The sequence below is a fragment of the Acipenser ruthenus genome, chromosome 5, assembly GCF_902713425.1.
Source record: "Acipenser ruthenus chromosome 5, fAciRut3.2 maternal haplotype, whole genome shotgun sequence".
In the NCBI taxonomy this organism is placed as follows: domain Eukaryota; kingdom Metazoa; phylum Chordata; class Actinopteri; order Acipenseriformes; family Acipenseridae; genus Acipenser; species Acipenser ruthenus.
In genome coordinates, this window is record NC_081193.1 from 19,480,440 (window position 1) to 19,552,528 (window position 72,089).

At 38.3% G+C, this 72,089-nt stretch overlaps 2 protein-coding genes across 4 annotated transcripts; one reads left to right on the forward strand and one right to left on the reverse strand.

The window, feature by feature from the left end:
- Positions 1–1,141: 1,141 nt before the first annotated feature.
- On the reverse strand, positions 1,142–46,559 carry LOC117403253 (chloride intracellular channel protein 5-like). 2 transcript variants are annotated; one of them, XM_059023764.1, is made up of 6 exons: positions 45,879–46,559; positions 12,517–12,626; positions 10,808–10,933; positions 9,924–10,030; positions 7,384–7,565; positions 1,142–5,565 (listed from the first exon to the last, which is right to left on the reverse strand). In XM_059023764.1, the coding sequence occupies exons 1-6, from the start codon at positions 46,455–46,457 to the stop codon at positions 5,401–5,403; spliced, it is 1,269 nt and encodes a 422-aa protein (XP_058879747.1). In that variant the 5' UTR covers positions 46,458–46,559; the 3' UTR covers positions 1,142–5,400. The 2 variants fall into 2 exon arrangements, with proteins under 2 accessions (XP_058879747.1, XP_033861159.3); XM_034005268.3 differs by lacking the exon at positions 45,879–46,559 and adding an exon at positions 28,464–28,759.
- A 10,839-nt stretch (positions 46,560–57,398) lies between these two features.
- Positions 57,399–63,819, forward strand: LOC117402317 (bis(5'-adenosyl)-triphosphatase enpp4-like). Of its 2 annotated transcripts, none has more exons than XM_059023765.1 (4): positions 57,399–57,537; positions 61,387–62,285; positions 62,695–62,865; positions 63,059–63,314. In XM_059023765.1, the coding sequence occupies exons 1-4, from the start codon at positions 57,515–57,517 to the stop codon at positions 63,166–63,168; spliced, it is 1,203 nt and encodes a 400-aa protein (XP_058879748.1). In that variant the 5' UTR covers positions 57,399–57,514; the 3' UTR covers positions 63,169–63,314. The 2 variants fall into 2 exon arrangements, with proteins under 2 accessions (XP_058879748.1, XP_033859234.2); XM_034003343.3 differs by having other exon boundaries at positions 57,400–57,537; positions 63,079–63,819.
- Positions 63,820–72,089: the final 8,270 nt, after the last annotated feature.

The following is a 72,089-nucleotide window of genomic DNA, read 5'->3' on the forward strand; positions in this document are numbered from 1 at the left end:
TCTTTGATTCTTTTAGTATGCACTTCTTTGCGTGCTAAACACATCAACCTTTTAAGCTTTGCTTTAATAATTCATTTGTCACATAATACACATTCAAAGCCCAATCATGTTCAAGCCAACAGTTCATTTACATTTACAAAGTGCGTTTGGATACCACAAATCCAGTAAAACTGAAGCTTATAAACCCAGCTGGGAAGTCGAAGATCATTTTTATTTAAGCTAAAAGAAAGTGATAAAAGAGTAAAATAAATAATTCATAATAATTACAGAGACTAGTGAGGACTCACTGACATGACAGATCAAAGGCAGTGTGATTGTCAGCCTGTATTTACTGTCTGCATCATATGTTCTGGAATGGGAGATCCCAGATTTACTAGGGCTGTAAAAATAGTCCATCATCAGACACATTTGACATAAAAGCGTTATTCTATATTACAAAGCTTTGAATGTTTAGATTTAGTTGAAGTCTCAAGACACATTTAGGGGATAATTAAAGTGTTGCAATCAATCTAGGCACATTTCAATTTCACAAAATAGATGGAAACATCAGCATAGATATATTATTCTTGAATTGTTATTGCTGGCAACCCAAGCATAAAATAAATACCACTGTAGAATGACACACCCAGCCACCCATACACACACGCACACACACAGTCATGTTTTATATCCTCATGAAGGCTTAGCAATAAAACCCAATACTTCAGAAAAATGATTGAAAAATGATTTTAAAAAAAAAGTAGAAACTAAATTATTCAGAATTAAAAGTTTTCTATTACATTAACTTTCATCAACCAAATACAGTTTTATTTACGCTGCACACAAACACACACACACGCACGTACACACACACACACACGCACGTACACACACACACACACACGCACGCACACACACACAATGTACACAGCCACCTTTTCTTCTGTGTGTGGCATGTAAATGTAGAATTAAAATACTATGCAGGGGCCCATTCAGCAGAATTGCACGTACAGGTAATTGTGTGCAGATCACACCGTTTGAACCTAAAGTGAACAATACGCCTTAAATCTGTATTTATTGTAAAAATGCTGTAAAACTGATTTAAAAAATAATGATAATAATAAAAAAAAACTATGGAGAGACATTTAAAAACACACTTATATTTTTTAAATTAGTTATGATGAATTTATTGATGTACAGACAACTTGTTTGAGAGCCTGCCAGGTTAGAGAGAATTTAACAATTGAGATTAAGCCACTCGGATTGACACCCTAGGCCCTTCATTGAATGAGGGATCTTTAGACACAGGATATTGAACTGATGTCATAGCCCTTACTTCTTTGTAAGAATAAACTGATCGCAGTCTCAAAAGAAGCTTAAATGCTTTAACACAGTTTTGACAACTGCTGCACCAGCTCATCAGCACTTTGTAACCCGTATAGAATATAGTGATTGCAAGCCAGCTTCACATGCTATATACTGTATCTGGATGCTATGTAAAGAGCTATGGATTCTGGTATTATGTCCAATACGATACTAGCACTCAGTGGTTTTTTTTTGTGTGTGTGTGTGTGTTTTTGTAAAAGATAAATACACAGAGAAGGCAGTCCTTCAGTAATTGTGAAAATAAACACTTTTATTTCAGCAGCTGCCAGGACAGAAAGGTTTACCATTCACTGTCAAACTGTTGTAAACGTTTGTGATTCTATTTCCATGTCGCTCCAACAGCTTCACATGCGCGCAAACCAATTGTTATTGGTCATCCCCGTCCTATATATGTGACCCAACCAAATTAGGGGGAAGGAATTATACTTCATAAGGCTTATTAAAACGATCCCTCCAGAGGTCTGTAAACAATGATGAAGAACTACAGACTCAGGTGAGACTCATTCCAGGTCTGATAACTCCTGTAACAGTCTGTTCAGAGCAGACATAGCAAGAGCCTCATTTGCCAGATTGCTGGCACCTGATTATTTTAGTAGTTAATAACTAATCTCAGAATGGGTGAAATATGTTACTGGGGCAAATTACATTTACAATTTTTCTTGGTTTTTTTTGTTGTTGTTCTGGGGAGTCTAATTTCACCTAGGAATGGGTAACTCAAGAAGAAAAGTCAAATTCAGACTGGAAGACTTTGAACCAAAGAACAATACTCATCCACAACATGTACCTGAAAAACATACATGTATGTACATCTAGAACCTCAGACTCATTCTCACCTATTACAAGGAAACCATGAACGTAGCGATTCAAGAAAAAGCCATTGTAAGATACATAATATAAATGGTTATAAAGAAAATAAAGTAGCAGAAAGGATGTTAGAGTGTTTCTATAAAGACATCATAGTCTTCACTAAGAACAGACCATTAAATGTTTTCTTCCAAAAGAACATCAAATACAGAGATAATTAAATGATTCATGTCTGATTCATGTGCAACAACTGAAGCAGGGTGACGACTTGCAAAGAAAGCCATCAGCTCGGTCTTGTCAGAATGTGCCGAGGTGCAATGGTTGTTCTTATGAAGTGGCTTTTAATTCTCCCCTTCCATTTACAGACTTGTTCTTGTAGGAAATTAGACTAATTGGCAAAGAACAACCATGTCAAGTTTCAGACAAAGAGACTTCCCTTCACTTCATAAAGAGCTTAACTGTTTTATCAGGGTTTATCACGTCGCATTTAAACAGCTTATAGTTAAAGCATATTTGGGAGAAACATCTTTGAAAAAAAAATACTTCATCAAAGGCATTCAGCTCTTCAAGCTTTTTTAAGCAATATGATCACTCAGGACTGTCAGTGTACTACCAGATAGTGATTTTCTTTTTTTTTTTTAACCAAAACTGTATTCACAAGCAGAATAGCAGGTCTGGGACAAATTTTGTAAAACTAAACTAATCTAAAACAAGAGTTTAACTGGTGTCTGTGTTTATGCAGTGGTTTAGGATGACTTTGAAGTATTTTTCAAGATTTCAATTCGGTGTTGTTCAGTAAATGTCCTAATGCCACAGTAAAGATACAGCAATAGACAGACACTCTGCAGCAGCGGCTACCAAACTTTTGATTGTCGCGTACCCTCTTCCAGACCTATCAACTGTCTGTGTATCCTTAGCATACAGGCTTATATTTAAATGTTATTTTTAATATATGCTTTCATAATACACATATAATGCACATAAACAATATAATACATACAATATAAATGACTATAACAATATAATACATATAATTCACGCTGTACGGTGATTGGTGGCAGGGGCTCTGTACGTCATTGTCTCTGTGTATCTTTGTTCTCATTGGTACTTCTTGGAGGTTTGCAATAAACGTGTGCGCCACAACCCAAGTGCCTCGCAGCTGCATGATTGTCTTGCACCGCACAGGCTCTCTTTTTGTTTCTGAAACTAACTAGTGTCACGTGCCTTTCATGCCAGAAATTAAAAGGAATTCCCAATGAGTTGTAAAGCTTTGTCTGAGTATAGCAAGTCTTATGAAAATGCAAACAATACCCCACCATTACACAATTTGTCCCGCGTACCCTCTAGACCTCAGGGGTACGCATACCGCAGTTTGGGAACCGCTTCTCTACAGAACCTTAAGTTAATTAATCGAATCAGTGGAACAGTAGAAAAGGAGAGTCACTATCCATAACCTTGCATGTGTTAACGCATTGTGTGTGTCATTGCCCCCCTAGACACATTGAACATTTTTTCTTACTTGTACTTGATATATATGTTGATGCCTTTTGTTGGCCCACTAGTTTGTTTACAACACAAGCTTTCAAGACCATTTCCCTTCATCAGATGGAAGTGTATTTGTGAAGACTTGCTGTTTAGTAATGCCAGAACAATTTAATCTCAGTGCTTGTACGGGTATTGGGAAGGCAGAAATAGGGGTGTCAAGACAGGAATTAGCATGGGTAGGGTTACCATATGACTCCATGGACACTAGGGCAGTTTAGGGCAGTCCAGGCTTTTCAACATACCCCAATGCATTCTGGTAAGTGTAGTCCTGCTGTGAACAGTACCTGAGTCAGGTAACCGCAAGCATGGGAAGCAGAGGGCTGGGGTCAGATGTGTCTAAGATGTATTTAGACTTTGTGACTGAGCAGTTTAATTAGGCCAGCATTTCAACAGGTTCCTCCAATCCATCCTTTTTTATTTATTTGTTTTTTGAAAGGCGATAACATCTAAACCAGAACCAAACAACTAAATATTATAACTATAGGTCTCTTGAGCACATGCTGTTTGTTTTCCATTTTGTAACATTAACATGGATTACATTACTGACTGGAGTCAACGCTTTGAAAATCTGACCTACTATTTCATTTTCAATAGCAATGCTTCAAAATCATCAAAACACCAACTTTTTGTTCATCTAGCTAGCAAACTTAGTTTTAGCTGAAATAAATCCACTGAGCCAAATGTGGTCAATAAAATAATATATATCTTCAAAATAATGAGTCACTATATACAGTATAGACCACAAAAAGTTACCCTAGCTAGTTATTATATAATATATACAGGCAGTATACTGAACCACTGTCCATTATATACTGTATATTTGCTCTAGCATTGTCCATTATATACTGTGTACTTTCTCTATTTATTATTATTATTATTATTATTATTTGTTTATTTAGCAGACGCCTTTATCCAAGGCGACTTACACAGACTAGGGTGTGTGAACTATGCATCAGCTGCAGAGTCACTTACAACTACGTCTCACCCGAAAGACGGAGCACAAGGAGGTTAAGTGACTTGCTCGGGGTCACACAGTGAGTCAGTGGCTGAGGTAGGATTTGAACCGGGGACCTCCTGGTTCCAAGCTCCTTTCTTTAACCGCTGAACCACACAGCCTCCTAGCATTGTCCATTATACTGTGTATCTGAGACTGCTGCTCAACCACCCCGCTGAGAGATGAGAGTTTACTTGAAAACAGATGTGGGATCACTTTCCAAGGCTGCAGTTAATATTGTTGGCAGATTAAGGTGAATGCTATAAATCAGTAAGGACACATATAAAATAAAAATAATAATAATAATAATAATAATAATAATAATAATAATAATAATAATAATAATAATAATAATAATAATAATAATAATAATTTATTGAATGTGGCACTCCTTTTTAATTGAGATGTAGGAGCAATCAAAGAATGTATAAAGATGAAAGCTTCAGACTCCAGCAGCAACACTGCTGTATCCAGGTTAGTACTCATTTCAATGACAAGAAATAAACACAATTAAACACTGGCATAGTTGTTTGTTGGGTCACACAGCTAACGAAACAGGGTTTGTCCCAGCCAAACAAATGTTGATATTGATAAATGTTGATGCCAACAGAAACAAAAGTCAACAGCAACCAGTTTGAAAAGGTTAGGCTACAATATATAGCATTTGAGCTGTTCCTTCCAGTGCTGGTTTTCTATTGAGAGAGCCTCTTCGCCACATCCATGTATGCCATCTCAATCTCCTTGTCTGCAGCACACGTGTTGGTGAACTCATCCCTGGTGTAAGCATTCTGCAGGTACCGCCACACTCCTGTCATGTCCGACGGGATTTCATAGTTGCGATATGTTTTCGCTACAATCTAAGACATTACAAACACAAAAACAATACAGTCAACTCTCGTTAATACGAATTTCAAGGGACAAGCAAAACAAATTGTCTTATCAGTAATTGTTATTATAAGTTACTGTCTAAAGAGGCGTTCACACCGGACGCGGTGCGCATACCGCCTGCTTGCGTGCCGCGCTGCAGTACTGTTCACACCAAACGCGGCAGGGTAAAGTCAGTGGGCGGTCCGTTGTTACGTCACGGCTGCAGGTACAGTGGCTTTTGGTTACCGAGCAACAAACAGTAAATGCCAACGGGAAAATAAAACTCTTTTGACAGAATTGAAGACACTGACAAAAGACAAAACTGAAGAGCGAAACATTATAAATATTTTTTTATAAAACCTAATTGTAACCCCCACAATCCCCCCCTCCTTTTGTATTAATGTTGTTAAAAACTGTTAAAATATAATATATGTACACCAAATAAATCGTTTTGCTTTATCTTTTTAAAGTTTGTCTGCAGTTAATTTATCAAAAACAAATGCTTACGGTATAGTAGCAGGTGCATAATTATTTTCAATGTGGAGTTTAGCACAAAAAATATATATTACCTCATTTAAGCAATTATGTATATTTAATAATCACTCAGTAATCCCATTGGTACACCCACAGACCACCATTCTACATCTTTTTTTATTAATATCTCGGTAACTATTAATTGTTGTATTATACAACGCTGGGAAATCTGAAATTAAAGCAAGCAGCTTTTCCTCCATTTTATTTTTTTTATTTCTTCCTCGCAAAGGAACCTCCTACTTTCCCCTGATTGGCTGTTGGTAGGTTACGTCACGACGCGGCGCGGCAAAAGTTGAAAATATTTTCTCTCTTGCGCGTCCCTCTGCCGCTGCGCGTAAACGCCTTCATTGAAAACCATTGCAGTGCCGCGCCGCGTCCGGTGTGTACGCCCCTTAAGCCAAATGCACTGTCCGTTTTGTATTGAACACTAAAATTTCAGTTACAGTACAATGAAAAGTATTATACATTTAAAAATAATGAGCATTTTATTGAAAATACGGTTGTCAGCAAACTTTTAAAAAGTATACATTGCAACTTCATATCTGCACGGCCCATTTTGATTCCTGGCATTTTAAACCACACAAGCAAGATGTCCTCAACATCAGAATGGTTGACAGTGTTTGCAGGAATGTTGAAATCTGCAGCACCATCTTTTTTTTTCTTGTATGGTGATGCACTATCGACCGCTTTCCGCACCTCCACTTTTGTTTGCAAGGATAACGCACGTTTTTTTGCACTGGTCACTCCTTTCTGCGAATGACAGTGGCACTGATGCGTGTGCATTGTGGCATCTCAAAATGCATCATAGGATCAGTAGTCTCAAAACAGCACTAAAATACAGAACAGAGGCACTAATCTGGGTGCAAGTTAATACATTTCCCAATATCCTTTACACTCTGCTGTTTTAACGAGGGCAATTAGTTTAATTAAAAAAAATAAATAAAAATCCCTGGAGAGCTTCAAAATAATTCACACAAATTTGTGTTAAGTGAATTCGTATTTTAAGAAGTAATTTACTATAAGAGACTGCTAAATTTGGCAATGTAGAAAATTTGTAGGATCAGGATATTTGTTTAATCCGGGTTTGTCTTAATGAGAATTGACTGTGTGTGTGTATAGATATATAAGATATACTGTCCTCTTGTTAGAGTCATCAGTGTCATGAAGAAGTAGATCGTTCATCACCGCGACATATTCTGTAGATGCGCCGTGTGTGATGTGACAGCGAGACTCTCAGGACTCGTGTGTGTTGTTTCTTTTTCTCCACTCCTTACCTTCACTATATGAAGCTTTGGCAGGAGATTACAGTCCGCGAGAGTCAGCTCGTCTCCATCCAGGAACTTGCGTTTTGACACGTTCACATCTTCAGCACTTTCCGTGTCGATCTCCTCGGGGAGCGCAGTGTTCAGGTAACTATCCAGCTTCCTCAGTGCCTTGGACAGGGCCTTCTCCAGTGCTGAAAAAAAAGACTTTCTGTGAGTTCACTGTGAGATCATTCTCCCTGGCAAATACCCATTTAGAAAGCAAGGTGATATTATGTTACACGTTACTTTTGTCAGATTACGTTCAATTGTATTGCAATGATATCTGACATGTTGAATTTATAACACTGATTACACTATGTAACACAATTTTTGTTCCTGGGTAGTAAGTGTTATTTCCTAATTGCTTATGCCTCAGAAGTATAGAAAATGGCTATTATTCCCCACAAACTTTGCTTTTGTGACCAGGACAGTGATATTTTGAAATTTACCTATTTCCAATGAGAAAAAGGGCGAATTTGTGTCTTTTTGTTCACATAAAGTCAAAAAAAAACAACATATGAATCCAAATTAACATGTAGTTATACTAAAGTAATACAAAAATGACTACAAAAGATTTAGAAGTGAGTAGTTTTTCGAGATTTACGATTATACTGTAAATCACTTTCACGAATCAGCCCCCAAATGTAGTCTCCCATCATGTTCTCGTTATACTGTCCTTGGTAGCGGCGTTCAAAGTCCAGTATATCCTGGTGGAAGCACTCGCCTTGCTCCTCCGAGTACGCTCCCATGTTCTCCTTGAATTTATCAAGATGAGCATCAAGGATATGGACTTTGAGGGACATCCTACAGCCCATTGTGCCGTAGTTCTTCACCAGAGTCTCAACCAGCTCCACATAGTTTTCGGCCTTGTGATTGCCCAGGAAGCCCCGAACCACTGCGACAAAGCTGTTCCAAGCCGCTTTCTCCTTACTAGTAAGCTTCTTGGGGAATTCATTGCACTCCAGGATCTTCTTTATCTGTGGTCTGACGAAGACACCGGCTTTGACCTTTGCCTCAGACAGCTTAGGGAAGAAGTCTTGAAGGTACTTGAAGGCTGCCGACTCCTTATCTAGAGCTCTGACAAATTGTTTCATAAGGCCCAATTTGATGTGCAGTGGTGGCATCAGCACCTTCCGGGGGTCCACCAGTGGCTCCCACTTGACGTTGTTCCTCCCCACAGAGAACTCGGTCCGCTGTGGCCAGTCCCGCCTGTGGTAGTGCGCCTTGGTGTCCCTGCTGTCCCAAAGGCAAAGATAGCAGGGAAACTTGGTAAAACCGCCTTGGAGACCCATCAGGAATGCCACCATTTTGAAGTCTCCTATGACCTTGATGCCATCTCAGAAAAATGCAGATATGTATCCACTTAGGCAGCTGGAACTAAACTGAACTGGTGGGCTTAAAGCCCCTGTATTTATACTACTATTTATATTACTGGAAAGTTCTAGAAAGTTCTAGAAGTTACTCCAAGTTTACTCAGCACTGAATCTATCTGGCATGTTCTGGAAAATAGGTAAATTTCAAAATATCACTGTCCTGGTCACAAAAGCAAAGTTTGTGGGGAATAATAGCCATTTTCTATACTTTTGAGGCATAAGCAATTAGGAAATAACACTTAATACCCAGGAACAAAAAGATTTGTTACACGGTGTTATTGCTTGCAATAATTTTACCTTGAAACCTGACAGGAAAGTTTAAATAGTGCTCTCTCTGGTTGCTGAGCAAATCACCACTTCACTGCAGGTAAGTGAATTTCCACTAGGTGGCAGCAAAATAAAACAAACAGTTGACCATACAAGAAAATGCCTCCTATTCTATGAAAATATAATTTTGTAAAGTACCATTAGAGTAATCACGCGTAAGAACAAAAGATGCCAAAAAGCAGATGGTCTGTGCATGATGACTGCACATAATGTACACTGCTGGTAACTGAAATAAATATAGTAAGTTGTGATTATCACAAGCTCATGTATTTATAATGTTTATAATGCCTGTAAATTGAAATTTACATTGTATTACATTTTTTCGCCTTTGCATTTTGAATTCAATGTGCTTGTTTGATTGATGTTAACACACTATACTTCTTGCCACTCAGCATGAACATTTGCATGTCATAGGAAGATCCATATGAGTATTGTAGAAGGCATTCAGTTCCACCCCTGATTGATGAAGTGTGAATGCTGTAAGTGGGTGTCTGCTAATTATCCACAAATGGAACCTTAGCGTGCAGAGCTGCGAGTGGCTAGCCAGTCACGTAGGCATGATTAGGAAAGAGAAGAAAAAAAAATAAGTACAAATAAATAACAGAAAGTAAAGACGTGAGAAATAAATACACACTACTATCTAAGATCCCCTTGGTAGTCATCATTAGATATTTAAGAAGGTGCCTATCAATAATAGTTTTAAAACTTTAACCACTCTTTTGATGAAGGATAATTTTTGTACAACATGTATTAAACTGTTTAATAAAATATTATATTGTATCATAAAGTACTATAAATCTGCAAACTCACATTCATTGGCCTCTGGTTTTGTGTTCTTTATAAATGCTGAGAACTTTGCAAAAATGTCATTTCCTGCAGTGTTGGATTCTCGCTGTTTAGCAGCAAGCTTGGGGTACCTGATGAAAAAAACACAGAATAAGTCATTGGTCCACATCACAAAACAGTCAACCAGGACTGAATAGCAGGGCATGCTCAGGAGCCCTGTAGAGCTCTGAAGGGACAATGTGCCTGACTGTCACCAGTACAAAATACTGATTCCAATCACAACACTATATTACAACACTCTTCATACTTTGCACTTGGTAGTTTTCTCAAGCCCAATGCAGTCATGGATGTACTGTCACAAGTGTAACTCAACTAGAAACCATGATCATAGGTCTTTTAGGCTATTCTTTGTTCTAACTCTATGAAACAGAATTTGTGTTTCTGTTAAGAACTGCGATGTGAGAAGTGTCCCTTTCATCAACAAACAGCACGACTCACACATCATAAGATTTCTGCAAATGTTTTTTCACATGTTAAGACTTTTAACAGAACTGCTGTAAACTGTTTTTTTTTGTTTGAATAAACAAGATAAGTTCCAAAGACATATCCTTCGATAGGTGTTAGTTATATGAAGGCGTAGGGTACAGTGTCCTACTTTCATAGTATCTAACTTCTTGGAATGTCTGTGGCTATAGACTTCATTACATCAACCAATCAGAAAACAGTCATGCAACTCATGCAACAGTAAGTCGCTGAGACCTATATTGCAACTGGACCAAATGCGGTCAAGCATTGTCCTGCAAATTTGTTGTTGCTGTAATTTAGTTGTATACTGCAACCAGGACACATTTCACTCGAACTTTAAAGTGCTTAAGGTGCCCAAGCAGTAAGGCAGTGTTTCCACCTACTTTGGCGGTGCAAGGACTTCCTCCAGAAACTCCTCGATTTTGTTGATGTCAGTCTTGACCTCGCCATTAAAGGTCAGGAAAGGTGGATGAGTCCCTGGGGCCAGATTATGCAGGTCTGCGGGTTTTCTAAAAGAAACAAGCAGATTCATTATTGTAAGAATGTTGTGCATCGATAGCATAGCAATTCTTTTTGTTAAGTTTTTTATCTTATTTTTTTTACTTTAGGTATTTATTAAATAGAATAAAACATGTTAATCACTCAACACAAAACAAAATAATCCCTCAGTTGCCATTGTCTACACAATTATTGAGTAACAATCTGACAGTGTGATTTAATACAGAACTGTGGCAATGTGCCCCGCCTGGGAGCTGTCAGCAGGTCCGCTGACAGCATTGCACCTGGCAGTCTTTCTGCTGCCAGGGGTGCTACGGGAGGAAGCAGCCTTTCCGCTGCTGGAGTGTGCCACCCTGCTGTCAGCCTGGCTACTGGCAACATTGCCACCCATGAACCCCTTGAAGTCCCAGTTCTTGGCCCGGGACTTTGAGCGAGACTTTGGGGATTTTAAGGGGGGAGGTGGCCATTGAGGCCGTGTGTGCTGCGTACAAGGGGGGGATATGTGGCAATGTGCCCCGCCCCTGTGTGTATTTCTATGTTATATGTTACATGTGGTGTGTTAATGTTGGTGTATAGATATTGCTGCACAGGATATAAATGGGTGTGTGTGTTGCATGGGTTATTTAAAATGTATAGCTGTATTTAGGCATGGGGCTTGCACTTCACTTCACGTGCATTTAAAGTATGTAATAATATGTGAGCATGGGGTTGCACAGAATTAGTTCACGTGCTGGGATTCAAGTGAATAATTAATTAGTAATTGAATCCCGGCACAACAGTATATATAGATGCACGTTTCACTCACTCGGGGTTGTGTGTTCGGTGAGTGGAGAACGGGTGTGAGGAAGGAGAAAAAGTAAAGACAAGAAAAGTCTGTTTACTGTTTTGTCGTTTTGTTCATCTATTTATTTTGGCCCAAAGTGCCGTGTGCTGTTTTTTTGTTTAAAACCTTTTATTTTGTTCATTATTAAACACGCAACAGCGCAATTCACATTTCACTTTGCAGGACTGTGTGTTTCTTCCGGGTCTGACGTCACCACTACAGCCTGCTTGTCACAAGAACCTGTCATGATCAAGCTAACTAAATGCACTCATGTATTACATGTGATTATTTGTCTTCCCTTTCTTTCATCCTTTTGATATGAAATCACTTTGATTTCACGTTGCTTCTTTCCTTAGAAATGCTGCATAACTGCAGTGAATTGCTGCAGGGAATTGTAGTCCTAGATGTAATCTTTGAATAAACTCAGTAGCTCTTAAGTTCAGTCTAAGAAAAGGTCACCTGCCGAATCAGTTTCATTAACTAGTTTCGCGACATTTTTTCATTGTGAGTTTACAGAAATGTGACAGCATTGATTGGTACTCAATTGTAAACGTGAGGAAAAGGCAGCTTTTCATGTTCTGAAATCAGCACATTAATTAATAGGTTTGTTTGGTTTAATTTAATACCTGCCAACAAAAAAAAAAAATCACACATTTATCCTAAAATCCGAGTATTGGCCACCCCTGCTTTCAAGGCCTGTTTATATGAGGGTTGCGCTGTTGACTACACACATGGACACATGGATTTAATTAGCCTGATACAGATATTTACCTTTTTAAGTCGACGGTGGTGACGTTGAAGACAACCCCTTTGAGCCAGAGGATCATGAAGAGACGTTGAGAGAAAGGACAGTTCCCAATGCTTTCTCCATCACTGCCAGCCTGAAATACACAACCGGCTAACAAGTCAGTTCAACGCAGCAGCTTAATACCAGCCATCTACATGCATTTCATTTGATTACTGTTTCAGATCCTTCACATGGTTCACTGATCAACATATTTATCACTGAACTCGACTCGAGGTAAATATTGTACCCCCCCCCCCCCCCCAAGCTTCATTGAACGGAAGCTAACCTTGTGTATGTAGAAACAAATAATAGGGCTTCCAATTTCGAACAGCAATACCTTAACAAGCATGTCTGTGACATTCCAGATGACATATTCAAAATTAGAGCCATCAGTAACATGAAATAAGAAGATTACCATGACCTACAGTATTGATACACTGTGTTATTATGTGACAATGTGTGTCTCACACTATGTGATCATACACTGTATACTTAATTACACTTTTGAAGGTCTCTACCGACAGAAAACACTACCTTTTAAACTAAGTTGCATGTCAAAATCAGAAATGCACTGTTTTATCTTTTAAAATGGATTCATTCATTTGTACAATTGCCATTTATTTTGCTTTTGTTACTAATGCTATCCCTTTGTTCCATAGTTCTACTGTAATATTTCATTTGTAATAAACATTTCTTTACCTATCGAGTGTAACTTAAAAGAATGCAAAATAAAGATTTAATTGATAAAGCATTACACTGTATTTACCAATTACCCACAGAAAATATCATTTCCAGAGCCTGCTGCACGCATTGCAAAGCATGTCAGTAACAGAAGTCACACACACATTTCTTCTTATAACAGTGGATACAGTATTTAATGTTAGTTTGAACTTCTAGTCACATAATTACAGCCACTCCAACGAGAGGCATCTCAAAATATATATTATTGAAAATGATAGCTGGTAAAAACAAAATGCCACGTTACATTTAAACAGCCATTTATATCCACTTTGTTACAACACAAGGTTAAAAGAGCAATCGGATCTACAAAAAATACTTCAAAAAGGGAATCCCGCTTTGAAAAAATGAAGCCAGACATTCCTGCTGCATTTGGTTTTGTGTTACCAAATCCATTATGTACAGCACAATACTGTAATTCACTCTTTCTAGCATGCATGTAGTCTCCTGGTGTTAACAGAAGCCTATAAGTCTTTACCATTTCACTGCTAATCATGGCAAAGTCTTGTCCCAATGATAATTAGCCTTGTCATGCACTTTATTATGGACAATAAAGCTTGTATCAGTGTGTAATGAACGAAGAACAAACCCTGAGGCACATAGCAACAACACTGCCTTTTCCTGGTCAGGTGTGGTACCGATGAAATCTATGTGGTCACTGAAAATAGCATGTTAGGTCTTTTAAAATTGAGCTGTATTCATTGGCAGTGATTGAGATTTCTTAAATATATATATTTTTTGCCGATGTGCATTTTATGTCAAAAAGTCATGCTATTTAGGTTGTAAAACGATCCAGTACAATGTGATCTACACCTACAGCATATAGAGCAGCACCTCCTAAAAAATGCCCATTTATAGTTTAATGAAAAATCGTCAGCTGATACCATGCTTGGCGCTAAACTGACGATGTTGATCATTTATTACCAGCCGTTGGTTTTGGTCAGGTACTTTATAGTAACACTTTTAATAATGTGTTGCAATGTGCTAAATGCGCAGGTGGTGTTGATTTATATTAAGTACGTACATGGTAATGAGGCCAGTAGGTGTAACAAATGCAGCTGCTATATGGGTGGTTACCATGGGTTACATTTTACATGTAACTTTCATTAATACAATTTGACGGCAAAACCTCTGAAATCTCATGTTGTGTTTGGGTAAGAATACAAGTCAAAGTTAGCATAATGTCTACTGTACTACTGTACTAAACGGACAGGTGTTGAAGACATCTGAGGTGCCATTTTGTGTTAGCTTCAAACAATTCTCCTTAAGAAGTCAGAAGGACACACATTCATACTTTTTTTCCAAACATTTGTGCCACATTAAACAGTTGTTTTATATCTCTGAAGTTTAATCTGCAGCAGGGATCTCTACAGTACATGCAAAATATACAGTACAAGGGAATGAATCTCTGCCAAATTTCCATATCTTTGTACAAGGTATCAGGTTTTCAAATAACAACATGATACAGGAGTAGAAAGTTAACACTGAAACTGGAAACTTGGAACAGGCTGAATTATACATGAACATTCCATTACCTGCTTCATTAGGCCTTCTATCTCTGGTGCAAACTGAGCAGTCACAGATGAGCTCTGAATCATATTATTTTTAAATTCCATGAACCAATAACATGAGGTGCTAAAACCCATGAGAAACCAATCTATTGGATATTTTACACATCATTAAACTGCTGAGAAAAAGGTGGAACTAATTATTATACTAGTTGATTCATTCTTATAGAAATACCAATAACAAAATGAGCAAGCTAATCTGCTTGCATAATAGGCCCAATTACAATGATCTGATACAATAAACTGGGCATAAAGAAAAAATTATAATTTGCATCCTCCTGATATTCAATCTGTTTTGTTGGAAGCCTGCTTTTATCCAGAGAATAAAAGAAAAGCACAATTGTAACACAATACAGCCGCAGGATAAATAGTCTATCAAGATCTAGAAAATGAGTGGCAACAATAGCAGTCATGTGTCAGTGGCTCTGTGGCGGCTCTAATCTGACAGGCGCTTGTGCGAGTTCATCATAGAAGAAACTAGAAGAAGAACCAACTGTCAATTACTAACAGACAGCTTGGCTGAACTGGCACATAACATTTTAAGCATGGCTAGATTTGTTTTCCTCTTTCATGGCAAGATTTAGGGCTCTGTTGAAAAGAATGGATATCCTATGTATTGATAGATATACAGTCGCAGACTTTAATTTATATCTTTCAATAGAACAATTAGAAATTATAGAAATCACTTTCTTTGCGTTTTTTTCATTTTTTTTAACGGCCCAAATACTTTTGATATATATCAGGGTGGTTCAAATCAGGTCACCCGGTAGCAAAATGTGACCTTTAATTTTAATTTATAATTTTAATATGGCGAGTAGATTTTACCATAAAGTCGCCAGCATTTACAACAACAGAACTTTGGTTCTGTAATGAAGGCTTTCTGCTTAACTGTCAGAATCTGCACTGCCCTATTGATCTTGCAGAGCCAATCCTTTCGTTGAACCAGCCCCCTTTTCTTGTTTCCATATTTTCCATGGATTTGAAAATGGGAAGAGCCACTTATAGTGGCGCTTCCCATTTTCGTGTAGTTCTTGTACTTCATAAAAGTTTTTGACTTCTTCATCCAAACAGCTTGTTGTTGGCGCATATACTTGGATGACCTGAAGTTCATACTTCCTTGAAACTTTCACTATCAGTCTTGCAGACCTCTCTGACACGCTGTCAATCTCTACTACGTTATTCTTGATTCTCTTGTGGACAATGAATCCAGTGCCTCCTGTTCATCCATATGTAGTGCCTCGGTAGAAGAGAAGATGTCCACTCTTGAGTTCTAGTAGTCCTTCATCTTTTCGCCGTACTTCTCTGAAAGAGATCTGCAGTTGTACGTGGCCAGGGTCAGTGTTCTGTAGCAGCCTAAACTCGTAACCCGGTGATTCTTAGCAGACCTCTGCCTTCATGCCTAACTGGCCGCTGCCTTGGTCGTCGGCAATCCAGCCTCCGGGGAATGAGGGCCATGTTTTTGTCTGTGCTTTCATCATGGGGGGGTTGGTCATAACTCGTCACGCTAGCCAGGCGGGTTGGTGAGTGCCCCTTCCCTTTGGCCGAGCATTGCCCTGTGCACACTAGCATTTTTATAATGGTATCATTGTGGAACCATACCAAAACAGTACTGAAACATCTGTCCAGACTGGAGTTCTTATCGGTTTCGCACCGATATAACTGTATTGGTACAAAACTCAAAAAAGAGCAGGTTTCATACCGGTACTGTTTCGACACGACTCGGAACAGCTTAAGTGTGGACAGTTAAACCAACACGGTATCGATACAGGTAAGTGTGGACAGGTAAACCAACACGGTATCGATACAGGTAAGTGTGGACAGGTAAACCGACACGGTATCGATACAGGTAAGTGTGGACAGGTAAACCAACACGGTATCGATACAGGTAAGTGTGGACAGGTAAACCGACACGGTATCGATACAGGTAAGTGTGGACAGGTAAACCAACACGGTATCGATACAGTTAAGTGTGGACAGGTAAACCGACACGGTATCGATACAGGTAAGTGTGGACAGGTAAACCGACATGGTATCAATACAGTCAAGTGTGGACAGGTAAACCGACACGGTATCGATACAGATAAGTGTGGACAGGTAAATCGACACGGTATTGATACAGGTAAGTGTGGACAGGTAAACCGACACGGTATCGATACAGTTAAGTGTGGACAGGTAAACCGACACGGTATTGATACAGGTAAGTGTGGACAGGTAAACCGACACGGTATCGATACAGTTAAGTCAATATTCTGAAGCACAAACACGTCTTGCTTTACAGGCTGATAACAAATAAGTGTCCTAGTGACCGACATTCAATATTTGTCAAAAGTCACCATAATGCCACCAAGATTCTTTTGGAAATAGGGATAGGTTGTCGCAATTTTGTACGTTGTTTCCCAGTAATGGGCTCCCGTTCCCTGCAGAGGTATTGAAAAGTTGCCTTGGACAGTCTTACATTTTCTATTCAGTCTCTATTCTCCAAAAATTAAGCGCATCAAAAACCATAAATAGATTGCCGTTGTTTTGTCCAGACTCTGCGGGGGTCTCTTAAAATATTGTAGCGTTCCCCATTGACTGACCCCACAGAGGCACTCCGGACCACATTGTTCAGGTACAAATAAATATTTATTGCCCTTTAACTGTTTACACTGTGCCAGCCCACTCTAACAGTGTACCGGAAAGTTACAATTAGCTCAGCTCTGCCGGGGCTAACCCTGCGCACCCCTATATAATCATTCTCTTATCCCGCCCACGAGAGTCAATCCCCTATCATAATCCCATATTAAACCCGCGAAAACACTCATGGGACCCCCACTTGTCAATCAAGACTAATCCTGTTTCTCCTGTTTCTACAATGGAGGTGATAGCACGTTACACTGCCCCCCTCTCAGACACATTCGTCCCCAAATATGTTAAAATTACATCCCTAGCCAGAGGGGGGACCCCAAAATAAACCACCCTGTGACTCCCGAACCCACCTGGTCTTAACACTCCCCCTAACCTAACTATTTACAATGACAACTTCCCCTAACTCCCCAGGTCCTCCACCGCTGAGGTTGTCAGCCTCGTCCTGGGTAACCATGGTGGCTGGGGAACCCAGCCGACAGCAGAATGGGCAGTCCGTGTGGGCCCTTGTGGCCCTCCTCGGTCTGTGTGGGGCAGCAGGAACCCTCTGCGGTTGAAAAGGACAGGCAGGTCAAGAGGGGGATCTTCCCTCTCAGACAGGGGCACCTGCGTCTCATTCTCTTTAGGCTCTCCAGGACGACAGGGTGCCAGCCGGTCCTGATGAAGGATGACCTTTCGTCGTCTTCCCTTAAGCTGCACCCAGTAGACAACGTCTGAGAGCCTTTCCAGCATGGCACAGGGGCCCTCCCAGGCGCTGGTGAGCTTTGGGCTCCTGCCCCTGATCCTGCGCGGTGAGTAGACCCACACCTTATCCCCAGGTTGCTTTACATTGCCCCTCATAAAAATGGCGTTGTTTTTGACCTCATTGCCCCTCATCCGGTACCTGTCCTGTGAGGACTCAACCACAGCTGTGGTAGCAGTTACATCACTTCCTGTGAAGGCGGGTCTTTCAGTAGCACATATGTCCAACGTGGAGGACGACACGTTAGTTTCGAACACTTGCGGTTTCATTACTGTATGCGCATTTTTCTCAGCCCAAAACACAGTCTCGACCTGAAGCGCAGCTAGCAAGGCTTCTCTCAGTGTTTTAGGCGATTTCAGCTTAACTTGTATGCGCAGATCGGCATAGTCTAAACCTTCTATGAATTGTTCCGTCACAATCTGTTCTTGCAATTCCGACCCCGACCCAGGATACGCTATTCTGAAAAGACGTTCAAGGTCTCCAGCAAACCCCGGCAATGTCTCGCCCACCTCTCTCTTTCTTGCTCTTAACTGCATCCTAGCAATCGCTACTTGCTGTTCTACCCCGTACCTCAGCGCGAGAGCCTGGCAGAGTGCTATAAAGTTACAGCGCTGTTGTGTAGCTACCGTGGCCAGAATATTCATGGTTTCCCCTTTCAAACTTGTAGCCAAGTATGCACCTTTATCCTCCTCAGTCCAGTTATTTAGCTGGCTGACAATTTCGAACTGGGTGATATACGTCTCCCAACTGGACTTACCACTCATGGGACCCCCACTTGTCAATCAAGACCCCCCTAATGTGCTATAGGCAGGCGGGTCCCTAATCCTGTTTCCCCTGTTTCTACAATGGATGTGATAGCACGTTACAATATGTATTCCCAAAGCCGTGATGCAAGCCCGTTGTTTTCTCAACCTCATGCTTTTAAAGACGTCTCTTAATAATGCTTGAACACCAAAACAAAATACTGTACATGGACAGGATGAATTTGAGTACTGAGAAGAATATTCTGTATAAAACAGGCGATGCTACATTATGATTCTTTTGCTATACCGCATATCACTGCCTCACAAAATGAATCGTCAAAGAAATGAACGTGTTAATCACAGAAGTTGACTGCGATTAATTGACAGCTCTAATTAAAATACATATAAATCAAAATCTTTCAAAAAGCAGACCCATCGTGTCTGTCTATACTTGCATTCAGTGATTCCATGTGGCATTGGTATGACTCATGCTGCTGTACGACACCAGAGAGGCAGATTCAGGGCTGTAATTCAACGGTGCAATGTGTGCTATTCTTTGTAGAAGGAACACCCACCTGTAATATTAGAAACTGCTATCAATTCAACAACCTTAGTTAAGCAATAGTGAGTGAGGGACAAAAATGTCAGAGGCGATAAACCTTACAATGCCTCAAAAACAGTAATGCTATTATTATAGTCCACTTTTTTAAGTTGGCAAATCTGTTTCACCTTTCAGGTTACTTGGCAATATGATCCCAGAGAATACACACCAATACCTCAATACTGCTTTTCATAACAACATATCTAACATGCCATCACTTATTTTAATGTTATGCAAAATTAAATGTGTCTCTTACCTATCCTGCAGCATCTTATCTTTTCAATTGAGTGAAAATATTCAAGTTATCGGTAACTTCATTATTATAATTATTTTGAATTTAAACTTAAAACATATTTGAGCATTCACACCCATACTTATTAATCAATCCTTTGTGTTCATTAACATTTGTTTGGGAACCAAAGGTTTAGATCAAAAAGTTAATATACTGTAAAATGCAATAGGACACCAAAGAAGCACCTGTACATGGTCTGAAACACAGCACTCTGAGGGCCTGTATTAAATCAGCAGTTCCCTTTCCTCAAGCAGGATAAAGGTGCATTACAAAAATGCATATTTGCATGTTTTGATGTGGGCTGATTTGAATTACAACTTCAAAGTGCTGCATGAAATTCAATGTCCTTTGCTCTCCCTGCTAAGATGCCACAGCTCCCTGTACTGTACATTTTACTTGACTTCAAATGCTGACCTTGGTTTCACAGAAATCTAACATGTCTTATAGCGCCACTGCTGTTAAGCTCTGCTTTTGGCACTCAGTGGTGTATAGTTGTATATACAATTACACTGCAGTAGATAAAAAGAGGTTCAGTTTATAATATAATGACCCTCACCGTCAGTCTGTGCCAATAGCAGCCACCGAGAAGGACCGCTGTGCCAGGGACTATTTCACAATACTTGTATGTCCTGCTTCACCCTTCTCAATTAAGAACCTGAAGTGAAAGTGCCTTACTTGATTAAATGTGCTGTTAATATATATATATATATATATATATATATATATATATATATATATATATATATATGGACAGCCCATATTTACTGAAATATTTTATTAAATTATATATATTTTTTTCAATGCATTTTTAATTCATGCTTTTGTCTAGTGTGCTCAATAAACACAAAAAGCAAACAAAAAGCCGATTTGGTACATTATTCAGATGCCAAAAAGTTGCATGATCATATCATAATTAGAGAGTTAAAGTCAAGTGTACTTGCACATTTTGCCTTAAGTGGATATACAGTAACCATGGAAAAAGTAGCTCTGTCTCTCAAATGGTTTCTGAGATTTGATGGGTTTACAAACTGATATTAGAATGCTTAATGGACAGCAACCGAATCAACATTCAGCTAATACATTTGGGTTATTTATTACTGTGGTTCAGACTATTTCATGCTTTGGGGGGGCTCTAACTAAATGCTGATCGGCCAACACAGTGGAAGACTAGATCATAAACTGTTCTTAGGTATATTTACCTGTAACATCGAGCCTAGGCAAAAAACCTATTACAGTTTTAAACACAAAAAGTACCCAGTGTAATTGCCTCCTACAATTCAGCAACATCCAATTTAAAGAAGCCAGTAACTGGCAGTGATTGATTTGAGGGTGGCTTTTTAATACAAATCTGGCTGCTTTGTTCATTAGTCGATCCAGTTTTTTTAATTGCTCACCTGAGGCATGTAATCAAACACCATAATCAAACAAGTGAAAAATACAGTTCTTCATACATGATTTCTACTTTGGAGAGTAACATTTTGACACTGATGAAAAAGAAAAACAAGTTTTTGAATGATTTTCTTTGATATAGTTGAAATATGCAAATCAAACTTGAACCGGCTCTCCAGTCAGTGATTGAAGGGTTAACTCTTGTTTCAAGCCTTTAAATGTAAGTCCAAAAACATTAACTTATTTTTTTGTATTATTTTAATAAGATATATTTAAATGTGTGGCAATTGAAAGGAAAGAAAAATATAGCTATTATAACAATGAAATCTAAATCACCCTCCCTTTAAATGATTTTGGTTTTGCATATTTGCATGAAATGCAAAGCAATACTAATAAATAAACAAAGCAATACAGCCAACACTTTATCCTTTAAAGAGGAAAATGCAAAGGTCAAATGATTTTCATTAGATAAAATCTGGACAGATAATCTCAATGAAGTACATTTTGCACAGAAGGGATGGGTAGAGGAAGCAAAGTGATTTATAATCAGAGGCGGGATTATGGGGCCAAGGTGGGGCATTTGTCCCCTCACTTTTTACACAGTAGCAATTTAACTACTCATTCCTGTATTATTAATACTATCTTTAAAACTGTGTTTCTGTGTGATACTAATGTGTACTTTAGATTCATATTTTATGAAAAGCACTAGATTCACTATTGACTATGACAGTTGCATGAAGAAAGAGAAACACCGGTCTCCCAAAGAAGTGATGTAGATCAGTGGTATGGTCAAAGTGTTCAAAATGTTTGCTCCAGTATATTATTAACTATTATAACTATTCCACGTGAATGATACAAAAATGAGAAACAAACAACTTTTTTCCTCCTTTCAAACAATAGGAGTTGAGTATGTTACAGACTGGAGTAAACATGGCACATACTGTATTAGTCCAAAAAAAAAAAAAAAAAAGAAAAGCTATTTATAAACTGTATACTGGATTTCAATACTCAGTTTAGCCAATCAGAGCTTTGCAACTCATGAGGGTTAACCAATTAGAATATGTATGTTTATAGGGCAGTTTCCTCATCTGTGTCCACTTGCACTAGATTATATTAAATTATTGGTAAACACAACGGATGCAGAGATGATTGTGGTAATGGGTGTTATTTTTTTTGGTAATTGATCAGGGGATACAGATTGGTTTACTAGGAATACTGCACACTTATATCATTATTTCACTGTGGTGAAAGCTTGGAGTCAGAAGTTGAATGAAAAAACAAAACACCTACCACTAATAACATACAATGCATGCGTACATTAATGTGTATAAATTACATTAACAGCCCTGGGAAGCCTGTTACTATCATTCTGATCATTGCTGAACTGAAACCTTAATGCTAATTAGGTGTGTGTGCAAGTTGTGCTTTGTTGTTGTTTCAGCTTATGTTTTGTTGGCTTTAAGATTTTTTTTTTTTTTTTTTTTTTTACAGCAGCAGTATTATATTCCAAAGATGGGCCTTGTTACTTTCTGAAAGCACAAGGATACAACAGCCAGGGCCAGCCAGGGAAGTGGTTGGGGGATTCTTTTTCATGAAAGCTCTCAATTTTTACTGGCCTCCACAATCTGCATTCAAAATATGGCTTTGCAGCCCTGCTATAAAATCATGGTCAAACTGTGAGCTGTGAAGTCTTGTGAGCTTTTAATTCAGGCCTACAAAGCCTCATTACCTTTACATGTTGCTAACTAAATAGCCTGGAATTCAGAATAGTAAAGTGGTTAGCACAAATTGCTTATATATATATAGTAGATCCTTCCTAAAGTCCAACTGGTTAGGCATGAAGGCAGAGGGTTCTAAGAATCACCAGGTTACGATTTTAGGCTGCCACAGAACACTGACCCTAGCCACGTACAACTGCAGATCTCTGTCAGGTGAAGCAAGACTTCAAAGGTTGGAAGAAGAACTTGGAAGAATCAAGTGGGACATCATAGGACTAAAGTGAAGTACGGCGAAAAGATGAAGGACCACTAGAACTCAACAGTGGACATCTCTTCTACCGAGGCACTACAGACAGACAAACAGGAGGCGTTGGATTAATTGTCCACAAGAGAATCAAGAACAACATAATAGAGATTGACAGCACGTCAGAGAGGTCCGCAAGACTGATAGTGAAGGTTTCAAGGAAGTATGAACTTCAGGTCATCCAACAACAAGCTATTCGGATGAATAAGTCGAAGATTTTTATGAAGAAGTACAAGAACTACACGAAAATAGGAAGAGCCACTATAAGTTCATCATCGGTGACTTCAACGTCAAAATAGGAGCGCAGCAAGAAGACGAGAATTCGGTCAGCAAATCTGGACATGGCGACAGGAACGAGAGGGGCGACAGACTAGTCGAATTTGCAGCAAATAAGAACTTATTCATCAGAACACCTTCTTCCAGAAGAAACCCATCAGGAAATGGACATGGAGAGGACCTAGTGGAGTTAAGAATGAAATTGACTACATACTCACAACAAGAAACACACTGTACAAGATGTCTCAGTACTAAACAATTTTAACACAGGAAGTGACCACAGACTTGTAAGATGCAAAATACTCACTGGAGAGAGCAAAACTCGTAATGGCGAAATCCAACACAATCAAAGTGCCAAACGACTGGAACAACGCATCGGTGATACTTTTACATAAGAAAGGAGATAAAGACCTCAAGAACTACAGCCCTATCTTATCTTCAAGTGATTCAAACCAGCAACGAGTACGAACTACCACTTTGCTTGGGATTCATCGACTATGAAAAAGTCTTTCACTCTGTTTACACAAGATCTGTATTAAGCTCTCTGAAAAGGAATTGAGAAAATGTACTTGATGAGACTTGATCAGCACCATATACAAGAATGCAACATCCACAGTAAGACTCCATAAAAACAGTGACAAAATCAAGATTAAAAAAGGAGTTCGCCAAGGAGATATAATTTCCCTAAAGCTCTTCACAGCTCTAGAAGACATTTTCAAAACACTAGATTGGGAAAATAAGGGGCTGAAGATCAATGATCAATGACCTATGATTTGCTGATGACAGCCTCATATTTACAACGTGCCCAGAAGAATTACAAACAAGAATACAAGAACTACACAAGGCTAGCAGCAAAGCGGGCTTGAAAATGAACCTGAAGAAGACTCAAGCCATGTTCAATAAATATCCGCTGCTCGTCTGGTGTTCTCTCTGCCTCTCTTCTCCCACGCAACTCCACTGCTCCGCTCACTCCACTGGCTCCTGATCACAGCTCGCATCCAGTACTCGCCTACAGATGCCTTGACCAGACTGCACCCAGCTACCTCCAGACCCTCATCTCTCCCTACACAACCTCTCCGCTCCTCCTGCACTAGAAGACTGGCTGTACCTCCTCTACGCTCCCCTGCCTCCAGAGCCCGCTCCTTCTCCATCCTCACCCTGCAGTGGTGGAATGACCTTCCTACAGATGTCAGGACTGCCCAGTCCCTGACCACCTTCCGGCGCCTCCTCAAGACTCACCTCTTCAGACAGCACCTGTAGAACTCCTCTTTTCACTCTGGACACTTATCACTCTTCCTTAACGTGCTTTACTTGCACTTATCTGTTCCCTATTTTACTGCATTTAATCCTGTACTTTACAGAGTACTGTACTGTAATCTGCCACAAGTGTTATTCAATCTGTAGTATTTTGCATTTAATCGTATCCTGATGTAACTATCACTGACACTGTTATCTGCTCCGATATTGAATCTTATTTTGTCATATACAGTACTTGTACTTACTAGAACTGAAGTCATTGTATTTTATCTTGCTCTTAATTGTATTAATACTTGTACTGTGATTCTTGAAATGTATTTTTGTTTACGACTGTAAGTCGCCCTGGTTAAGGGCGTCTGCTAAGAAATAAATAATAATAATAATAATAATAATAATAATAATAATAATAATAATAATAATAACAACATGGATGAGGGATGCAGCAGACAGGCTTATGTGGAAGAATCTTGGGGAGGCCTTCATCCAGCAGTGGATTGAAAAAGACTGAAGATGATGATGATATGCAGTAGATGCCGGTTATTAGCAACCCTGATAAAGACAACTTTTGGTTATTAAAAACATTTTCCCAGGAACCAATCCCACCCCATAGACTTTAATGTTAATGGAATTCTGATATTAGCAACTGCACGCCGCTTATTGACAACTTTATTACTAGCTGCCAGTGCTACAGAGCACACTTGCATGATTTATGCGCATACTTCATACAGCTTTTATAACACACTGACTTCCCAACTGCGTATTTCTGGCGGACTGAAGCAGAATCGTGGCTTTGAAACTGGCTACGAAGCTGCACGCAAAATTGAGATGGATTTACATCGGGAGGTGGTACATTGTAATAAAAAGCAGACAACGTTGGACAATTTCTTATTTTAAAAGTGTGTTCTTTAGAATTGATTGTAAGTACAACACATATTTCTTATGCTTGCTTCACTCATTGTAAGGACAATTGTAGTACATCATTGTGTAGTACTACTATTTAAGCCTACTCCCTTTTTTTTGTTTTACACACGCGTGAAGTAAACAGTTCTATGTTTGGGAATTTTGTGTTTCTCATGTTCATTTTTTAACACTGTAACATGTAACACTTGTATTCCAGTGCCATATTTGTACAACTACAGTATATATAGTTGTTCTATATAGATACACTTGAAAACGGGGGCTTTTCGCTTATTGGCAACTTTTGGTTAATGACAACTGGGAACCAAGAGGTTGTTAATAAGCGTCATCTACTGATACGGGTACATTATTCCCATCAGATGCTCTAAGTCATAACTCTCAGCTGCCAGAATGACTCCCTGTAGGGTTTGCAGCAATTCGAGATCAGGTGTTGCTCTTCTCTGGCACCGGTGAAAAGCCACTGTTATATTTTTGGACCAAACGTCAACTGATCACAGTGACATTTACTGTTCTGAAAGAATGCTGCCAACTTAGTTCAAGCTGTTCAACTCTGCTCTGTGGACGGTCATCACTCAGCCATCCAAACCCAATGTCAACAGAATGAGCATCTGTGTATTACCGATACTGACGGCTATGATATTATCAGCAGGGACGGCAACTGAAGGGTAAAGATCTAGTTTTGACAGATGCCTCATAAGTATACTGTACAGTTTGAGCATGTTAAGGTATCTCTGAAAATAGACCCCACTGACCATAAGTCAATGTCAATCATTAACATTTGTACTTATTAAAAAACCTGGTGTGTATAATTAATATAACATTTATTCATTACAATAAGCCCAAGGTGACCCTCAGACTCTGAATTGCTCCCCTCTTAGTTTCTTAGTTTTAAATGCTGGTTGTGCCTTTGCAGTGAGAACTCCACCTAGCATATACTTTGTATTTAAACTTTGGAGGAGAAGGCTGCTCTGTTTGTATTGTCAGAGATGTCCTAAACGTAAAAGAAAAAAGAAAAGAAAACTAAATGAAAAAAAGCTAAACATTCGTAAGGGGTGAAAGGTTTATGGGAACTAATAATGTAAAAATATCTAGAGTATTTGAAAAAAGTAAAAACTTACAGTAGCAGACTAAGAGAAACTTTAAACCAGTAATTAAAACTAGTTTAGAACATTAAGTATATTAGAACTGCTCCTTGTTTCTAGCGTCTCACTGTCCTGTATAATAAAATCTTCATCATTGCTGGCTGACAGTATGGAAACAACAAGCAAGACGTTGAAGGGCTGAGGCCTAAGGAGATGCTTTCACTAACTCTCACTCTTTACCGTCTTGCACTATTACTTTGCAACCCTGTGTCCATCTAAAACAAGGCAATACAAACTTTAAAAGACACCAATAAATCTGCCACTGTACTCCATATAACACCACACACTGAATAAAGCCACCTGTTTTGCATCCCTTCCTCCTTCCTTTTAACAGGAAAATAATTATAATGCACACTTTATGTACAACTTTTATCACTGGAGACATTTGCTTCCAATGTAAACTTTCTGTTTCCATATGGTAAAGCATCTTCAGTACTGATTTTTTTAGCGTGTATCCTGGAATACCCAAGCCTGAACACTTTTCACAAAGTGACAACTAACACACCAGTGGCCACTGGGCCTAAAGGGGTGACACACCATCAACTCAGTCTGTTTCAAAAAGACATTTCAAAGCTGCTGTGTCCATTTGATGTTTTTAGTTATGTTTTGAAACATATTCACAAGGCTATGGAAACCAGTGTTGAAAATATCAGCTCTAGTTTTGCTTCCTTATACTTTTTATCAGATAACAAATACATAAAAAAAATAAAAATAAAAGGAGAAGGGTCATCAGAAGGGTAAACAAAAGAATATTTTAAAGTATATTCAAATATTAAAATTGAACATGATTGCGTGACACTGCATCTTAAAAACTGTACTACCCAGCCACTGCATTCAGGAGTAAAATGTCACTGATGTTGACTAACCTGGAGTGGGAGGCAATAACTAACAGATGTTACTGATAGCAAAAACACAAGGATTTCTAAGGGTCTAAAGTCCTTTGCTGTCTGTATGGAGACACATTGGACAAGCAGAGCAGATGGTGTTTGTGACAGATTCTCAGCACTTTACACTGGCCATGTCTCCTTCCTAGTCTGACAACTTCAGGTTTCCTCTGTTTACTGTGTAGTACCAACAGCCTAATGGACAGACATTTAACAAAGCTGCCTCAAGCCATGTTCGGTCAGCTACTACAACACCTAAGCTAAACAAAACAAGGAATCCTTTGAATAAACAGTATTCCTGCTAACGAAACAAAGATATTACACAGCAGACAAAACACGTCACTACAGTCATAAACACAGATTACCATACGACATTCAATATAATAGCCCTGCTCATGATTTACATATGACTATAATACCATGTATGACTTTCACTCAAGATACTGTAAAGATAAAGGAATGGCTTCATAACAACATTAGAAATATAGGTTGCTGTCAAAAAGTTAACAGAAATGCATCTATGTGGATTATTAACTGTCACTACAGAGAGCTAAATGCATTCTGTTACATTATCCATCACCTTTTAACTATTAACATTCTTAGATTAACTGTCATGCTCTATAAAATTACATTATGGATAGTCTTAGAGCACTCTTAATAGATACAGTACTGGTGTATACTTCAAAAGTCTGCTAAATGGTATCAAATGAGTTGATACTGCACCAGTTTCTTACCTTTACAAACAGCTCGATTTCAGGGCCCTTGTCTTCTCCGTTTGAAGGAGTGAGGTCTGTCATTTTTTTATATTCCTTAAGTCTCTTCAGTATAAAGTCACTTTAAGCATCAATAACATTGTATTTACATTCTGTCTGTCAGGACAGCATTAATTCAAATTTCTGTTGGACAAAACTTCTCCCTCGCAGTATTATTTTTTTTCTTCTATTGTCTGAGTTAACAGTCCTCAAAGAGCAACAAGTGTGTACTCAGTGTTGTTTTGTTTTTACCTTATACCCAGCTGTCAGTACTACCAGAGCACACTGTCAGGCTGAAGCCAAAATTAGCCAGGAGTAAAGCTAGGAGGAGGGCACACTGATCAGGGGGAGGAGCCAGTGCTGTGAAGCTTCAAATGAAAGAAAAAAAAAATTATCTTTTTTTCTCATTATTAATCCCAAGAGAGAAAATGAAGGTCGATGTAAATCTTCTAGAGTTAGGAGAAATAAAAGCAATGACAGCAAAGTGAAACAAATTCATTACATTTTCTGCAATAACCAAAGGCCTACCGGGATCCATCATTCTAAGGATCTGGTAAACTCTGATAAAAGGCTACAGCTCAATCAGTAATTACTATTTCTGACGATGTTTCAAACCAGGAAACAGCCTCCTTGGCTCTTCTTGGCATTGCAGAACTTGGTTCCAACCAGTCCTTTTTAATTCCTATTTAATTTTCCCTGCTGAATCTCACTAAGAAAACTAGAAATGGGAGTTTCTATGTACAGAAACAAAGCATCCTGACATCTTAACCTAAGGGGTGTATCTGTCAGATCCAATTGTTTGTAACAGTAAAAAAAATATGGAAATGTTGCACCTGTAATGGAACCTTATTGACAGAATCATAGAATATAGCTTGTAAAGACCATGTCTGAAAGTGAGTGGGAGTCACAGAATAACCAAGTCCTGACGTGCGTGGATGAACATTTGCCATCTGCCTTTCTGTGTCAGCTCTACCGTAGAAGACCTTTGACTCAAAATGTTCTTGAAGTGCAGATCAGCAAAGGTTAGCACCTGATTTGCTGCTGCTGGTCCACAAGCCTCTTGCTAGTTTTTTGCCACCTGATTCTCTCCACTTCACTGCATATCATTTATAATCCCAGTATAGTTTTCTGGAAACTCGAATGAAGGTGGTCCCTTGAGTGTAAATAACTGAAAACTCACTCACAATGACAACCTCACAAACTTACAATGAAGAAAAGATGAACAGTGATTGAATAGATTGTACAGTATATGCAGATTGTTTAGGATGACTGGATATGCAGTGCTTCCTAAAACACAAAGTCATCACATGCAGCAACACCAAATCGCTTGGAATAATCACACAAAAATGACAGTCAAGAACTGGTGTGAAAGAAGGTATGTTTACCACTGAACTGTGTTCTACCTAGATATGGAAAATTTACTGCCACACTAATGCTTTTAGACTATGACCCATCTGTACCTATGGTATTTGTTATCCCAGGGAATTCTTACCAAAAATTATGCAACAGAATTTAATTGGAAAAGACTAACTAAATTAGCATACTGCAAGTGAGTTTTAACTGTCAAATATGCACAGTAGACTTTTGGGTTACACACAGCAGGAAACCCCCATGTAAGTTCTTAGCACTGAGAGCTCATTAATATTGTCAGTGAGAGATTTGACGTCAAACAACTTGGGTGATGTCCGACATTCCTGTGAGTGCAATCTAAATTTAGAGTATCTTAAATACTCTGCTCCTCTGTTCATGACAGAGAAGGGGGAGACTCCACGTATCAGCAGGTACCAGTAACTCCTAATCGAAATCTTTAGATTACCTTCAAATTTTGGGTGCTTATCATGCCCGACAAATGACTTGAGGCTAGTGGTTGGGCTCTGGACTCTTGACTGGAGGGTCGTGGGTTCAATCCCAGGTGGGGGGACACTGCTGCTGTACCCTTGATCAAGGTACTTTACCTAGATTGCTCCAGTAAAAACCCAACTGTATAAATGGGTAATTGTATGGAAAAATAATGTGATATCTGGGGGCTCCCAAGTGGCACATCTAGTAAAGGCACTCCACGTGGAGTGCAGGATGTGCCCTATAGTCTGGACGTAGCGAGTTTGAGTCCAGTCTATTCCTTTGCCGACCGAGGACAGGAGCTTCCAGGGGGCGGCGCTCAATTGGCCGCGCGCAGACCGGGGGGAGGGACGATTAGGTCAGCCAGGGTGTCCTCGGCTCACCGCACACCAGCGACCCCTGTAGTCTGGCTGGGCGCCTGCGGGCTTGCCTGTCAGCTGCCCGAGAGCTGCGTTGTCCTCCGACGCTGTAGCTCTTGGGTGGCTGCATGGTAAGTCCGCAGTGTGAAAAAAGAGGTCGGCTAACAGCACACGCTTCGGAGGACAGCGTGTGTTCGTCTTCGCCCTCCCAAGTCAGCGCAGGGGTGGTAGCGGTGAGCTGAGCCTAAAAATTGGCCATTTCAAATTGGGGAGAAAATAATAAAAAAAAATAATTTTCAACAATTCAATTATAAAAAAATATATATATCTTGTAACAATTGTAACAAACTGGATAAGGGGCATCGGCTAAGAAATAAATAATAATAATAATAATAATAATAATAATAATAATAATAATAATAATAATAATAATAATAATAGCTTTAAAGAGTAATTAGCACAGTTCCGAGAGCGTTATACTTCGCTTTTTTAATGCTTTTATTTTGCCACTAAACTTTCTTTTTTTTGTGAAGTCCATTTGGTTACCATAGTAAATTGAACTTTCATATTTGCGTCACATTAAATACCTGTATTTGCTTCTCAGTATACAGCAATGTTGTTTAGTTGCTGTTCTAGTATTTGATGAATTTTTCTGTTGTCTCCATTTTCTTCAAGTTACGCCTTTATATCATTCAACGTTTTTTTCTTGCGGCAGCATTTTCCTGATTTTTAACGAACACGTCTCTGTTTTCACCAGTAACTTTTTGAAATCTGGTTGTCATTTTCATTAAACTGCCAGTTTGGGTGCTGTGATGAAGTCAGTTAAGATGCCCACGCGACCTGTACATAATAAACCTTATCATTTTACAGCTGTACATAATAATCTTGTAAACTCCGGGAGTTCTAACATAATCTATAAGGCTGTAAACGGCTACTACTGATAATAATAATAATAATAATAATAATAATAATAATAATAATAATAATAATAATAACAACACGGCTTGTCAATTATGTGTTAATGATTAGGACAATGTATTATTCATTTTAATATAAGACACTGATACAATTAAAATACAAATTAAACTTTAAATGTGCACTTCCCGTGCCCAATCCTGGAAGAGCAGCAGAATTCAGATCATGCAGTAGTACTGTACTAACATTCGATGCCAACAGCGTATTTGCCAGAAACAGACGGTTCGATGCTTTTACTGATTTTTTCCCTCTGACATTCTGGATTATCAGAAGAGAGATTTTCAATCTTTTTTTAAGCATCAACCAAATGTATCTGCTTCCGTTTGCTCATTACTACCATTTTGCAAACCACAGGTACGCACCTGGACGGCTGTGGACACCATTGGGCGTCACTGCCCAAGTTTCATTGGGGCGTGCCTCTTCAGGAATAAGGACAGGACATTTTGTTTTTTGCCTCCCGTCAGTAATCAGAGAGAGGACACATCTCTGATCTCAAACCTGAGTCCACTAAGCATTTTGAAAATACCTTTGAGAGAGTGTTTAAATTTGTAAGTGTAAAAACCTGTCAGGATGTTAACCCCCAAAAGACAAATTACAGGTACGTTGTTAAAATAGTTGTAACAACACGTGGGGACACGTAACGTTATATTTTTTCGGAGCTACTTACTCTTTAGCACAGCTTTAGTTGTATTCAGCACATATTCGGTAGAAATATAAATATGTTTGTTTTTAATTGATAATGGCATTGCTGTGGCCTGTCACAAGATAGTAATAGAACTGCTGTATCAATTAATTTATTGAACAAGGGAGTTCCATTATTACAGAGGAACAAGCCACAGTAGTGTTATTATCACAACTATATACTGTAACCTGTTTATCAATTTATTTACTGTTGTTTGTCTGAAGTAATCACTGCAGTCCACTGAATGAGTTAACTTTTAGAGAGCAGGGCTCGGAGTCTTAGGTGTTTCATCAGTAAACAGTGATTTTAAACACAGGAAGGGGTTCAATAAAAATGCACTGGTGGCACAGTAAACAGATATGGGTTCTTACATACCTGTTTGTATACCTTTAATGTGGTTCACTTTGAGATTTAGCCTTAAAATTAATCACAGGAAATAACAATTTGACATATACTGTACATGTAAGTATGAAAAGACGCTGAGGTAATACATTGATGCCATACGACTTTTATTAAAAAAAGACCAATGCTCAAAGACCAATTAAGCAATCAAATATGAGAATGCGTGGCTGGTTGAGAGATACCAAAAGAGTCTGATTCATTTCCAGAAAGGGGATACTGAAGGGGACATAGCATGTCTATTGTTGAAATAGTCTTGACATCTCCTGTGTCAGGTAGAACTGTGGAACAAATAGCAGAGCTGTGATTGAAATAACCTCCTGAGAATCATCTTCATGACATTTATCAAGACTGTTATAACAACACAGAATCCCATGAGTGCCACTCACTGTGTTCACAATGGAAAATGCACTTGCAGCTGATTAGAAGTCACTGGAGTGAGAAAACAGACTAAGGACTTTATTAGAAACCTCTTTAGGGACTTAGCAGTAGTCAAAATAAGTAAATATTAAAATTAATATTCACCAGTTAAATTAAAGAACTGGCCAATGGTGGTCAAACATGCTCTCCTTGTCTCAGCCCACAGCACAGCTACATTTAGTAGGTGAATTTATATATTTTAATATTTACTTATATAGTATTCTTATTTACCAAATTTGCTTAGCAACATGATTGTCATGCAGTATTATAAACTGCTACAAGAAATGTGGTGAGGTCAACCGAAAACAATGCCATAGCACACCAAAATATTATTTTTATAATTCCAAAAAGCAAAAACCATCACAGCCCCCGCCCCCCCACAACCTTCAAGGTGCACAGCAGTATGTGTTGGTGAGGTGAGAGTTGTATAATGTTACAGTCAAGTACAGCACTGGGTTGGTTTCCATGCAAGCTCCTTGGTGTTTGTCATGCTAATTTCCAACACAGGTCTCTCTACAGTGTTGCATCAGTCCAGTCTCTAAGCTTCCTGTTGAGGCTTTTCAATGAGATACCACCTGCTGGAATTTGCATACCACAGACTCACTATTGAGTGCCCTTACATGAAACCCAAATATGAATGGTGTAACTTTGGTACAAGACCACGCCCTTGAAATTCTGCTAGAACTGAAGGATGTTTGTCAAAAACATAATTTATTTTAGTATTGATGAGCAACTGTCAAAACCTGGAAAAAGTAAAGATGTGGGAACTCATGAATTGTGTAACCAAGTCCATTAGGACTAAAGAGTGGTGCTTATACTTGCTAGAGCAGCCACAATAAAAGTCTTCAGACCTGGGTGTTAAAGTCATTTGAGCAGTAATCCTCCTATATTGCAGCAACACTGTTGTTTATGAAATGTACAGTTTTAGTCAGAGGCCAAACCTCATGGCACTGCAGCCCTGTGTCATTTCTGATGTTTGTGAGTTGCTCTGGGCTTATAGTCAAACTATTTCTAGCCCTATCAGCACCTCTTATCTCATCCAATCAGAGCAGGCAAACACAGACTGCCCGCACACACCCCATGATTAGTAAATGACGAATATAAAAAGTAAGTACTGTATCTCTTTAAGTTAATTGTATTATTCTTCCATAATATAGTGTACAATACTGACAAAATTCCATCTGTCTCTGTAATACCAATTACATTAAACAGACATATTTAATACATTTATAATGTATACCAGTGGTGCACAACTCGGTCCTGGAGGGCCGGTGTCCCTGCAGGTTTTTATTACAACTGCACCTTAAAGTACTTTATTGGACCTTATTAGAAGCTTAATTGGTCCAATTAACTCATTCAGGGTATGGTTAGAACAAAAACCAGGAGGGACACCGGCCCTCCAGGACCGGAGTTGTGCAGCACTGGTGTATACAGACACCTGGTTTCCATTTGTTAACTTCCTCACATAGCTCCCTTATTAAATCTAGAATGCTAAATCAAAATCTACTGTCAGTCTCAGTCTCACAATTTGCCACTTCATCCAAAATCCTGTCTGTCTTTAACTTAAAATGGACTCCAAGCCAATCTATTATCCCCAGCCTCCCAACTCTTCAGAAATGTAACTGTTTCAACAATGTATGCGGACTGTGCTCTGGACAAATGCATTCACATTTTTTATGTGCCCAAATTTTGACAACAGAATTGGACAATATATAGGATACACAATCCTAGTGAGTAATTGTTTACAACTGAGCCTAGATATTCAACAGCTTTCTGTTACCAATAATAGTAATACAGTTATAGTAATAAACTATGCCCTGAGTTTTCAAGGAGTAGTCTCTGAGTAAGACTGATTATTGCCTTTCAGGAGCCCTTGTCCATTATCTATAAATAAATTGTGATGACCAAAATTCTTGATAACCAAAGAGGTTTGTCAACACACAATTCAATATGTAATCACAACCAGTGCAGAGTTTACAAACTGGCAGACAGGAGCGGGTTCAGAAAGCCTGTTATACAAGCCCCCAGGAGCCCTTTGCTGTAGTCTCAGAGTGAGCAAACGCACAATTTCTTCAATTGCCTCCCCGGGAGAGTCAGAGATAGAAGATGACCTACACGCATTAGGTATTTATTGTAACACAAACACATGGGGCCCACATTATTGCAGCCTCTGATGTGCCAGTGGCATTCTTGTGCTCCGTCCAGAAAAAGACCAGATATTTCCCTTCAGTCAGCTGTTTCATTCTAGTCTGTTCCTTGTCTCTCACAGCACAGGAAATGGAGACCTCTAGTGGGGCTGAAAGGAGCTGAGGACAATGTAAAACTCTAAAGTTGCTATTTTTTATGTGCAAGGGTAGGGCAGTTTCTACCCTATGGTCAATTTAGCCCTATTTATGTTTGTTAAACATCACTAAACAAGTCTTGACATGCTCTAACTCCCTTCTTCCATCCTCTTCTGACATCACATACCACATCATCACTACTGGTGTCCACCACAGGAGTGTGAATGGGATATCAGACAAGCTAACATGAAGACAATGTTATGTGTACAGTAATATTTATTTGTTGGTCTGTGAGAAATAAGCACCTCATTCACATGGACATCCAGCCACACAAAAGAAGCAATATTGTTGAACTGTAGTATCAGCTGGAAATACCAACTGCTCAAGTAGGCTGGCAGGCACAAAAGAGAAAATACAAAGTTCATTGGGCTATTTAATATTTTATATAAAAAAGAACCTTGATGAAGAAGGGTCAAAATGACTTTGGAACACCAAAAGTTAATAAGTAGCACAAAAAACCTGTATGCAGTTCAGAACTGCGTGGTCCTCCGAAGCTGTAAGTTCTGAGCTGGCTGCACAGCGGGCTTGCAGAGCGTAAAAAAGCGGATGGCTGATGGCACTTGTTTCAGAGGACGCGGATGCTCATCCTCGTCTCTCCCGAGTTACTTCAGGGGTTGCAGTGGTGAGCCAGGTTGAATAATAATTGGACATGCCAATATTGGGAGAAAATCGAGAATTGATGAAAAATAATTGTTAAAAAATAAATAAAAGAAAGACAGTTTTGTGATACAGTCATATGCAACGCACATTTTGTGCGTGGCCTTTTCCTCAGATTTTAGTTGAGGGTACCTATTCAAAATCGTGTATTTATTTATTTTTTTTAAAAGTGGTCCTCCAAAGAAAAAAGTTATATAACCTCTGAAAAAATTTTTTTGTATACTTCACTGCAAGACCTCCTATATGAGGCTGTGACAGGGAGGACCCTGTCACTGGTTCTAGCACGGATGTGTGCAACTGGAACGTGTAATATGAGACACATTGCTAAGCAACCAATTGAGCAGGTAGGCTCGCCCAGGGCTGAGCTGATCGGAAGGTCCGGATTGGTTGGGGGGCATGCCCAGGGAGGCTGCACACAGCTCAAAAAAGCGCCTGTGCCACAGCTCGAGGTGACTGCACTGCCATGCTACACCGAGGGGCGCTTTGTTTACATCAAGAAGGAGTGCGTCCGCTCTGCAGAATAACTACTATGGAACAGCCTAGACGCTGCCTGTGAACTCTGCCCAGCCAGGACTGTCATAAAGACCCGGAGTCGCTGGGAGACCTGAACAGCTGTAGGTTAGTTTAGGGGATGTTGATCCCAACCAGTATAGAGAAGGTAAAGTAGTCTAGTAGGTTCCTGGAGCGCAACGTCTCTTTTAATGAGGCTAGCGCTCACCTTGTGTGGCAAACTTTTATTTTTAGCTTTGTTTTGTTTTCTTTAGTAAATCTGACACTGCCATTGCTGGTACCCAAGTGACAGCTTCTGTGTGTTATTAAATCTGTGCGCCTGTGCAGCGTGTCAACACCCCATGCTCTGTGTCTGACTCTATTTAATATTCAGTGACGAGCCACGCACGTAATACTTCCCCCTGTTACAGAGGCTTTGTAAGATAACTGGCTCAATTCTTCCTGTACAACACCTGTGACAAACTGAGAGTCACAGAATGCATACTGTATGCAGGGATGAAGCCAACGTCTCAAATCTTATGTTCTGTATCATTATGAGTAAGGCTGTAGCGAGGCTGATGGTACATGTTAGCAACTGTGGATAGGAAGTCAAGGTCACTCAACAAACTCCCCTGGTGTGCAGATTATACTGTACCTACAGTACAAGGTAAAAGCACTTCAATAAGTAGTACCAGGGGGAACTTGTGTGACGACAGACAAATCCATAGTTTACAGTACATGCAATTAGGGCTTTAACATCGAAATAATAGCCAATAGGAATTCCATTAGTGCACTATTCTGTTAGCCATGTCAAGGTGCTTTAGTGTTTTACTGATATGGTCATTGTTTGCTTAGCAATATTCATATCTCCATAGATTTTTTAAATCAACATTGAAAATTGCTGCTCCACTTGGAAATCTTAGGTATTTTGTAAGATATGCATAAAAGTTTGCCCTTGGCGAAACATCACATAGAGATTAACTGTATTTACCAAGGACTTTTACAATGTATTAAACCAATCTATGATTATACAAGGAATATATACTGAAAACAATATACCTGTCTAACAGTAAGTACAAACCTTATCCCCTTATAGCTTTTCATACGTACAGATATAGTACACATAAACACTGTGATATCCTAGATTTGTTTCTGAATGTCTGTTTAGTAAAATGTATTCGGAGAAGCAGATGTACAAATCTGCTTGACCAGCACTTGGTATTCAGCACACATGTCAATAGACACTGCTGTACTGTATGCTCTTTCAATGACCTTTCCAGAATAAGCTTGGATAACAAGGTATGAAATGTGCAGAATGTCAGTTTAAACTGTAAGAGATTTGAGGGGAGACATTATAGTAAGGCACAGACCAGTTAGACAGCGATTAAGCTCTGAACTGTGGTTCTAAAAAAAAAACAATTTAAACAAAAGCAGGACATTGGCCAGGTCTTTACAACAAAATGCAATTACATTTTTGCGAAAGAGAACCTTGTCAAAAACTATGCATAAACTCCTGGAGCACCAACCTCAAAACCAGGAATATCAAAATGGTCAAATTTTCATTGACGTTATCACCTGCTTTAATGAGATTATTAAATGATTTGAAATTATATCAAATTTAAGGATTCAAAGCTATCCATGTATGAGAACACCCTTTAAGGTGCTCTGTATAAACAAACAAACTAATAAAGTTATCAAAATAAGTATATCCTTTTGAAACAGAAAACAAATCACTGTTTTTATTCTACTCATTAAATGGTAGAGACATTACTCTTTAACTATGAATTACAACATGCTTTAACTCCTACTTTTATTCCAGCCCACTGATTTATAATGAAATATCTCTCTAAATCACATTTACCTTTATGTACAATCCAGTTTTTTAAAAAATGCACTCAGTTACAAGTCTACCCCAAACCACTATTATGATTTGACCAGTTGACGCCAAGGCTAACACACACAGGGTTCCTGGGAAAAGAATAAAGCAGCAAATACTAATGTTTAGTGATGGTGAGTTTGTTGCTATGCTACCGAGCTGGGTCAGAAGACATGCTGATATCTGTAATTGGTATATCATTATTGCTCTTGGCAAAATAAAGTAGGCATTCTTGTGATGTCAAACACAGAGACCTCCCTGGGAAAACATTTTTCTTTTAACACTGGGTTAAAGAAAAGCTGGTTATCAATTTTCAGTTTTATCAATTTTTACAAAACAAAAAATGCCCAGGTTTTACATGTGCTGTAGGTCATTTTGTAACTATTGTAATGCATGACTTCACCTTAGATACCTCCTGGTAGATACATTTATGTAAGTAATGAAATAGGTTTAGTGCATATCAAGGCTGTTTAACATAATTTAGTACTGATACTGAGGTACTGAGGTTAATTTCAGGGCCTTGATTATATTACATCAGGACAGTGCTGGCAGGCTTTGCCTTGCAGTGTGAGACATACCTTTTTTTTTTTTTTTTTGCAGCTTGCACCCACCTTGTCCTACCCTCTTATCCACCTCAGTTAGGGCTGATATATCAATATTATTAGCTACAGGATATGTTCTAATGCTGCATGGATGCTTGCAATTAACATTACTGTAGTGAATTAATTGCATGACAACAATAAAAGGACTATAGTCAGCAGAACAAGCCAGAGTTTAAATATATTTTCTGACTGCCCTTCACCTATTACAAAGATATACAGGTGAGCAACTTTGAAGTGGCTTTTAAAAAAAACTACAGACTAAACAACACCTGCTACAGGGTTCAAGTGACTTGGTGTAAAAAAGGAAAATTGCATTTGAGTTGTCCCTCCTTTCTGCAACGCTAAACAATCTCCCTGTGACTTAAGTTGTGTGGTCTTGGTTTCGACGGTATACAGAACATTTAAAACTGCTGGTAAAACTGGTGAATATTTGGATAAAACTGCTGTGTTTTTTATAAATACTGTGCATGTTGAAAATGGGGTGTCATGGAAACAGAAGCTACACAAAATGACACTCTCAAATCGAAAAATAATTGATATAAACAATGTTTAGATCTACTCAGTGCGAAAATCGATTTACTGTGCTCTTCACAAAGTGGTGATGCTCTGACCACCAGCTTTGCACTAGCTCTGACCACTCCACAGTCTACCTGTTACCCTAGTTCTTACTTTGACAGTGAATGTCTTTCCCGTGTCAGTCCAGTCCTGTATGCGTGCACTCTATTGTTACTGTTGTTATTAGTTCTTAGTAATGATGAGAATTATGTGGTACTACTAATAATGATGATATTTGTATTGAATTTTGTACCGGTACAGTAGTTGCATCAAATCTAAAGAAAGGGGCAGCTAACATCATCTGCTGCCACTGACAACATCATTTAAACAGTGACATATGGGGTTGTTCATAGGGATTACTGAGGAGGTCTCTCCTGTATCATAATTAGGGTTTCTGTTTTTCAGGTTTTATTAATTGTATTTTTCGGTGCTTATTTTTAGCTATTTTCGAGTTTTATGTAAATCATTTTTCGTTTTTGATATACTGTATGAAATTAGTGCCTTCAGTTACTTTCCAAAATGCTTGAGTGTTTTTTTTTTTTTGTGTGTGTGTGTCAAAATATGTATAGTAGTAACTCGACAGTACTTGCACACTTAAGTTGTACATTCTTTGCTTTGCTGTCTTCCACACCGAAATCTCTATGGTCACAGGCACATTCCTCAGGGGTTTTTGTGTGTACGCATTTTTGTACATTTCGCCACGATTCTGTTTTAAATCCTCCATATCTTAACTGTAATACAGCTTGAAATCCTGCTAACAAGTCTCCATCCTAATTGTTATCTTATTTTAAATCTTGCAAGTGGAGTCTCCAATAGAAATGTAGGAATGTGCTGTCATTCAGTAGTTGGGGCGGGTTTAAAGTATTTAGAACGAATCAATGATAGACACAAGTCATGAAGGCGGGACATTGCCCAGCAGCGCTGTGAAATGTATTTATTATTATTTTTGTAGTTGGTTTTATTGGCTAGCCACCGATTTCATTTTTTTTTGTATCGGGGGTGTTTTATCAGTTAAAACCGAAAATCAGAAGCCCTAATCATAATTATGGCCCCGTGTAAATCGTGATTTCATGGGCTGCACGGATATTGTGAAATTAGCCCAATACCGCAATTTTTTAGAATATTTTTAAGAAATCAAAAAATAAATTATTTCATAATTATTATTTGTATTTGATACAAAAAAATCACATTAATGAACGTGTACAGCTCTGCTGCGCGCCTGTGTGTATTATTCGCCATGCACATAGTGCTGTGCAGTGATTGTCATGTGACTGTACGACTTGCAACGTTACTGTAGATCACTACCAAGAATCGGCTGTTGACATTTAGATTCACCGAAAGAGAAAGGCAAAAATCCAGCAGTACTGCAACTGCTTTACTTGCAAAGAAACAGAAAAACGGTTACTTCCATGTTCCAAAAGTCCACTGAAAACCATGAAGCAAAAAACACATTACATTTTGACATTTGTTTGCGCAAATATCCCTCTTGAAAAATTGGACAACCAAAAGACTGAATGTAGCAAATGGTGGAGTGATTCCTTCATCAGCCCAGCTGAGACATGAATACTTACCTAAAGTTGCTGAGTATCACAAGCAGGAGATTATGGAATTGGTAAAACAGTCTGGTTGCTTGTCAGTGGTCACTGACGAGTCGACTGATGCCCAAGATCAGTATGGGTTACACATTGTATTTGTTTTGCAAGACCTAAATGGTGAACATGCAGCTGACGTACCAGAATTGAAAGATGTCCTTGCAGATACACTTCATCTACAGGCTGTTAATTACAACACCGTTTCACAAGCTATTGTAAAGTACTTCAATAACTTTGATGTTGATTTTGATGTCAGTGCATTTCTCTCTATGTTTGATGTTTAAAAAAATAATAATAACCTGTAATTAATTTATAAAATAGTTCTGTGCACATTTTGCAGAATACAATACTTTACCTGTGACAATGTCGTGAATTTTAAAGAAAAATTCAGTGATTTTCACAGGTCCTTAATCATAATGATAATTTACACTTTGTCAGCATGCAGGCTTAGGCCCAGATGTAACATGCAGCTTTACTTGCAATGCAATTTATGCCACCCTGTGTTGCAATAAAGTAAATGTAAGCAAAGGCTGCAAAGAGAAAACGCTTATGTGTTAGAATAACTCAGACTAATCGTAGTAATTTAGACTAATCGTACGAAGAGTTTTAATTTAATGTGTTTTGATGATTTCTGTGATTTGTATAACCTGAATAATGATATTATATGAAGTTTGATGTTAACAAAGTATTAGATTTACAATGTTGAACTAACACACTGGAATGTGGCCAAGGGTCAGTAGCCCTGTTAGAGAAGTGCATGAGTCAGCGATATGAGGATAGGACACTGTCTCAAATGATAAAGATATAAAGAATATTTTGAGACAGCGACAATTCCTCTTTTCTCCCCAGTCACTTAGCTAATATTACCAAATATGGTTTGTTATTCTTGTATTAGGGGAATCAACTTTGTGGGACCTGATAGACACTCTCCCTAGCAACTAAAAAATCAACCAATCAGAAAAGTCAATAGACAACAGTATCAAGGATACTACAAGGCTGGTTCGAGCTAACTAAGGAAGATAAGAATTACCACAAGTCATGAACTCTGTGCAAAAACTGATTATATAAGGAACTGTTTGACTTAGTATATTTTGAGCCTTCTTAGCGATTGCTTGCAGAGTCTGTGTTACTCTGTTGAATGCTCCAGTTTGCAAACTAATAAAGTGTGAATTTGCTCCGACTTGTCTCTGTCTCTTTCGTATCCTTGGCATGGGACCGGTGCCTGCTCGGTTGTATGCAGAAAATTCCACCACAGCTTATGAAGCAGATTAGTGTGTATTGCTCCTCATCAATAAATTCCATATACTTTATTGCTTCTGAAAAAGATAAAAATAACATTTCTGAACAATCTCCACCACATCCTTACCCAAAATCTGAGAATGTGAGAATACTCCCTTCACAACAGAAATCACTGCTGTACAGCGTGTGAAGAGTGCTACAAAACCAAAAAAACACTTGTGAAGGTGAAAGCATGAATGTTTCGTTATCAGAAAAAAAAAAAAAAATCAGTTGCACTTCAGTATGTGTGCACAGGTTTGGAACACATAGATAACTTTTTATTTAAAATTCTGCAGGTTAAAGCACATTAAATAATGCTGTTTTGTTAGCATAGTTTTTAAAGTAGAAAAACTGTGTTTTTATATTATAGGCCTACATTGTTTTTTTTTTAAAAAAGGTGTTTCCGATTTAATATGATCAAAAACACAACTTGCAGAGAGTCCCTTTTTAAATTTCTGTCTTCCTTCCTGAGCTTTTTATTTCCAGAGAATGACGGTAATATATAATCTTCTTTTGTAGGACCTGCTGAGCATCACTTGTCTGAGTTATATAATAGCAATCAGGTTTCAAGGGAGGAAGCTTGCGTCCCTACAACTTTGCAGGGTGTATTAAAATAAGATAACATATGAGTATGAGAGAACACAAAGGGCACAAAAGGCTGTTTTTTTGCAACAAATAAGAAGAGACACCATGCGAATATTTTTGTATACAAATAAACATTATTGTGCAGCACTGTTTCTGGTTCATATTCCCCAAAAGTGATTCACTATTGAATAGTGTCCTATTACCTACCTGTGATAGGTGTTCCAGGTGTAAAGTGTGAACATGTAAAGCTCTGTATACTCTGTGTACCTTTCCTTTGTACTATTGACTGTGTGATAGATTATGTTAAATAGCTTGCACTCAGTGAGCCGAAGGCTTTAAACTGTTCCTATCATGATTTACAACGCTAATAAAATATGAAATGCAGTGCCAGAAGGTTCAAAGGACACTATTTCAGTGATTCAAATATGGATGACTAAGCTAAATCGTAGTGGGGGGGGGGGGGGGGGGGGGGGCACAATTTAACATACCTAAGTCTGAAGTCTTTTCCCATAGATGTAAGATATAGTGTGCTGTTTACATCACAGAACCATATACAATGAAATGTGCGGAAATTTGTACACCATCAAAATAAAGATTATTGAGGCAGACTTGCAAATGGCTACAGTACCTTCAGCTGCTAGACGCTGGAATTCTTAAAAAAAAAACCCATATATATAAAATATATAAAAGCATAACAGCCACTCATACAGTGTGGAAGGGAGAAAGAGCGAGAGAGAGAGCGAAGGAGATTTTTTTTTTAAAAATTTTTTTAGTCGTTGCCAATTATTATTATTTTTTTATTATTATTATTTTCTCCCCAATTTGAAATGCCCAATTATTTTTTAGGCTCGAGTCCAGGATATTCCACAGTCGACCGTGGATGGGAGCTCCAGGGGGCGGCGCTCAATTGGCAGAGCGTCGTCTGGGTGAGGGAGGGTTAGGTTGGCCAGGGTGTCCTCGGCTCACCGCGCACCAGCGACCCCTGTAGTCTGGCAGGGCGCCTGCGGGCTTGCCTGTAAACTGCCCAGAGCTGCGTTGTCCTCCGACGCTGTAGCTCTGAGGCAGCTGCACGGTGAGTTCGCAGAGTGTAAAGAAGAGGGCGGCTGACGGCACACGCTTCGGAGGACAGCGTGTGTTCATCTTCGCCCCTCCCGAGTCAGCGCAGAGGTGGTAGCAGTGAGCTGAGCCTAAAAAAATAATTGGGCATTTCAAATTGGGGAGAAAATAATAAAAAGTAATTGGCAACGACTAAATTAAAAAAAAAAAAAAAAAAGACGGTCGAAGTTAAGCCTTAAAGAAGAAAATATCATTTTTGGCTTTGCTCTCTGGCGTGGCTGATCATGGGTACTATAGCGTATTAACTGTATTAACTTAACAGCACGCTTCCTCACTACTTGCAATTCATTTACCTTGACATAAAGGGCTAAATCCTTGAGTTGCTATTAATATTTTAGCTTTGCTTAATTACACCTTTTTACTTGTTTTCAGCTCTTAAACAGTTGCAGAGTTCAAGTTACTTATAAAATGTTAACCTGAAAATTGCAACTGTTTAAGAGCTGAAAACAGGTAAGGGTCTAATTAAGCAAATTATCAGTTCAATTAAGGACCTAGTTAAGTAACTGAGAGCTCAGTTGCAAGAAAACCAGCAGACACAGGGGGTCCCCAGGACCGAGTTTGAGAACCCCTGGTTTAGAACTACATTCGAATTACTGGCTAGTGAACGAACCTTCGAACCTTTGAACTTTTGAACACAGCCCTAATTTTACAGTTTTTGTTATAATTAGCTGTTCGTTTTGGCACCCTTGATAGTAGCCATAATATCTTATTAGATAAACACCGGCCACACAACTCCAATGTGTCCTTGAGAGTTCTCCTTTAACACATTGAAAGTATAAAGCCTTTTATCAATTTACTGATGACAAGATACGTGCATAAAAGTCATGTTCTATTCCAGCAGTGTTATGTTCAAGGGCAGCAGTGTGGAGTAGTGGTTAGGGCTGTGGACTCTTGACCGGAGGGTCGTGGGTTTAATCCCAGGTGGGGGGCACTGTTACTTTACCTAGATTGCTCCAGTAAAAAAAAAAAAACAACTGTATACATTGTAATTGTATGTAAAAATAATGTGATATTTTGTAACAATTGTAAGTTGCCCTGGATAAGGGTGTCTTCTAACAAATAAATAATAATAATATTCCAGTTTCCTTTCTTAAAAGCCCATACTTGTGTTTTAAAAGGAGTCTCCTAATATTCAGAACAAAATGTAACACTTGCAAGTGTCCAGTACATTGCCGAATGTGATTGAGTCAGCAATCTCTATTCACAAATCTGTAATGTTGAAGTGAAAAAGTCACATTAATATATAAACCCCCCCCCCCCCAATTAATTTAATTCTCATCCATACAGAATAATCCCTTTATGTTTACTTCCAATGAAGTCCGTCCAGAATTCAGTTAACACCACGATTAGACACACCCATCAACTGCATTGACAACTGATGAACAGAATGGTATGTACAGTAAATAAATTTAAAAAAAAAACAAACAAACAAAAAAAAAAACCCTTTTTGGTATCGTGTTTTTACATCACACACACACACACACACACACACACACACACACACACACACACACACACACACACACACACACTCTGGAGTTGCACCAACTTCTATGAGTGCACCACACGACGTGACATTTGCTTCTAACGTCTGAAATGGAAGTTTATGTTTAAGTTTAAAAGTGGGTTACCTTGACGAACAGTGAGATTACCATCTGGTCCTGCTCAGAGTTGTCGTTCTCCTCGATGTTGTTGTTGTCGCCAGTTGTCTCCTGGTCGCTGATCTCCTCATTAGCAGTGGTGCCGTTGGACGGCAGTCTGTAAGCCATAAGCAACCCGTCCATGGCATTATCCTCTACCACCGCTGTCGGGCTTGATACTCCGTCATATTCATCAGGATCACCTTGATCACCTTCATCGCCTTGATGAGAGGAAGACGAGCCTACGGATGAACCTGATGACATATTTTTCCTGTCTACGCTTTGTTCAAATGAAGCTAGCCCTCTCTCATCTGCGGGTTGTCGGATCGCCATGTAATCAGGGGTGTCGGTACGGGACGGGGAATCCAGAACTTCCAAAGCAACTTCATCATAAATTTGTTCAGAACAACTCGCAGCTTCCCTTGCAGCTGGACTGTTGTCTTCGATCACGAGGTTATTCTCGTATTGGTTCTGATTTTGGGTCTTCGCTATGTCATCGATAGACTCATAAAGTACCTCGCCTTGTCCTTCAATGTTCTGGTAGATGTTTTGACTGTATTCGTTTTCCATGTTGGCTAGGTGTTTTTGGTTGTCTCGCTGTAGCGCAGGGAGGAGGTGGGTGATGTGTGTAACAGGTTGCAGTAGCCTTGTGTTCTCTTCTGAATAGACCGCAAACGGTATAAAAGTGTCGGGTTGCTTTTTATTCAACAGCTTGTAGCCTATTGCTTATTTTTGCGCATGACCGATTTCTAACAATTATTTACGCAGTGCCTCACAGCCTTGATCTGCATCACTGTAAATACTGAACATTATTGCAGAGCCCTGTTTGCAAAGTTTGTGTAGAGCAACAGAGACACTTTATAATAATTAAGAAACTATTGTTTCGGTATATTTTGCTAAAAAGGTTATCAGCACACGCAGAAGCAACAGAAAATGTGCCAATTACCATATTGCATATGTTATGTATAGTGGCACAATATGTTGCACTGTCGTTTTGAGTATTGTTCTTTTTCTTGTTCTTATTTAGCCTAGTTAGTTTTTACCAATACTTACTGTCAAGTTTACATTTGTTTTGAGCTTGGATGTGAGCACCTGCTCAAAACTAAGTTACGGTATCTATTTCTATTTACGATATATATATATATATATATATATATATATATATATATATATATATATATATATATATATATATATATATATATTGGAAGTGAAATATATAGTGAAATATAATAGATAATTTACACACTACAATATAATTGACACTTCCAAAATATGGCATAGTACTATTAGAAGTATACTGATATTAATATATATTTAAAACAACGTATAGTATTGTCATACTATATGTTGTTTTATGATGCTCAATATATTTAGTAATTTACAATATATTGTAATGTACGAACCCATATGTTTTTACCTTCTTGTACTAGGACCTGTTCACATGAACTGTAGTAAGATTTTTTTTTTGTGAAGGTCTGTTTTCAAAGGAGACAATGTGGGCCAGTGGTTAAAGTCCAGGGCTTATAACCAGAAAGTCACTGGTTCAAATCCCACCTCTACCACTGACTCTCTGTGTGACCCTGCGCAAGTAACTTAATCTCCTTGTGCTGCAGATGAGATGTTAAATCAATGTACTATTGTAAGTGACTCTGCATATAATGCACAGTTCACAGCCTGTAAAGCGCTTTGTGATGATGGTCCACTATGAAAGGAGCTATATAAAAATATTATTAAAGCCCATTTTGATTATTTAAACCAAGTTCATGAACCCCATTTCAGTTGTTTTAATGGAATTTATAATTAAAGTTCGGGAGGAGGGTCAGACACCAATCTCCGCATCACCAAATTGAATCATTCAATTTACACATTAGCTAATTTAAATTGTTAGCACTATAAATACCCTCTTCACTTATCTCTCAGTTGCGTTTTGATTTCATCGTAACCCACCACCTCCCCATCTCCACCTTTCTTAATAACAGTTTTTATGTTTTATCAGATGGGGGTCTCAGCCTCGTCCAGTTGGCCAAGCAGCGAACCCTCAAACCAAGTTAGGTTTGATGCCAAATGAATGTGTATATACAGCATACTTTTCTGTTAAATCGCATACTCCGCATTCTCTACAATAAATATTTGTACTAAAACATTTTGTGATTGGTGTTTGTCCCGAACTACTGAATAGAAGGTTAGAAGCGTGTTCTCATTAACTTTTCTCTTTTCTTTTGTGATCAATTGATTTTTATTTAAACATATACATAATATATAAAAAAAACACTCATCAAACAACAATCCCTAAAAACCCATTCCTTAAAACAGATCTCAAGGTTCCTTGATTAACATGTGTCTGCACAGGCTCCAACGGACAAGATCCCATTGTGGTATAATAAAGCGGTATAATAAGTTAGCATAAGGACGGACTGAACTCAGGCCTGTCAGATCTAGATTCACTGACTTGCATTTAGAGACTGGGATCATGGTCACATCCCCAAGAATACAGGGATAAGGCTACCTGAGCTGATGTTTGCACAGATACAGCTGAGGTGTTGTAGGAGGGAGATCAAAGCTCCTGAGCAGATATTATCACAGATATTACCCCTGTTTCTTGTGTTGAAGATCTTTTGATTACTTGCTTGTATTTTATACATGAAGATTTAGTATACTATTAACGCTGTTTACATTGCTGCTTCTTCTTAATCACTTAAACATAATCTGCCTGCTTTTAATTTATTTCCAATACATTTTCACTCAGCCCAATGCAAGCTCCAGCAAACCGGTGCATGGGCAAGTAAATCATTGCAGTTGTAAATGATACCAATACATACGCCAGCTAACCAATAGAGGTGTGCCTAAATCAATACATACGCCAGCTAACCAATAGAGGTGTGCCTAAATCAATACATACGCCAGCTAACCAATAGAGGTGTGCCTAAATCAATACATACGCCAGCTAACCAATAGAGGTGTGCCTAAATCAATACATACGCCAGCTAACCAATAGAGGTGTGCCTAAATCAATACATACGCCAGCTAACCAATAGAGGTGTGCCTAAATCAATACATACGCCAGCTAACCAATAGAGGTGTGCCTAAATCAATACATACGCCAGCTAACCAATAGAGGTGTGCCTAAATCAATACATACGCCAGCTAACCAATAGTGGTGTGCCTAAATCAATACATACGCCAGCTAACCAATAGAGGTGTGCCTAAATCAATACATACGCCAGCTAACCAATAGAGGTGTGCCTAAATCAATACATACGCCAGCTAACCAATAGAGGTGTGCCTAAATCAATACATACGCCAGCTAACCAATAGAGGTGTGCCTAAATCAATACATACGCCAGCTAACCAATAGAGGTGTGCCTAAATCAATACATACGCCAGCTAACCAATAGAGGTGTGCCTAAATCAATACATACGCCAGCTAACCAATAGTGGTGTGCCTAAATCAATACATACGCCAGCTAACCAATAGTGGTGTGCCTAAATCAATACATACGCCAGCTAACCAATAGAGGTGTGCCTAAATCAATACATACGCCAGCAAACCAATAGTGTTCTAAATAAACCCATCCATATGCCAGCTAACCAATAGAGTTGTACTCAAATTCCAAGACATTTGCCACAAACCAATAGGTTTGCAATTACATTCCAATACACATGACAGCATTCCAATGTAGTTGTGGATATAACAAGTTCATTTTTTTTCTGAATGGCGCCTCATACACAATTGAGTGATTTATAGCTACGGGTGAAGCTGTTATATTACATTACCAAAACTACAGAGGGAAGAGAAAACAATTCAATGAATCACACTGAGCTTTCAGTAGACTGGTACACAATCAGTTTTGCTCCTTTACAGCACATTCAGCTTGTAAACACTGTTAAATCAAGTCAATGGCAGATTATGCATAATTCTCGTAAGTACACATGCAAAACAGTTCTATGCAACAGATTTGTGTTGTCACTGTTTGGCAAACAAAGGTAACCATGTGCTGTTGGGCTGATAGTCTTTGCAGTATCAATCCTGATTGGCGAGACTAGGTAAAATGAAAGACGTCATTAACTGTTATTGAGGTGTGAAAAGGAGGTCTTGGCAGGTCTAAAAGAATCATTACAGTACATAGGATGTATGAATGTCATTGACAGAACAAAAACAATGATGTGATCATCACACCTCACATAATTGATCTGCCTTGAGACCACTATTTAATTTATCTGCAGAACACAAACTTACATTTTATCTAATTACCAGGCCCAAAGTGCAAAAGTAAATAAGAAAGACAATTGTTAAAGCTATACTGCGGCAGCCAAGGGTAAGCTTAAAGGTCAGATGAATAATATGCTTATTCTCCTTTAAGCAGGCATACTGAAGAATACTGTATCTAGGCCAAAAAGCTATTTTCATGGGGAATTATTGTGTTACAAGCTCTGGGATGTGAACTATTAAAAGAGCTTGCAAGCTGTAATTTCATCACAGCATTGCAGACGGTAGAATCCTGGGAAAGAAACAGAACAGTGGCATATTGGTTACAAACCGGACATTCAGTATGTGTTTCATGCTATTCATCTTTATAACTAACTAGCTTGTTTAACAAGAGCCAGCCGATTTGTCATTATACTGTGTAAATGAAAGTTGGTTCATTCACTCGGTTTCACTTTACCAGCACCGTTGAGTCTCTCCACCCCATCCAAGCAGCCTTGCAACTATCAGGCCTTACTGAACTACTGCTAAAAACGATCTGTTTAAACAAGTTGTTGTAGATCCTCACCACCAGTGGTCCCCAGTATCTTCAACAGGGGTATCACTGCAAACATAATCTGGTACACCTCCAATCTAAATTTTGAATGAATTTCTTCCTTATCTAACATTGTGAAATCATCTTTATTATGGAATGTCCAAACCACAGGAAGGTTTGGCCTCCTGAGGTCTGATGTCATGTTTTCCCCTTTTTTTCAAAGTCTCATACCAACTGTTGATTAGATCTGCATACTGTGCATCATTATTGTTTGCATGAGTCTGTTAAAGTAATTGGAGCTAACAAAATAATGCCATGAATGTTCTCCGACATGCACACCCATTCATTATATATAGGTCTTAAATGTGCAGTTTTGAAAGAAACACATGTTTTAGCAAATGTTCTTTTTAAAACATGATCTCTGGTTCTACACTAAGTTTTCAAAGCCATGCTTTTAAACTGTTTTGCACCTGAATGGTTGAAATTGTCCTCACCCCTTCCCTGGCTTCCTTCCTGTCAATAACCCATCAGCTGGTTCCCCTTAATGACTGACATGCATTCAGTCAATAACATGCTTTACCCAGAAGACACTGCTGGGGTGAAATAACCAAGAAAATAACCAAGAAAGTAAAGCAGTAACATACTTCCTGGAAGGCAAGACAAACAAATTGAAAACGTTCTTTAACCTTGTGTAGTACCAGATTTTAAAATGAAAATACATTTGCAATAACACATGTTTCTTTAAGAACTGCACATTTGAGACCTATGTAGTTGATGGAAGTGCAAAATGGAGACTGCCTGTCTGTCTGTCTGACCTTCTTGTGATGAAACATGTTAAGAATATTCTTTAACACAAATTATTTGGGGTGTATGGAAACTATTTGTGCATCCGAAGGTCAGAGTAGCACGATATAAGCGTCAAGGTTGGCAGTATGACACAGAACACAAAGAACGGAATGATGAATGCTGATTTCTGAAAGTTACATGCTTTGGACCAATTGATTGTACAGGAGTTTTGAAATGGTTCAGGTCCATATTTCCCAGCCACATATTGGAAGGATCGTCCAAACCAAAGCATAGAGCCAAATACATACAATGCTGTTGGATTTTCCTCTTGTTTATTTTGTTGGCTACAAAACAGAAAGGAATCAGTAATAATGATGCCTCATGAAGGACTACCGTTTGTCTTTTTCATAGTGATTTGTGCAGTAGAACTATTCATTTGCTTAATTAGACCTTTTTAATTGTTCTCAGCTCATAAAAAGTTGCAGTTCCAGTTACTTATAAAATTGTACAGCTAACTTGAAATCTGCAACTGTTTAAGAGCTGAAAACAAAAAAAAATGTCTAATTAAGGGTTTAGTGTAAGTAATTAAGAGCTCTGTTGGAATGAAAACCAGAAGACACATTGGGGTCCCCAGGACTAGGGTTCGAAAGCCCTGCCTTAGAGCCTTGTATGGCCGATCGCTTACATCCCTGTGTTAGCTAGTTATACAGAAAATCTATATAGTGATTATTTAAATCATATATTCTCTGTATGACTGAGAACATTAATAATGGCTTAATGTGTATCCAAAATGTATTAAGGGGCATTGCCTTCTCTAAACTAATAGTGTAGTTGTACATAATGCCACTTTATTTATGATAGTTGTTACATTTTACCGGTAATAATGAGTTGTGCACATTTACCATTAGATGGCACTAAAGAGCACGAAGCGCTTTATGTGATTCGGATCAGTGAACCTTTTGGCAAACCAATGAAGGCTCAGTGATTCCACTATGTAAGACAATTTTTGTTCCTGGGTAGTAAGTGTTATTTCCTAATTGCTTATGCCTCAGAAGTATAGAAAATGGCTATTATTCCCCACAAACTTTGCTTTTGTGACCAGGACAGTGATATTTTGAAATTTACCTATTTCCAATGAGAAAACGGGCGAATTTGTGTCTTTTCGTTCACATAAAGTCAGAAAAAAACAACATATGAATAGAAATTAACATGTATTTATACTAAAGTAATACAAAAATGACTACAAAAGATTTAGAAGTGAGTAGTTTTTCTAGATTTACGATTATACTGTAAATCATTTTCACGAATCAGCCCCCAAATGTAGTCTCCCATCATGTTCTCGTTATACTGTCCTTGGTAGCGGCGTTCAAAGTCCAGTATATCCTGGTGGAAGCGCTCGCCTTGCTCCTCCGAGTACGCTCCCATGTTCTCCTTGAATTTATCAAGATGAGCATCAAGGATATGGACTCTGAGGGACATCCTACAGCCCATTGTGCCGTAGTTCTTCACCAGAGTCTCAACCAGCTCCACATAGTTTTCGGCCTTGTGATTGCCCAGGAAGCCCCGAACCACTGCGACAAAGCTGTTCCAAGCCGCTTTCTCCTTACTAGTGAGCTTCTTGGGGAATTCATTGCACTCCAGGATCTTCTTTATCTGTGGTCCGACGAAGACACCGGCTTTGACCTTTGCCTCAGACAGCTTAGGGAAGAAGTCTTGAAGGTACTTGAAGGCTGCCGACTCCTTATCTAGAGCTCTGACAAATTGTTTCATAAGGCCCAATTTGATGTGCAGTGGTGGCATCAGCACCTTCCGGGGGTCCACCAGTGGCTCCCACTTGACGTTGTTCCTCCCCACAGAGAACTCGGTCCGCTGTGGCCAGTCCCGCCTGTGGTAGTGCGCCTTGGTGTCCCTGCTGTCCCAAAGGCAAAGATAGCAGGGAAACTTGGTAAATCCGCCTTGGAGACCCATCAGGAATGCCACCATTTTGAAGTCTCCTATGACCTCCCAGCCGTACTCATCATACTTCAAGGCGTCCAGCAAGGTCTTGATGCTGTTGTAATCCTCTTTGAGGTGCACCGAGTGAGTCAGGGGAAGAGACGGGTACTTGTTACCATTATGTATAGTGATAGCGAACTTCATGGCTCTCTTTTCCCCTCTGTACCATCCTACAAAAATACATTTATTTCACCCAGCACTGAATCTATCTGGAATGTTCTGGAAAATAGGTAAATTTCAAAATATCACTGTCCTGGTCACAAAAGCAAAGTTTGTGGGGAATAATAGCCATTTTCTATACTTTTGAGGCATAAGCAATTAGGAAATAACACTTACTACCCAGGAACCAAAAAAAAAAAAAAAAAATTGTTACACTGTGTTCTCAAGGCTTCACTTTTCCCATCACTAACTGTCAGTAAGATGCCCCAAAAATACTGTTGCTTTAACATCAGGGCCAAAGAAAGAGAAATACGTTTAGAGGAAGTGAAATGGGTGGTTATATTAAAAATGTGTTTTGTGCAGCTACTGGCAACAGCAGAATCAGGTGGACCACACATTAGCTTCAAAACGATAAATGCTAAAAAATAATAATAATAATAAATAAACATTCATTTTTTTATTTATAAAACAGTGCAAACTGCAAAAAAGAAACTACCGTACCGTACATGCTCGATATATCCCCCAGTCTCGACTGTCCGGCCTTATTCATATTAGCCCCGGTAAAATATTGTACAAATAAACATTCTATTTCAATAATTTTTTCTCTACTTAAAACCTCACAGCCAAATGCAATGACGTCCATTTTAACCCTTTAGGGTCCAAGCTATTGTCGCCTTTTTTTTAATATAATTTATTTATTTTTTTTTTTTTACTGTCGTTAGATTTGTGCCTCTTTAACTGAGGTTGCAGGTATATGTCATACATTAATTAATGTGCACACACTAGGCTTCCATTAAAAAAAAATGAAATAGTCTGAGACTCACCCTGTTTAGTACAGAACAAAAACTACAGAAAAAGATTTAAAAATTTAAAAAAATATATATTTTTTGTTTATAACATTTCTTTTAGCATGATCAGCTCAGATCTGACAGTGTACAATGAAACTGCAACATATAGGGAACATGGAAAACAACGAACAAATTGGCTAATAAACAAAATAATTGTGCCTATATATACAAAAGGGGTCAATTGCAGCGTACCGATGATTTAATCCACATCAAGTAAATCCCGATTGCTGCATACCAAACAAATGATCCCGGTAATTGAGCGGAACTTTTCCCAACGTATTTTTTTGCATTCCCCAGGCACTTTTATTTACAGATATGTATATTACAGGGCATCCAATTTTAATGGCAATTAAATTAACTTGTTTTGTCAACACGGAAATATACTAGGGAACACACTTACTATGATGTCAATATCATGTATATTAAATGATTTATTTCTGCTTCAAAATAGAACATTTGTCTGCCAAAAAAATATTTCTTTATATAAATAATAATAAAACATTCTGGTACATGTGGGATTTTAACCCATAACCTTCAGTTTGCAAGCATGTTGTGTTACTGTCATCAGTGCTACACGATTAGTTGATAAGCATTACCGGTATTTTGAAAGATGAAGTCAGCCAGCTGAGAATTCTCGGGACTTTGTTCAGATTTTTTAGATTTTTCAAGCCATCATTCATCACACCGTGTAACAAATTTTTTTTTTTTTTTGTTCCTGGGTAGTAAGTATTATTTCCTAATAATTATTTCCTAATTGCTTATGCCTCAAAAGTATAGAAAATGGCTATTATTCCCCACAAACTTTGCTTTTGTGACCAGGACAGTGATATTTTGAAATCTACCTATTTCCAATGAGAAAACGGGCGAATTTTGTCTTTTCGTTCACATAAAGTCAGAAAAAACCACATATGAATCCAAATTAACATGTATTTATACTAAAGTAATACAAAAATGACTACAAAAGATTTAGAAGTGAGTAGTTTTTCGAGATTTACGATTATACTGTAAATCACTTTCACGAATCAGCCCCCAAATGTAGTCTCCCATCATGTTCTCGTTATACTGTCCTTGGTAGCGGCGTTCAAAGTCCAGTATATCCTGGTGGAAGCGCTCGCCTTGCTCCTCCGAGTACGCTCCCATGTTCTCCTTGAATTTATCAAGATGAGCATCAAGGATATGGACTTTGAGGGACATCCTACAGCCCATTGTGCCGTAGTTCTTCACCAGAGTCTCAACCAGCTCCACATAGTTTTCGGCCTTGTGATTGTCCAGGAAGCCCCGAACCACTGCGACAAAGCTGTTCCAAGCCGCTTTCTCCTTACTAGTGAGCTTCTTGGGGAATTCATTGCACTCCAGGATCTTTATCTGTGGTCTGACGAAGACACCGGCTTTGACCTTTGCCTCAGACAGCTTAGGGAAGAAGTCTTGAAGGTACTTGAAGGCTGCCGACTCCTTATCTAGAGCTCTGACAAATTGTTTCATAAGGCCCAATTTGATGTGCAGTGGTGGCATCAGCACCTTCCGGGGGTCCACCAGTGGCTCCCACTTGACGTTGTTCCTCCCCACTGAGAACTCGGTCCGCAGGGGCCAGTCCCGCCTGTGGTAGTGCGCCTTGGTGTCCCTGCTGTCCCAAAGGCAAAGATAGCAGGGAAACTTGGTAAAACCGCCTTGGAGACCCATCAGGAATGCCACCATTTTGAAGTCTCCTATGACCTTGATGCCATCTCAGAAAAATGCAGATATGTATCCACTTAGGCAGCTGGAACTAAACTGAACTGGTGGGCTTAAGGCCCCTGTATTTATACTACTATTTATATTACTGGAAAGTTCTAGAAAGTTCTAGAAGTTACTCCAAGTTTACTCAGCACTGAATCTATCTGGAATGTTCTGGAAAATAGGTAAATTTCAAAATATCACTGTCCTGGTCACAAAAGCAAAGTTTGTGGGGAATAATAGCCATTTTCTATACTTTTGAGGCATAAGCAATTAGGAAATAACACTTACTACCCAGGAACAAAAATTGTGTTACATAGTGTCATCATCATCATCCTCATTCTGAGATTCTGATCTTGAGCTCTGGAAATTTTTGCTAGTTTTAGCCTTCAGTATGGCTTTCAAGACACCAAGTGTACCATCATTATTAGCCAAGATGATGGTACTCCTCAGCCGAACCTCGGAGTAACCCTGGACTTGTATCTAACCCTGATGTAACTATCAACACTGTTATCTGCTCTTGAACTGCCCTGATATCAAATCGTACTGTGTTTTGTATTTGCTCTTATAAGGACTGAAGTCACTGTATTTTGTATCTTGCTCTTAATTGTACTGTAATTCTTGATATGTATTTTTTGTATACAACTGTAACTCACCCTGGGTAAGGAGGTCTCCTAAGAAATTAATAATAATAATAATAATAATAATAATAATAATAATAATAATAATAATAATAATAATAATTGCAATTTCCCTGATTTGAGAGAGTTTTCTAACTTTTTAATTAGTTGTTCTTCCCTTTAAAAAAGCGAGCGCCGACAACATTGAAAGCGCCATGTTGTTTGGAACCAGGTAGGTGAGTGTCAGGGAAGCACTGAAGAGCAGTATTAACAGGTGTGGACAGTTAAATTTTGGGCTACGCCATCATCAGCAATACATATAATGAATGCCCACAAAAGTGTTTGATTGCATTTGCATCCTAGCTGTACACTGCTCTTTTAACAGAAAAATATATTAACAATTTATGTTGTAAAAATGAGGGCTTCACTATATATGAAGCTTGAATTTAAAACAGCCGTGTTAGTGTAATGTAAATAAACGAAGAACAGCAACACTACCTCCACTCACTGAAGTAGAAAAGCAATATTATATTATGTAACAGACTGTGGCTCTCCCATCCTCCCAATCTCCCAATCCTGGAAAAAATCCACAACTGTTTATGCGCGTGACCTAGTGTAGGGTGCACGCCCTCCTTCAGGTCTGTTATTAATGGACAGATTAACTGCCATTCTGAAGACGTCACGGAACTGTTTATTTCAGGAAGCTGTTGCTAAAAAGTTCTTATCTGCAATGCTAGATAAACATACTGCAAAGTAAGTCGTTAATGACCGCGTCGCAGAAAGGAAAGTAAGTATTGATAAACTGAGAAGACAGTTGCACTAATTTCATGTTGTAAAGTAACTTGTATATTGTCACTGTTGCCGTATTGTGTAGGTGTGTAGTTTTGTGTTTCCGTAATTTTGGTTTTAACATTGTAACTATAAATTACTTGTTAATCGTTTGTTTATTTTGTTAACTTCTCTAAATACTATGTAAGTTTGTTTTTTTGTTTGTTTTTAATGTAATAGATCTATCTGTAGAGACCTGTTTTTCTTATGTATTCTCAGACTAGTCGCAGTCATAATGATTATGCAATTTCTGCGTCTTCTAGTCAGTAACTAAAGACGCCGGTGCTGATTGTTTTTCACAATTTCATGTCAGGTTGATTGGCTCATTAAAATTGAACAGTAATGTTGTAAACCTTACTGTTCAAGATAAGGGCGTCTGCTAAGAAATAAATAATAAAATAATAATAAACCACTGATGATGTTAGTACAGTCCCGGTGCTACGCAGATTTCATGTATCCCCATATAATTCTGCATCGTCACATAATTCCATGCTGTGCAGATGCAGTTTTTCAAAGCTGGACGTGGATGCACGATATTCCTGTGCTCGAGTCCCGCTGTGCTCTCAAGCACTGCCATTGAGTTCTGCTGCAGTTTACAACAAACATTGAAAACACGACCAAACTAATTCTTTAGCAAAATAAAACAGCACATTTTACAGCACGATCAGCCTCCTACGTTGCTCAATACACGAAACCTTTGATTAAAAATAACCTTATAAAACGGTGATTTTCTTTTAAAACACATTTTTATTTTTATTGTATTTTATGTAAATACTGTTCAGAAACATCAAGCCTTCACTTATAGCGATCTTGATCTCCGCAAGCGTCAAATCTAAGGGAATACAGAATTCTATGGGGTATTGGTAGTATAGGGAAGTCTAGTGCTGTGCAGTGAATGTCAGCGTTGTGACGGAAGGCGTGGCAATGCTGGTATGTGATAATATTTAGGTTAGGTAGGTACTGTTTTGTATGTTTGAGAAATACTGTAAATCTATAACAAAGGCGTTGAAGAAAACAGAAACACCTGCTATTGCTACAATATTGTGTGGTCACCAATGGTTTCCTGCCAGGTCGATACTGAAATGACAAGTCTGCAAAGTATTTTAATTATTCTGGGGGGATATATAGCTGAGCAGCCTCCTATTTATCTGTGGAAATCTGTAGTAAACTCTAAAGAAGGCCTGCCTTAACATTTTCAAATACAGCAGATATATACTGTATAGATGTAGTTTATTTTACATACAGGAGTTTAAATACAAGGATATAATTTACAGCATTCAGTGTGAAGTATACTATTACATGACAGTGAATGTGCCTATTGAATGTGTTTTTTGTTTCACTTTACTGTTTTCAAGAAATTAAGCAGGGAATTATTTCCACAGGGAAACCCCGTCTTCATTGTGACCAAATTATAATTTTCCCTGCAGAAAGTCCCCCAACATGTATTTTGTGAACAGCATTACTGGTAGACAATAATATGGGATAAAGCCTCATGTTTATTATTTTATTGTTGTGATCTAGGTTTTATTAGTGGCACCTAATTGACTATAGGAGCCTGTAATTTGGGAACTGCTTCTCAGAATTTTAAACAAAATCTCCTCAGTATAAAGATATAATTTTGTGAAACAAATTCACATTTTGTATAATGTTTTGTGCTGCTGTTGTACACTAAATATGACTTTAAGCTTGCACGTTTGTTTTTCTATGCTTTACCGTAGTGAGCATATTCGGCATATTTAATGTTACAAGACTGTCACTGTCTGGTCAGTTGTTAATATAGTCATTTACAACGGTCAGACATCGCATCCCGTAATCTTGAAATCCTCACTACAACATTAGGTTAACAAATGATATTAACATTTCAGAGCAAATTGAGCAGTACAGCGTGAAGGGATTCTAACTGTTGTTACTGATTCTCTTGTTGCTTAAGAAGACTGGGAAATGTAACATCCTGTAATGCACTGTATAATTTGAATCTGCATGGCTGGTTAGTTTTCCCAAAGACATCTTTGTGCGCTGCCTGGTAACATTTGTTCGATGTTTAAAGTACATCAAATAAAATATGCAGTGCTTTTTTAAAATTTTTATAAATCTGTACTTTATAGACTGTAATGTACTATAGTGCATGTTATTACCACACATCTCATGCTGTTGGTCGTACATTATTTGTATTTGACAACAAACATACAATCCTACATCTGATAAAAAGTAAATATAATTTGCATGGAAAGAGGAACCAAGCACAAAGAGAATTGAAATAGATAATACAGGTTCCCCTACCATTTATTGTAGGACGACATCATCTTTAGGTATCCTAATCCCCTTTCACACTGGCACTCCTACCCGGGTCCTCAGGATGTGGGTCGACACTCTTTGACCCGGGTTGAGCGAGACAAAATACATGATGGCCGTTCATAAGCCGACGAAATAACAAACAGCCACGCCTGCGTGAAGGTTTCACTTCCGCAAGGAACGTTTCTGTTTATTCTGTTTAGCCATATTTTTGTTGCTTGAGAAACACCAGGAGCCAGATTGCAGCAGGGATGAAGAAACATTTGCTCTAATCAACATTTGGGCTGACGGTTCAATCCAGAAAAGTTTGGATGGAAGCGTCCATAACAAGCTGCTTGCAGGGCATTGATACGTGCGTTGTGTACTTGCTTCTGTCACCCACGTTGGCCCTGCTTTATGAAAAGCAGTGTGAAATCACACAGCCGACCCTCATGACACCGGGTCCTGACCCGGGTAGGTTACTATCCGGGTAAAACATGCCAGTTTGAAATGTGCTTTAGTCACACTTTTTTGCTGTTGAGAGGTGCTCAATCAATAGGGATTAAACTTTGCCAGGGTATTTGTTTTAAAAAAAAAAGTGAATTGTACAGTATGTAGGTCAGGGTAAGCCACTCTTTCATAGTAGTGACACCCTTCTGGCTATTGAATCTTGGGAAACAACTGTCCAATTTTGAAACTGAGCATGACCATTTTTTTTTTATTTTTTTTTTAGATTCCCCTCCACATTTTGTGGATGTACATGGTGACATGTGGGGTTCATATCTCCTGCATCTAGAGAACCACTTAGCATAAATAGTTGAGAGTATACAAATCTGGAGACAGGAGACCTCTTTACAGTCTTTTCCATTCAGATGTACATTACAATATTTCTTGCTGTGACTCAAGGCATACATTTTTATATATCCAGAGAACCACTTAACCAAGGGTTATGAAATTAGATGAGCCACTGGGAACCCCATGTCAAGTTGCTTTTGTTTAATAGCAAGTATTCAGGTGTCCTGTCATAAAAAAGCACTTGCTTTTGTAAAATGTATAAGCCTAAGGGAGACTACATTTGCATCTGTGTTTGCATTCACAGCCTTGTCACACAGGACATTGTGCAAGGTCAAGGAAAACTTTGGTGTCAATTATTTTATATAGCGGCTGCCATTGCAGTGTCAAAGCATCATATCTCGGACCATTTGAGATAGTGACTTCACATTTATAGGGTTATATAAATCCTCTATGCTACTGTACATTAATATGGCTGCCATATTAAAGTCAAGTTTCCAATGTGTGAAGAACAGTATTCTATGTTTGGTACACAACTGTATTCGTTTTGTTTTCTTAGAAACCTTGGGGTGTCACGCAATACACAGATTGTCCCCATTTCACTAATATCAACAACTCAGAATTTAGATTGATGATCTAAAATTGTCTGTATCTGTATGTTATCTAACATACAGATTGTCATGCCATTCTGTTATACAGTCGAGTTCTTGTATTAAAACATTAAATACTTGTGTTTTCTTTGAAGGTACTGCAGCAGAAGAGGAACAACCAGCAAGAAAAAGAAGCTCAACTTCTCCACAATGTTAGCTTGCTGTTTATTTGTACTCCTTGTTTTTTCTGGATTCTCTACATGTCATGGGCATGGCATTGAGAACGACACTGTGTCGGGGAACAGCACTGTCACCCCGTTACTAATTGTCTCTTTTGACGGCTTCAAGGCAGACTACTTAAAGAAGTACAGCTTTCCAAATCTTGAGAAGTTCTTTTCTGATGGCGTCCTTGTGGACCATGTCTCTAACGTCTTTATTACCAAAACTTTCCCCAACCATTACAGCATAGTTACTGGCCGTTATGCTGAAAGCCATGGCATTCTCTCGAGTAGTATGTATGATCCGGACACAAAAAATACATTTTCTTTAAGCCATGATTCTGACTCGTTTTGGTGGGAGCAGGCCACACCACTCTGGGTATCCATTCAGCAGAAAGGTTACAAGAGTGCTGCAGCCATGTGGCCTGGGACCGATATTAAGATTCACAATCTGACAGCTTCATATTATTTAAAGTATCAGCATGATGTGCCATTTCAAGAGAGAGTTGACAACCTTACAAAATGGCTTAGCCAAGATTTAGTGAAGTTTGCAACATTATACTGGGAGGAGCCAGACTACTCTGGCCACTTATATGGACCAGATAATATAACGGAAATGACAAAGGCTCTGAAACAAGTGGATGATCACATTGGCTACCTGATTGACAATCTCAAACAGACGGGGCTGTGGAGCAACATTAATATCATCATTACGAGTGATCATGGAATGGTCCAGTGTGCCCCTGACAGGCTTATACAGCTTGATGACTGCATTGGTCCAAAAAATTACACCTTGGTGGATTTCACTCCTGTTTCTGCAATTTTACCACTGACCAGTAAGAATGTTTCTCTTGGTTGAGTATCCAGTTCAGATATCCTGAGCAGTTAAAGAGGCTAGACATTCATGATAATAATAAAGAAACATATTTATTTTGATTTTCTCAGTACTTTCTGCTAGACATTAAAAATACAGTTTACAAAACTCAGAAGATCTACATTACATTTCTCTAATCTATTGCATTTGTACTAAAAAAGAATCGATTTATACGAACACTTTTTTTTGTAATATGAATATTAGTCCTGTAAGTATGCAGTATGTGGTTTACTTTTAAAGAAAGTTTATCTCCTGATCCAAAGAAATGCTGTACTTATCTGGAATTTAAAACAATGTACATATTGGATTAGTCAGGAACCTTCATGAAAACATTACAAACCTTTATTTAAAATGTTTTTTTTTTTTTACAGATGTAACTTACGTCTATGATTTGCTGAAGAAGTGTAACCCTCATATGAAAGCGTACATGAAGGAGGACATTCCAGATAGGTTGCATTACAAGAACAATAGGAGGATCCAGCCCATCATCCTTGTTGCTGACGAAGGGTGGACTATTGTTCAGAATGGATCACTTCCTCGGTGTAAGTATTCTTGTCCTTACAGGTACCGTTTACCTCCTTGTTTTTTTTTTGTTTATTGTCACAAAACAAATCCTGCTGTAAGAGGATGAACTGACCATAAAAAACAGGTGGCTTTACCAACTGTGCGGTATTTGCTATTTAAATATTCATATAAATTATTATCTAAAACAAAAGCTAAATAATAAAATCGCAGTTTTAATTTTCTCTCTCCAGTGGGCGATCATGGCTATGACAACACTTTACCCAGCATGCACCCCTTTCTGGCAGCCCATGGCCCTGCCTTTCGCAAGGGCTACAGACTGAACAGCATCAACACCGTGGACATCTACTCGCTAATGTGCCATCTCCTGAGACTAGAAGAACAACCCAACAATGGCACGTTCACCAACACAAAGTGTATGCTTGCCAGCCAATGGTGTGTTAACCTTCCAGAAGTCATAGGGATAGTCATTGGTGTTTTCATCGTGCTGACCGCTCTAACGTGCCTGATTGTCATGAAGAACAAAGTGTCGCCCTCGTCTCGCGCCTTTGCACGCCTTGAGCTGCAGGACGATGATGACGATGATCCATTAATTGGGTAGAATGCATTCAGTTTTACCTGATTCCATTGAATTGATATTTAAACGTGCAGATCAGCATCGGAATCGGAAAAGCCAGGCACCTACCTGTATTTGTGTGCTGTAACTTGGAATTCTGATGGCCCAAAATGCAGGGTATTTCAAACATCCTGGCCCACTGCACGATATAGTGTGCTATTGACGAACATAATTTTCTCACCTGCAACAAGACTTTTGAAACACCTGGTGTATATTGGGTTGTGTGAGGGTGGTAATTTAATTTCTATTTATAAATAAAACTAATACTCTGTAGGACACCATGTGGACAGATTTAACAATTTGGAGAGGTCTTTTAATCCATGAATATAGTAAAAAAAAAATAATAAAAAAAAAAAAATGCCAGTTACTTGGAACTGTATATCTTCCTGTGACAGATTAACCATATTCTCCCAGCAGTGATTATTTTAACACATAATGATTTAATTCCAATCAATCAAAGATAATTAAATCCAATTTGTGAATTTTTAAACTGCCTCTGTCAATTGATGTAATCTAGGGAATCAGATCTTCAAAATGAAAATGTCTTTATTTCTGAGGTGTTTTAGAGCTTTCAGTGCTGTAGTTGAAAATGTATTTGTTCCCACCAGTAACCAAACGTAATTTTAAATGTTTAACTTAAGTCTTAGGTACTTTCTTTGTGTTCTTAATTTGACCAATTATGTCACAAGCCAATGTATTTAAATATCCTACAAGGTTGTGCCATAAGTTTAACCTCTAACTGTACGCAAGTTTCAAACTAAAATGTTCCTAGTAAAATTGCCTGCATTTCAGGCTTAGTTTGAAATCTGCTACACCTTTGTTTGGATACATTTGTTGGTACAGTAATTTTGCCTTCTTCATGACCAGCACACTGTTTATACCAGTGCCTAAGTCTGGCCAGTTTGAAAGTTCTACTGTAGTGTAAAGTTAAACGTGGTTGTTTGTGGGACACTGAGGCTTTAATACAGCATTCATTAGACCTTGTAAAACAATGTTAATAATTATTGGCAGATATTTACCCCACTGTCTGCCGCCAGTTCACAACTGATTTCATTGCATCTGGAGTTTCTTGTTGCATGACTCTTGTTTGAAAACTTGGCAGAAGTAACATAGGCTTTACAGTCCGAAAGTGACTTTTTAGGGCTGTTCCACACCTTGGTGTTGTAGAATAAGAAATGTGAAATTGTGCAAACTTTATAAGCAATAATTATTTTGACAAATCTGTTTTAGAGAAGTATTTTGGATAGTTTTCCAAGATGCAATAGTTAGTGATAATAATAGGCCAGTTTCTCAAAAAAAAAAAAAAAAAAAAAATGTGTGGTGTGTGTTACGGAAAATTTAATGATTTAAAATAACTTATTTAAAAAAGAAAAAAAGAAAGTATAATAGAACTTAGAAATTAACTGTTACTGCACTGGAATTCTGTGCAATGGTTGCTGCAGGGAAAACCTACTTTATACATTTGTTTATTTTTGTATTTATTTTTGTAATTACAGCATACATTCAGGCAATGTACCATACTTCTGCTGGATACTGGTTGCTTGTATTTAGTTAGTATATATTAAATAATCTGTGCTTCAGCTTCGTTGCAGTACACATGATAATTAGGATGGTCAACCTGAGGGAAATGTATCCTACTGCAGAAACAGCCTTATCCCACAAAAAAAAAAAAAAAAAAAAAAAATGCTGTTTTCATTGCTACCATCCAGATAAATATTTTCATTTCCAAGGTACAGAACATCATTTGTCATTTTTTGTACTTGAACTCCACAGCTTTATGTGCAATTTGGATACCAAAAGCCTTCTGCCATGTGGTTTATCATTTGCCAAATGAGACTATATCAGAATATTAACTTGTATACCTTTGTTTGTGTACAGTTTATAGTAAAGACATTTTGAAAAAAAAAAAAAGATTTGGTATTTGACTCATTTCTTAAGATCATTTGATAGGCAAAGAGAAGGCGAGGTGATGCCTTTTATTGGACTAACTAAAAAATAATTAAATCATAAGCTTCAAGACCTCACCTCAAGAAGTGACCTCAGGTCTTGAAAGCTTGTGATTTTAATTATTTTTGTATTTCGTAACCTGTTTTAAAAATACTAGGAGAAAAGCAATGACCATAGCACTGGCAAGGACAGCTCCCAGTAACCATGAACAGGTGTCCAGTATCCAATGGGCCTGATTCAGGGATGAGTAATCAATCAGCAGGTCTTAGACATTGCTGATCGATCCATTGTTGTCCACTGGATTGCCACCCAGGATAGAGATCCACAGACGTCACTGATTCATTGGTGTAATTCTTCCTGAATGCAGGACCATGATGAGCTATGAATATTTGATGCATGCATAGCAGGGTGTTGTCCTAGCCATGGTTACCCACTGAGCAAGGAGATATAAATAAGTTATGGCTAGTAAATAAGGATAACCACACCTAGAAAAATGCAGGTGACTCATCTCAAAGGACAAGAAGCGTATTTCCTGGTTTTAAAGTGTCTTTTTTTTTTCTACAAGAGAGCACACCCTTGAACACATGGTAGCATGGGGCAGTATCTCAGGTCAGATTTGGGGCCAATTCTTTTGTTTCATTCAAATCAATTCCCATTTCTAATTCCATTTCCCATTCCCGTTTAATGAATTTCAATTTCAAGTCCTTCAAAGGTATTATATTTTAGAATAGCTACATCTGTAATCCAGCAAACTTTTCTGGAGCCATGTGATGCAGGGTTACTACTACAAATTATGTAATAGGTTTCGTTTTTATAGATATCTTTATTTATTTTATTTCTATAGGCTCCAATGGGCTACATTTTCATCTTCAGATGTTATTTTAGTGAAGTGCAGCAAAAAAATAAGTGTATTCCTGCTTTTCTGTGGCAGAAACTTATAGGAAAACACACATTCAACATAAACTTACTTTATATGTTGCCCCTAAATTAATGTAATACCTGCGTCAGCAACACAGACATAATGTACCCTATCGTATAATATAAAGACATATAGGCCTATAATGTAATTTCTTTGAAAATATACATCTTTTTATTAAAACGTATCACATTTTCATCTCCTTACAAAAAAAAAACATACAAACAAAAAAAAAAGATCTACTGGCATTTGTTATTCGTCTTTTTTTTTTTTAAGCTGATGCTTGATACTGTCTATTATTAGTCTAAAATGTAAGAGCAATCTACCCTATGGCCTTCAACAATAAAGTGCTTGCATACTTTTGTTTCTAAATACTGTACATAAATATCTAGGCAGGATGCATGAATTGATCAATTAGAAAATACAAGTTTCTTCCTTTCTGTTGTTTTCCTGCTCCTTGTCCTGTGTTGGCATTTTCATGGTTCCAGACCCTTTTTTTCAGTAAAAGATGTTCTGATTTGTGGAAATGGTAACTGCAATTCCCTCTCACAGTCTTAGCTCTCCTCCCATTTTGCAGCACCTTTACATCTCAAAGTCGTATGCAGACAGGCTAAAATAATTCAGTCTATTCAGTCTTGAACAAAGAAGACTATGTGGTGACCTGGCATTCAAAATTCTAAAAGGTATTGACAATGTTGACCAAGGGGACTTTTTCGACCTGAAAAAAGAAGCAAGGACCAGGGGTCACAAATGGAGATTAGATAAAGGGGCATTCAGAACAGAAAATAGGAGGCACTTTTTTACACAGAGAATTGTGAGGGTCTGGAACCAACTCCCCAGTAATGTTGTTGAAGCTGACACCCTGGGATCCTTCAAGAAGCTGCTTGATGAGATTCTGGGATCAATAAGCTTCTAACAAGCAAAAGAGCAAGATGGGCCGATGGCCTCCTCTCATTTGTAAACTTTCTTATGTTCTTGATTGTTTTATTTGATGCTGTGTAAGTGAAACGGGAAAACTGGGAAGACACACAATTTCCCCAGCTTCTCAGAACAATATTTCCACCTTAGTTTGAATCTACCCCGTGATCACTCACAATTTCATTATCGTTAATCAATCTACAGTATCTCTACATCCTATTACCAAACAGATACAATTGTCTAAAACTGAAATGTTTGTGGAGTTTTTCCACCACATATATTTACAATTTTCAGAATTTTCATTTAATAATATTAAGTAATATTATTATAAGTAATATTAAGCAATTAGGTAAATCTGAAATTGTGGCATAGCAGGGTTTTCATGAACACTCGTCAACAAACAAATGTTCCCTTCCTTTTTAGTTCAGATGCTGATGTTGTCTACTGAACACTAGCCCGAGCAATGAGCAGTGAGGATAACAATTGTTTTTATTCCAACTGAGCTCTCAGTTATTTTATTATTATTATTATTATTTATTACATTTATATAGCGCTTACAAACGTATCGCAAATCACTGTACATAGTACAAGGTTTAATTAGACCTTTTTAATGGTGTTCAGCTCTTGACAGTTGCAGAGTTCACGTTACTTATAAAATGTTATAGCTGACTTGAAATCTGCAACTGTTTAAAAGCTGAAAACAATTAAAAAGGTCAAATTAAGCAAATTATCAGTTAAATTAAAGGTTGTCCAGTTACTAGCTCGAAGTCATTCAGGTCCCGTTCACGTGACTTAAGATGACAGAGGGAGAGGGGTGATCGCCATGGTAACATTCACTCTTGCTTCGAGCAACGCTGACTGAAATGGGATTGTACCATACCTGTCAACATTGAGTTTTCAAAATAAGGGGAGCTTTTGTAAATTTAAATTTTAGTGGCCTGAATTGGTGCATACCTTCTAAGACAAAAACATACAACTATTCCACTTTACTATTGGGTAGAAATGATTAAAAATGAAAAAATATATAAAACAGAAAAACAACCACAAAAAAAGGTAACACCACTCAGAAGTAAACATTTTGCGTGTAGTTTAGTTCATATAGACATGTTACTGTGGAAACAAGGAGGTTTTTTTTGTTTGTTTGTTTGTTTGTTTGTTTTTTGTCACGGTCAGAAACAGTAAAATTTAAGTACAAAACTGCATCGCTGCTCAGTACGGAAGCGTCCTAGTGCCAATTTAAAAAAATATATAATGTCCTACTCAGGAGATATAAAGTCCTAATTAGGAGATATAAAGTCACTTTGCAAATCTGGTAACCCTAATTACAGGTACAGTGCGAGAAACTAAAGTTATGATATACATTTGGCCAGACACCAAAATCTAAGCGAACTGGACAAAAATCACAAAATAGTAAAATATAAATCAAATCTTTATTTTTCTTCATTTAAGCTTTGTTGTAACTATTAGTGTTAATCTGTATATTTAAGGTTCAAAATTAATCATTCAAAATGAAACATAACCTTAATTTACTTTTTTTTTTTATTTTGAAACCATTATTTATAATAAAATGGCCTTCCCTCTAGCAATACAGAACACTGCACTACACAAGTAATGTGAGGATACCCTTAAAGAATGTGGTTGTTTCTCTTCTGTCCACCAGAGAGCAGGGTGAGCACCTTGAGTGGGAGAGAACCTTCTGAGAGGACTGTAGAATCTTGAAGCGTCTGTTTTAGTGAAACCTACTCCAGACCAGACTTTGTGTCTGATTAAATATTTAAATGTTAGGGAGCACTTAAATTATCGTTCTGAGCAGTTTTATATATGATTTTTCTTTTCTGAATATTTTAATTGCCATGGAACCTTCGTCAGTAAAAGTTCCAAAAGTAAAAAGAAAATGTCCTTAATGAAAATGCAAGCAATAATCTTAAAAAAAAAAAAAAATTATCGAAATAAAGAGGAATAATAATAATAATAATAATAATAATAATAATAATAATAATAATAATAATCTTTGAGAACAGGGAGAAATGCTGCCAAACAAAAAAAATAAACATGTTTAAAAAAGAGTTTATAATTCCATAAATCAAAAGAAAAACATGCTATAGTAAACATGCATTCTTATTTTTAAACATGATATCTGGTACTATACAGGTTAAAGAAATATATATTTGCAAACCATGCTTTCAGATAGTGTTGCACTTGCATGATCATTTCACCCCTTGTTTTCTGTTATTTACCAACTAGCTGATTCCCCTCTTGACTTGCAGCCAGTAACATGCTCTGACCTAGAATCCACTGCTGAGGTGAAATTTTCAAGGAAGTGTGCTTGTAACAGATTCCCTGGAAGTAAAGCATGAAAATAAGAACTTTCTTTAAGTTTGTGTAAAAAGAATATACATGTTTTCCTGTGCTTTACCTGTGTTTCTTTAAAAACTGCACATTTGAGACTTGTGTGCTTGAACCCATTTGCTGTGTGGAGAAAACTATCACAATGTGACTGTCCCACAGTATCCCTTAGCAGAGAATCCTGGGTGTAACTAGGTCACTAATTCTACTTGTTCAGTAGAGTACTTCTCACTTAACAGGCCTTTTGATTTTAAACAAATCCAATTACACAAGCAGATCAACCAACAAAGTCTGCGATGTATCCAGAATTAGAACGGAAACTGGAGAAATCCTCTTTTGCCCAATTGGCTTCCATCTACACTGTGATTGCACCAGCCACTGCCTGCCCTCATGCGAGACTGAAGCCTCCCCATTAGTTTATGACGTTTTCATGTCACATTCCTGCGCTGTTCTGTTTTACTGTCAGGCTTCTGTAATTCAGGCTGTAGCTTGTCACAATACATAGCAGCTTGTCTGCTCTCTTCATCCGATATCAGGGGGCAGCCACTACCATGGCCTTTATGAAGTCCCACACAATTCACATAGGTACAGTGTATCACATGCATTTGCATACATTGCAGACTAGTTTTAAAAAATAAATATGTACATTGATTATGAGTTTAATAAACAATAATGGCTAGTTCTGAACACGATTACTTGGCGCCATGACCAGGTGCTGCGATGTTTGGCCTTAGCATTGGAAGACAAACGTAACATGACCAATAAGTTGCCACCAGTTCCATCAAAACATTACACACAAAAGTCAACATTCCTCCGCCCAGGAGAGCAACCACCAAGAAAAGGTGTTAAAACCAATCCTCGCCCAGGACAACTGGATGCTGCTAGAGACTGGAAAATGCTGGCAGATGTTGGTCAACGGCTTATTTTTCCACCGGAGGTTGCCACCACTAACCTTCGACCAGATATTGTCTTGTGGTCTGGATCAGCACGCCTTGTTCACCTGGTAGAGTTAACAGTGCCATGGGAGGATGCTGTAGATGAGGCGTATGAGAGGAAGAAACTGCAGTATGCTCAACTAGTCACTGAAGCGGAACAGCGAGGATGGAGAGTCCGGGTTTACCCAGTGGAGGTGGGTTGTCGAGGATTTGTGGCACACTCTACAACCCGGTTTCTCAGTGATATCTGAATCCGTGGCCAAGAGTTGCGTCGCACAGTGAAGAGACCCCACTGTGGTTGATCCCCGGAGCCAGCATCGCAGCCATTGTGTGTGCTGATGGGCTAGGGAGGCAAGTAAGCTGATCCCTGGAGCCATCATTACACTTCAGCCATCAACACCACGCAGAAGGATATCTACATCATCATATGGAAGGAAACGCAAATGGATGGAGACACAGATGGATCACATTAGTTTACTGTAAAGCTATGTCTTAGTTAGTGCTTATCTTGGCGAGAGCCGAGTTCAAATCAGTATGAAGTTTTAACATCTACTCTCATGTAATGGAAATCATTACTGATACTTGTTATAGGCTACAATGCCACCCCTTTCAAACGAACATATAATTCATACATATAGTCCACAAATAGTATAGTGACACATTTGATAATCCCATATAATATGCTTAAGCCAGCCTGGCACTCGCTATCATATCCCTTAAACACACTCAGGTCTTTACAGTGCCACTACCCATTGTTGTTAACACTTGCAGTGTCTGTCAGATACTGTCCACTCTTCATGTGACAAATCTGCATGCAGGGGTGCAAATCGTATGGAAATTTGGTGCTAAACTGTTTTGAAAGTTTAGCACCAAGAGCCTACTGGTGCTAATTATCAAGTCGTTCCCCTCGCTTTTCAATGAGTTTTTAGTAATAAACACAACGGTAATAGACACAATTGTGTGCTGCATATTTATAATATATAATATATAATCCCTTGAGACCAAAATTGCAATATTAAGAAACCTAATACGGCAGACCTGAGTAGCCCAAACGTTTGACATATTAACTAAACAAGAGCTCCTGAATTCAACTACACTCGATAGCTAGAAGGAAAGCTGTGCACATTCTTGATTAATTTTATTGATGGATTCGATTTACAATTAGCTGCAACAACTGATTTGGTTTTAACATAAATCTGTGACTATATGCATCTAATCGAAGCATGATTGTTTTTTTTAATCAACAAAATGTGTTTATAAACTTGCTAAGATTAAGTTGTGAAGTAAAATGAAGAGCCTTGAGAACATGAAACATTATTTTACAATATTTGAAAAACTTAAAATGCATTTATCGTTACCCGTTAAGTCAACTGCCCACATACCTTTTTGACTTTGATTTAATTAATAATTGAGTAAAAGTTCTCCGCAAAGACATGCTATCGACCAGTTCTGCAGTTAAAACTTCCCACATGACACAAGCCTTCTCTCCTGTGTATGTGGGTGGGTCATGTAAAGTCCAGACCCAATGAGAAACTATTGTCATCTATGGTTGCTAAGGAATACAAC

What these genes read in the sequence shown, in the direction of transcription:
- LOC117403253 (XM_059023764.1), bottom strand. Translation starts at nt 46,457, where the DNA reads ATGGAAAACGAATACAGTCAAAACATCTACCAGAACATTGAAGGACAA. An exon ending in TAATCTCACTGTTCGTCAAG is followed by an intron (nt 12,627 to 45,878) that starts GTAACCCACTTT and finishes TGTGTATTTCAG; the next exon opens with GCTGGCAGTGATGGAGAAAG. An exon ending in ACCACCGTCGACTTAAAAAG is followed by an intron (nt 10,934 to 12,516) that starts GTAAATATCTGT and finishes TGTTTCTTTTAG; the next exon opens with AAAACCCGCAGACCTGCATA.
- LOC117402317 (XM_034003343.3), top strand. Translation starts at nt 57,515, where the DNA reads ATGACCGCGTCGCAGAAAGGAAA. An exon ending in ACCGCGTCGCAGAAAGGAAA is followed by an intron (nt 57,538 to 61,386) that starts GTAAGTATTGAT and finishes TTTTCTTTGAAG; the next exon opens with GTACTGCAGCAGAAGAGGAA. An exon ending in TGCAATTTTACCACTGACCA is followed by an intron (nt 62,286 to 62,694) that starts GTAAGAATGTTT and finishes TTTTTTTTACAG; the next exon opens with ATGTAACTTACGTCTATGAT.